Source organism: Mastigoproctus giganteus, chromosome 7 (genome assembly GCF_048544385.1).
Source record: "Mastigoproctus giganteus isolate SK-2022 chromosome 7, ASM4854438v1, whole genome shotgun sequence".
NCBI lineage: Eukaryota > Metazoa > Arthropoda > Arachnida > Uropygi > Thelyphonidae > Mastigoproctus > Mastigoproctus giganteus.
Genome location: NC_143581.1, coordinates 8,058,546 through 8,122,197, shown reverse-complemented (window position 1 = coordinate 8,122,197; position 63,652 = coordinate 8,058,546). Strand labels below are relative to the sequence as shown.

At 34.3% G+C, this 63,652-nt stretch overlaps 2 protein-coding genes across 3 annotated transcripts; both read right to left on the bottom strand.

The window, feature by feature from the left end:
• Positions 1-4,007: 4,007 nt before the first annotated feature.
• Positions 4,008-26,224, bottom strand: LOC150082468 (cytoplasmic tRNA 2-thiolation protein 2-like). Of its 2 annotated transcripts, none has more exons than XM_090378632.1 (7): positions 26,147-26,224; positions 20,650-20,741; positions 17,426-17,486; positions 16,845-17,020; positions 11,828-11,870; positions 7,165-7,223; positions 4,008-4,067 (listed from the first exon to the last, which is right to left on the bottom strand). In XM_090378632.1, the coding sequence occupies exons 1-7, from the start codon at positions 26,165-26,167 to the stop codon at positions 4,019-4,021; spliced, it is 501 nt and encodes a 166-aa protein (XP_090234758.1). In that variant the 5' UTR covers positions 26,168-26,224; the 3' UTR covers positions 4,008-4,018. The 2 variants fall into 2 exon arrangements, with proteins under 2 accessions (XP_090234758.1, XP_090234759.1); XM_090378633.1 differs by having other exon boundaries at positions 4,036-4,067; positions 7,170-7,223.
• Positions 26,225-32,224: 6,000 nt separating this feature from the next.
• Positions 32,225-60,498, bottom strand: LOC150082467 (cytoplasmic tRNA 2-thiolation protein 2-like). Its single transcript, XM_090377772.1, has 8 exons — positions 60,393-60,498; positions 54,024-54,095; positions 49,864-50,002; positions 48,936-48,996; positions 46,010-46,119; positions 37,714-37,880; positions 32,864-32,999; positions 32,225-32,329 (listed from the first exon to the last, which is right to left on the bottom strand). Exons 1-8 carry the CDS (start codon positions 60,482-60,484, stop codon positions 32,225-32,227), a joined length of 882 nt encoding a protein of 293 aa, XP_090233898.1. The 5' UTR covers positions 60,485-60,498.
• Between the last annotated feature and the right edge of the window lie 3,154 nt (positions 60,499-63,652).

The window sequence follows — 63,652 nt, the reverse complement described above, 5'->3', positions numbered from 1 at the left end:
TCTCAAGAGAGCAGGTTTTCTGCATGATTAAAATCAAATGTAAATAACCTGCATGAATTTTGATTTTATTTCAGCTACTGCACTGAAATATCCCTGCAATATTGAATTAAATTGTTTTTGTATCTCCACAGAGTGATTCAAAATTCTTGCAACCCAAACCATATTTTCATTGACTTGATAAAATTTGATTCTGATGCTAGTAGTATGGGTTAATCCCCAATTGTGTCCATTAGTTGCTTATATTTTAAGTTTCAGTAACTATTATAACTAATGTTTTGTTTACAGTAAAGGCAGCATGTGTTAATAACTGAATATCCATGATCCCCGGATTTTTATCTTTCAAATTACTTAAATCGAATGGATAAAACCTAACCATATACAATTTCAAGGATAGCTATTCAAAGGCTATGAACCATCAATATATTGTGTCTGTAAATGACATATTTTGTGGTTGGTTTGCCTGTAATCCAGATGAAAAACCAGAGCTTCCAGGAGATAAAACATTGTGGGAAAAAAAAAAAAAAGGACTGGTAAAAATTCCAGGCATCGAGAATTTGAACCCAGGCCTTTTCCACACAGTATGATAGGATGATGTTGTACCCACTGAGCTATTTGTAATGGGGAAAAGAGAGAGAGAGATTTCTTGAAGCAAGGTCATCACTAAAAGCTCTTCATAATCCATAATGCAATTTAAAATGATATATTCAACTGCAGAGCAAAACTTCATTTACTTTTACACTATAATTGTAAAAACAATCATTGCAGCACTTTGCTGCTATTCATATTTGACTGTGAGAAAAAAAAAAAAAAAAAAAAAGAAATATTCGCACAACATATTCACACAATACGAAATTTTTAGAAATCTTCAAGTACCGTGTTAATAGACTAGAAAAGAATAGCGAAAGCTTAAAAAGCGGTACTCACCTTGAAATTAATCTGCAATGGTTTACTTAGGTAGCGTGGTTAATGTTTAAGTTGAATTGTTAAATTGAAAAATTAAAAGGAAGGGAAGTAGGTAAAAGTTGACTGAATTAAATGTTCCTTGCGCCCATTTAACTCAGTCAGCTTTTACCTACTTCCCTCCCTTTTAATTTTTCAATTTAACAATTCAACTTAAACATTAACCACACTACCTAAGTAAACCATCGCAGATTAATTTCAAGGTGAGTACCGCTTTTTAAGCTTTCGCTATTCATATTCACACATAAATTTTTAAAGGTTTTAGGGTGAAAAATATTATAAGCTTCAAAAGTTGGGAGTGTAAAAAATATTGTATAGCTATTTACGTGAGAGGGTTTTTTAAAAAATAATTTATTTATAGCTTAAATAAATTTTAAAAAGTTTATTTACAGTATTATTCAACAAGAAATGTTCATATAACACAACTTTGGAATTTTCTTAAATTTTGTTGGTGTATCAAAGCACCCAATAGGACTAATTATGTTAAGAAATAAAAAAAAAATAATAATAATAAAATAAATAAAAATTCTCATCATGAATACACTATTTTATTTTTTACTTTTTTCTGGTCAGTAAAATTGCTTTTACTGCCCAGATAAATCATTTCATTAAACATTAGTTATAAAAGAATAGAGATATTAATATTCTTTCACATCCACTCATAAATTTTTAATGATTCACTGATAAAGACAAAAAAAATTAAGCGATCTCTCCCCCCCCCCCACCGTCCTTCCTTTATATTAATTTTAAAAAAAAATTCGTGTGGGAAGATAAGTCTGATGTAGCTAAGAGCAGTGCACATCATTTGCAGTGTCAAAAGAATATGACACTGCAAAGAGTAAGAATTTTTTGTAAGAGCAAGGTTACTGTATACTTTTACCCTTTTCAAGTGTCTACTTCACAGCAATATACCATAATCTTGGAAATTACTATGGGTAAATTCCTCCTCCTATCCTAAACCCAGTAAGCAGTATGCTTACTGGGTTTAGGATAGGAGGAGGAAAGGGATAGATCATCTTTCTTCTTTTTGGTCACCTCTACTTCTTTTGCCTATGGGTCTCAAGTTCTTTAATATTTCCATCCATCTATCACTATCCATCCTATCTACATGTTTTTCCATTCTTTTTCCCTATTATATATAACCATTTGTTAATAGGTTGTATTTTACACTATTTCCTGATTTCTTCATTTTAACTTTATCTCTTAATGTTTTATAGTAATTTTCTTTAGTGTTTTTTTAATTTATTTGTTTTATTTATGCCGTTTACCCTTTTTCTTATAGAGCTGTGGATATCCAATTTATAAAAATTAAAAATAAACATATTCACAAAAATACAGAGAATAACTGGAGCATTGGGAATAGGGGGGGGTATCTAATGGCTTAAATGACCTGAAAAAGTTTTTTAACAAATGTAATTAACTAAACAAGAACATCTAAATTGTAATCCTTTTAATGGCTGGCCATAGAGAAGCAAAATGAAAAAGCGAAAGCCACCACAAACTGCAGGATATTAATATGAGGAGACAATCAACTGAAAACTTCATCCTACTTAAAAGAGATTGATCCTGATACTAGGGTATGCTGCTGCTGCTGTGGTCACTCATGCTTTGAGTGACCACTGTTCAAGCCCACATGGCTACTAAATATGGAGCTATTTTTTGCATTCTCTCTATCTTGAGAACTACTCTGACCACATGATCATCCCAGAGTATAAACAGATTTTTATGTAAGAACATTGAAAATTGCAATACTTCAACACAGTTAAAAATTGCTAAAGTATAATATGATGCCAAAGTCCTGAAAAACTGTAAATATCTCTATAGAATATTGCAAATCAAGCAGTTTGAATTATGGGGGATAAATAAAAGATGGCCAATAGTATCTCATCTTTCTAGGAGAAATCCACAATATTCCAGTGAACACTCAGCTCAAAGCATTTTGAGGACTATTTTAACAAAAATAAATCTCACTTCATACAACTATTGTCCCTATGCTAAGTACACTCCTGGAACAGAAAAAATAAATCGACAGTCTGAGTAAAAGCAAAATGGTGGGAAGGGTGAATGAACACATAAGTTTATGAAATGTGTTGTCTGAAAATTATGCCCAAGGAAAAACTGAAGAAATATACAACTGCAAAGGAGCATAAGATGACTATAGGATATATAAACAGAAGAGACTGGCACAATGCATGACAACTGAATAATTGCCTGGAGCAGAAAAAAAGTAATGGCCAAAGAGGGGGAAGGAGAGATTGCAATTTTTACTCTGCGTAGCACAGCATTATATTTATTATAAGTTTACTTGTGTATTTTTCCTGCCTTTAATATATTATTTTACTTTTTAAGCACACATTATTTCATCAAAATCACAAATATGGATATAAACAAGATGCCACGGGACAGATAAAAAAATAGTTTAAAATACTGATAATTTTAAATAATAATTATTACCATTAATCATTATACAGTGATTTAAATAAATTATACCTCATAGAGACAGATACTATGGATGCTTATTTAACCCTTTTACAGGATATATACAGACCTACATTTCTTATGGGTACCCTGCAGTATGTACAAAGATCTAGTTGGAAAGCTATTTTAGACAATGGATTCATCTTTGTCAAACTGTCTTCAAATTTTTCCAGTGCTGCTATCTCTATTTGTATTTTAACTAATATAGACATAGATTTAATAGATAGCTACACAAAAATTGCTTTGAAAATTAGTGGTGGAGATCATACCCTCATTAGCCTTTTTCCAATTTGGGCTTAAGGGATATACATAGATGTAAAAGATACAATTGCATAACGTTAAGCAATCAAGTCATAATAAGAACAAATTAATATTTAAAGGCATTTACACATACAGTTTTCATTTTGTAAAAATTTAAAAATCACACAAAGAAACTTACTTGCAAGATCTCACACCCATTCATAAAACCACTTGTAAAGGGCTAAACAGCTATTTTTAAATTGTTAAAACAATCTTTGTAAATCTTAAAAGTAAACTCTTAAAAGTAAAACTTCTTCTTTATACAAATTTACAATATAATTCATGTTTCTTCTATTAGGTGATCTTGAATTTCCATTTTCATCCTATTCCTTAAGAAGAAAAAAAAAAACTAGATAAATAATAAAATATATTAATATTTTAACATTTACAATTTGTACTTAATTATAACAAACTATTTTACTTAAATTTCTTGATTTCTTTCAATTTTATGAATTATAACAAACGAAATTTAAGAAAAATGATAAATTTCATTCATTATTAAACAATTCACATTTCATTTTCTCAATATACTGAAAGAAGATAAATGTAGTAAATACATTTTTCATATTTTTATAATTTTTTTTTATGGTAATCATAAACTTTTGTTTTAAAAGCAAAAATTTAACTAGAAAAACAGTTGGCCTGTCCATATGGTTTATCATGAGTTTTGTGTATTTAGAGGCTAATCTACATGTTGTGAAGGCTGACAAATCTGTAATAATCAAGGGGAATCGCCGCCACCACCACCACTCCTCCAAATGTTATTTTTATTTGTTTTTTTTTTTTTTTTAGGAGCATTAGCAACTAAGGCCATATTGCTCCGGGGATATGTGGTGGTCATTCCCTGACCTTTCCGCATCCTCCATATTTGGTGGTCACGGGCTCGAACCCCGGTCTAATCAAGACCGGGGTTCGAGCCTGTGTGCTACGCACTGCTGCTCCTGCCCACCTGACTACGGAGGTGCCCACTCCCCCAAGAGTGGATAACTACAGCTCTTAATAACATACTGGCTAACCCCTGGCTTGTAGCCATTAAGGGTATTTGTACGGCATGTGCGTTTTGTATGCGATAAATCTGATACATATGAATTTGTTTTTCCACAACAGTTAAGGATGCATTCTATTTTGGAATGTTTACAGCAGCAAATTCTTCAAGAAAAAACTGAACCATTGGCCAGACGAGTAGATTTTGTACCATAGTACAGTTTTTTTTTTTTTTTTTAAAGTGATGAAGAGGAGAAAAAAAACATAACAATAAAAATAAAACCTTTGGAAAAACCCTTATCTAACTTGATCTTCCATCATGAAACATTTTCATATTCCTCAAAAAAAAAAAAAAATCCTTCCAGAAAATGATTCACAAAAATCTTTCCAGACAAAATGGATATACAAAGTAAAAAAAAAATAAGGTACTATTTCAATGAAGGAATTAAAATAATTTGAGAAAAGAACATAACTTGGCATTATGTTTTTCTGTCATTACTGTCTGGTGATACTGTTGTCCCACCACTGCCATTGATAGAGCCTGGACTTATCTCACTTTAGAAATGATATTATTATCCACAAGTCAATTAAAGTTACTAATATCATTTTTAATTTAATAGTGTCACCCTAGGCCAAAATTTTCTAATAATTAATTAACCCCAAAGCACAAATCTTCTAGTTGTTTTAAAGCTACTGGCTTTAAAACAGCTACATCAGGGCCTAACCAGCAACCAAGAGCTGAATAGTGAAATGTATCAAATGTAAATGAGTAGCCAAGCAGTACATGTAACACGGTTTTTCCAGTAAAGAAAATACTCTATTTCAATGCCTGTATTGAAATAGTACACTAATTCTTTACTAATATTTAAATAAACTAAATGCAACATGGCATATTTTAAGATCCTCTATCTATATAATATCAGAGTAAATACACCATAGACAACTCTTAAAGAAAAACTATGTTAGTAGTGTGAAAGGAATCATTTTGACTGTATCTCATATTGTGCTCATCCTTCACAATGAGTTACCATGTATTGCACTACCTCAAATAAGCAATGCTTCACTAACAGAGAAGACTATTTTGTTACTTATTCTCGGTGAGTAGCACCACCCAGATAGCACCATTTCAAAGTTAGTTGGCTTTTCATCAGTGGATGGGTAGGTACTCTGGTCTTGCAAACATGACAATCCAGTTGTGAAGTTAATCACACAATATGAGAGATGCCAAAAGATATATGTGATAATATTTAAATAAACTAAATGCAACATGGCATAATATTTTAAGAGTTTACTAATTTTCTGCATTGGGCCAATGCAGCCCAGTAATATGGTTTAAATTATATGTATAATGAGAGTTACATATTTAACAGGAAGTTTTACTTCCATATTTTGCTTGGATGCTCATTTAGATTTCATACATTTATTCACTATTTAGCCCGTGGCTACTAACTAAGTCCATCTACTCTTCAAAATGAGAAGCCAGTGGCTTTGGAAAAGCTGTAGTGGAATGCCTTGATGTTTTTAATTAATACCAGGTTCATTCCTAGGTGATATTATTAAATTAAAAATTATATTAACTATAATTCAAAATAAAATTAAATATAATAATATTAAATAACTTTAGGTTGACTTGTGGATAACGATGTTATTTCTAAAGTGAGTGTGAGCATAATTCCAAGCTCTATCACATTACTAGAAAGAAAATAGAATTCCTAGACAGATAAAGTCAGTAACAACATTGATTTTTTTTTTACTCGCACATTAAAACTTTTGCACGTATCCAACATAGTTAGTATTCTATATATATATAAAATCTGATAACATCAAGGGCATCACACTCCCATCATGCAATGCACTGGTGTTTATTGGTCCTCTCCACTGCTTATGACATATAATGGATTGTTTACTTATGTAAACAATGCAATGCATGATAGAAATGATTTTTAATATTAAAATCAAACTAAATTTGAAATCACTGATTTCAAAAGGCTTTAATTTATAAATTTACAATTATATCAATTTTCTTCAGTTCATTCATTTCATCCATCTTTATTTTTTTCTCAAAACAATTTCTATTAATCATCAAAAAGAAAATTTTCAGTAAGATTCATATATTATTAGAGTTTCATTACCTAAACACTCAGGTCATAAAATGGAATCATAAAATGGAATCACAGTAATGTAATCAGGTCATAAAATGGAATCACAGTAACACTGCTCAACATTGATAAGTTTCATTTCATTCTGGTGACTGCAACTGCTATTTATGATACTGATATAATAAATACAAAAAAAAAAACTAAGTGTACTACAGCTGTATAAAGCGCTACATTTTACCATATTCTTCTTCTAATATTACTTTCAATAATAAGGTAATGATATTAAGGCTATTTAAGGTAATATATTCAGCATTAATTTATATTGGAAGAAACAAATACCTACCTTACCACAGCTTTATCTGATTCTTGTAAGGAGTATGGAGGAAGGAATGATAGCCTTTTCTGAAAGAAATAAACTGTATATATTAAAAAGTCCTAAGTGATTCTTATATTTATTTATTTCAATTTAGAAAGAGTCTCAAGTCCCCTTGACAGCCAAGCTTAGCAGGGCACAAATCAATGATTTGTATGAGTTATTATTACAGAAAGAATGTGCTTAACATTAACTCTCAAAGAAAATTTACAAAAGTAAGTGTACAACATGCATATAGATTCATGTATATATTAAAAAATGGGCTATATATTGTATATATAAATAAATATATATATATATATATATATCTGAAAATTAAAATAAATATGATATTTAAAAATAAAAACATCAGCCAGTAGTACGGCAATAATGCAGAGCGAAACAAAACGTAAAATAATATAAAATAAACAAACAGGGAAGGGAACGTTACGTTTTGTTTCGCTCTGCATTATTGCCGTACTACTGGCTGATGTTTTTATTTTTAAATATCATATTTATTTTAATTTTCAGATATAATTAGGCATCATGTGGAGGATGTGCATTTGCTGCCTCTAATGATAGCTACATAGCCATATTTATTTATTATTTTTATCACTTTCGCCTAACTTTTACCTCACATTATATATATATATATATATATATATATATATATACAATATATATATATATATTAATCTTTTTTTGTACTCAGACAGACAGACCTACATTTTTCCAGTGTAGACTCGGGAAAGTATGTACATAAATCTACATTTTGAGGTCACATCAAACAGTATTAGCATTAGCATTAGTAGAGGCATATGATGCAAGAAAGCAAGCTTATGCAGCATTAGCCAAAAAAAAAAAAAAAAAAAACAACACCCTTCCACTTCACCCCTCCATTCGTTCGAAATACCTGTCCAGCTGAGCCTTAAATTTATTTAGGCTATCAACTTCCACAACAAGGGATGGAAATCTGTTCCACCAACCAACTAGCCGCTGGCTAAAGGCAAATTTCCGCGCATCTATCCTACATCTGTCTTTCCTCGATTTGAATTTATGTCCTCTCAGGTGATTATTCTGAACAAGAGGCAGTATCCCATCAGCATTGAGCATGCTCAAACCATTCAAGGCTTTGTACACCTCTATCAGATCACCTCGCCGGTGCCTAGTCTCCAGACACTGTAATTTGCAAAACTTAAGCCTTTCTTCGTAAGAGCAACCCTTCGTTCCGTTCACTAACCTTGTTGCACTTCTCTGTACTCGTTCCAGCAGCTCTACATCCTTCTTGAAATGAGGCCTCCAGATCAGTATACAGTACTCAAGGTGCAGCCTGACCATTGCCTTATACAAGGGAATAATCACCTCCTTATCCCTGCTAGAAAAATTCCTGTATATCATTGATAAGACACCATGAGCTACTCTTGCAGCCCATCTACACTGCTCAGAGAACTTCATATCTGCCTGCACAATTACCCCCAGGTCCTTTTCATTCTCTACCACTGTCAGTGTAGTACCACAGAGTTGATACATTGCTCTGGGGTTGCTGTTTCCCCATATGTAGTACTTTACATTTGTCAATGTTAAACTTCATTTGCCACCTCTCAGCCCATCTGCTCAACCTGTCCAGATCCTGTTGCAACAGCATAGCATCACTAGTGTCCTTAACAACCCTGCCAACCTTTGTATCGTCTGCAAACTTGTACATTAAGCTTGATATACCATCATCAATATTATTTATAAATACAGAAAACAACAATGGACCCAACACTGAACCCTGAGGGACTCCACTAATAACATTAGTCCACGATCAGCAGTGTCCATTAATTACCACTCTCTGTCTTCTGCCACTCAACTATCCCTTTATCCATAGCAACAATTTGCCACCAATGCCACACTGCTCCAATTTGTGCAGCAGTCTTCCATGTGCAACAGTATCAAAAGCCTTTCTAAGATCCAAATATATAATATCAAAGTTATTCCCTGCATCCAATTCTTTGGTGATTACATCATGTTTCTTTAATGTACAATCCATACTTTTAAAGCCTTACTTTTTTTGGTGCATGCTGCCATCTATTATGTATAATAGATGGCAGTGTAAAAATAACTTTGAATAAATAGGGTTTGGTTTGGTTTTTTTTTAGGAGCATTAGCAACTAAGGCCATATTTCTCCGGGATATGCGGTGGTCATTCCCTGACCTTTCCACATCCTCTGTATTTGGTGGGGACGGGCTCGAACCCTGGTCTAATCAAGAAGCGTGTGCTACGCACTGCTGCTCCTTCCCACCTGGCTACGGAGGCACCGAATAAATAGGGAAGATTGCACCTGTTGATCTCAGTTTCCAATTTAGACTTACTAAAGCCAAAACTGAAGAATTTCAGTGGAATTTAGACAGAGTAATACACGAATAGATGTAGAGAATAGTATCATCAAAAGAGAGAACTGTTGCATCAAAAGAGAGAATTGTTACATTGAAAAAGTAATTATCCATTTATTACTATTTTTTTTAACCTAGAGAACTTTAAGGGCTTAAGCCTCAGGCTGTGAAAGAATTAGACAACGTATGAGTTTGTGCAAATGCAGCATAGTAGTACACAGCAATTCTAAAAAAAAAAAAAAAAACTAAACAGCATCATTTTAGTTATATCTCATATTGTAAATACCTTCATGAGTTTCCCCGATACTGCACTACTTCGAATAAGTAAAGCTTCACCAATGGAGATGACTATTTTTACTTATTCTCGGCGGATACCACCACCCAGACGGCACATTTTCAGGGCTATTTGGCCCTTCTTCAGTGGGTGGGTGGGTATCCTGGTGATGCAATGACAACAAAACAGTTATGAAGTATAACTCCACAATATGAGAGATGCCTGATGGTGTATAAAGTGAATTAGACTAGAGCACTTTAAGGGCTAAGCCTAACTAATTCTTTGTCTAATTATTTTGCAGTCTGAGGCTTAAGTCCTTAAAGTGCTCTAGTCTAATTCAGTTTAAACACCATCAGGCATCTCTCATATTGTGGAGTTATACTTCATAACTGTTTTGTCATCATTGCAGGGTACCTACCCACCCACCCACCCATCAAAGAAGGGCCAAATAGCCCTGAAATGGTCACCAAGGGGAGCCTGATGCTGCCCGGAGTTTCCAAAAATAGGTATCAACAGCCTTCTCTACTGGGGAAGCATTACCTATTTGAGGAGTTTATGAGTTGTGTGAGTTGAAGGAGTTACTGTCCCTTTCATTCTTCTACACTATTTCTTTTCCTCTTCCACTTTTACTATTACTTTCCCTCTACTTTTTTGCTTTTCTAAGTCTAATAGGGACAAGTGGATAGTAGAGTTATTATCCCACACATATACAAAACAGCCCCGAAATGGTGCCATCGGGGTGGTGGTATCTGCCAAGAATAAGTAACAATAGTCTTCTCCATTGGTGAAGTGTTACTTATTTGAGGTAGTGCAATATCATGGCAACTCGTTGTGAAAGTATTCACAATATGAGATATAACTAAAATGATGCTGTTTTTAGCTTTTTTAGAATTGCTGCATTTGCACAAACTTGTACGTTTTTTTTTTTGCAACTTTTAAAATTCTGATTTGATTTTTGAAAATAATTTTAGCATTAGCAATCAGTAAAAATAAGACCATGTTAATATTTTAATGCATTCATGTACAAAGTTTTCATTTTACAAAATTTTAAAATTCCATGAGAGAGAGAGAGAGAGAGAGAGAGAGAGAGAGAGAGAGAGAGAGAGAGAGAGAGGATTAAATATTTTCCCAAGTCCATTGCAAAAAAAGACTTCAGATCACAGCCATCAAATCAAACCTCAGGACCACATTGGGGAGTACTAAAATTCACATAATTCTAACAGGTATTTTTAATTTTGTTTTTATCTTTGACCACTACAATACATACACAGACATCTAAAATGTGCACAGTTACTCTTATTAGTGGAACTTGGCATAATTAAATTATAATGAGCAATATAGTTAACAATAATATCAATATAATAATATCATTTAAAACACACAACATTAATATCAATATAACATCATTTAAAACTTCATTAAAAATTAAAAGTAATTAGTTTTATTGATTAATATATTTAATACCTACACATCTGTGAAAGACATTACATGGAAATTAGTAATTAAATAAACCACATTCCTTATGTATTTCCAAATTAAATGGTTTACTGGTTGTTACTTAGTGGGGGAAGAGGATTTTGTACAAAGAGGCATGTTCAGTTAGCTACATAAAATTGCTACTGATGTCAATGATTCATATTCAGTTAGGGATTCTGTTCCCAAGACAAGCTGCTATACTGTAGAGGCAACTGAGCTCTTCTGAGACACTGTAAACTGAAGTCATAAGTTGAGTTTATAATTGGTCTCAGAAGAGCTGAATTGCTTCTACAGTACAGCAGCTTGTCTTTAAAATGGAATCCCAAAACAAATCTGACACATTTCCATCAGTAGCAATTTTGTTTAGTTTATGAAGATACATGGAAGCTGCGGTTTTTTTACTTATACTTAAAGTAATAAATGTGTAATTATGAACTTCCAAAATACCTGAATAATTGAACTGCTACTTTATCTGTTGAAGAAGTTGGTTGAGTTTCAAAAATATTCTCATGCAAAACAAACACTTACCATATCTCTGACCATCACTTGACAACCATGGCATAAACTATTTCTAGGAAGGAAAAAAAAAAGATGAAAGAATCACATCCAGGATAATGAAAATTGTCTGTTTAAATAGAAGAAATATTTTCATTACTCACTAAGGTTACACTAAGATAATAAAGAATTATTAAGAAGGTTCAAACAAAGATAACATTAAAAGAACAATGACAAATAAAAATAACAAATAAAATAAAATGAAATATACAGTTTTTAGCATAAACTAATATAAATAAAATTAAAAAGAATTAGCCAGCTAACAATAGCACATATTTCCTTTCTAACAGAAACAGGTATTTATAATATTTCACAGTAATGCATTATTTGGGCTGTGCAGAGAAGATACACTAAAACACAAAAGATATATTCAAGTTCAGTCCTTGACAGGTCTTCTGAACATGGCCAAGGCAGATGGACAGTTTTGATCCGAGAGCACATCATTATGGGGAAGCATTTATGTGTTAAGGAGAATCTGCTTTATAATTCTATATCTGTACACAGAATCTGTAGCATATTTGTAGAGATCAGTGCCACTGGATTGCAAAGTCTTTATCACTGAAAGGTCCCAGGTTGGTAGAAATCCATTGGCCCCCCTCACAAGAGGAGCCAAAATCTCTCTCTCTCTCTCTTTTTTTTTGTAATAGTGAAGCTGATAAATAAATACATAAATATCATTTATTAGTCTCTCAAAGAAATCACATGTCATTTGCCCATATGTAATTACATAATTATGTGCCGGTAATGGCAGGATATCAAATTTTAATTTAAACTTAATATAGAGTAGGCAAGCCAATAGAAAACAAAAAAAAAAAAAAAATTCAAATATATACAGATGGGCCTGATCATTTTATTTTATTTTTGAAGACTAATGTTGGCAACATTAGAATGATAGGCTTTATCAGATACAAACAAGCATACGTATACAGCAGACTCTCGATTAACCGGGACACTTCAAGACTCCAAATTAAAAAAAAAAATTAAATAAATAATCGACCAGAAATCAAAAAATTCAATTAATAACTAGAATAGGTATAAACAGATATTTTGCAAGTCGTAAATAAGCGACAAGCAGCATTATAAGTCGTCATTGGGAGATTAGTGTTCCTATTATCTTGCAATCCCCGCTCAAAAAAAAAAAAAAAAAAAGAAGAGGCAAATGTTTAGTCTGTTTTAGTGCATCGCGTCGATTGTTGTGTTCAAAAGGACAAATTTTGTTTCATTATTTATGTCAGGGATGTCGGAATTTTTTTATAGTAATTTTTTTTTTTTTTGTTTAGAAATCGCAAAAATTATGGGTAAACGTAAAAGAGTTGCGTTTTCAGTTAAACAAAAACTTGAAATTATTTGAAAGTTTGAAAATGGTGCATCTGTTAAATCTCTAAGGAATCATTATAATAAGGATGATCAAAATGGCCAAACATTAACAAGTATCGCACGGAATTCATATTTGTCAATAATAATACAGTAGCAATATGTTATTAGTCATTCCTGAGCTAGGTCTTCTTACTTCTTACTTCTCTATGAAGTAAGAAGTCCTGGAATGTATCTCTTACGTATGTCGGGGACTTTTGTATTTTTGGATTAACCGGGAAATCAATTATCCAGGCTTTGTTTTTTACCATCTACCCCGGAAAATCAAGAGTCTAATGTATTTTGCAAATACAAACAAGCATATGGACAAGTTCCCGTCATGTATAGGAACTTGGCTTTGCTGGTCAAGTTCCTGTACATGACAGGACATCATGAGCTATTCCAGCAACTTGTCTGCACTGCTTAGATAACTTCATCTTGGATTGTACAATTATGCCAGGTTGTCTCTTTCATTCTCCACCACCTTGAGTGTGGTACCACCTAATTGGTATATTATTCTTGGTTTACTGCTGGCCATATATAGCATTTACCAACGTTAAACCTCAATTTGCCACTTCTAAGCCCATCTACCTAATTTTTCTAGGTCTTGCTGCAGTAGTATGATTCTTGTCATTAACTGCTATCCCAACCTTTGTATCATTTGCAAACTTAGACAATATACTTGATATGCTTTCATCAGTATTGTTAATAAATATTGTAAACAGTAAGTAGTCCAGCACTGAACCCTGAGGGACTCCACTAATAAAGTTGGTTCAAGAAGATCCTCTGTCTTCTGTCACTTAACCATCCCTTTGTCCACAGCAGTAATTTTCCCTAATGCCACATTGCTTCAATTTGTACAGCAGTCTTTCATGTAGAACAGTGCCAAATGCAATAACACAAATTATCTAAGAATTTCTCTGAGTTCATATTATTGTCTTGAATTTCAAACTGGAATTTAATTTTCACTTTTAGAAAACTCACGTGACTTTAGAAAACTCACGTGACTTTTAAGGGAGTTTAATGCTTTTCACTTGGTATGGATATTTTATTAATCTGCAAAAATTCCTCTTTCTCTGTGACATTAATTTCAAACTGAACTTTCTGTGAATTCAACTGCTTCTAATAGAAGAAACAAGTGTCCCACTTGTTTTGTGGGCCTTTTGTTCTATGATAGTCTGCAACCTTACATACTTCATTAGTCATAGCCATAGTAGAATATAAACCTGTCCCATCTGCATTTGAACTCTGGCTGAAATTTATAATTTACAAATGCTACGTAGGATGTTCTGAAATTGAAAACAGAATGCAAATCTGAAATGAGACAATAGCAAATTATCTGAGCATTTCTCAGAATTCATATTGTCTCCTGCATTTCAAATTGCATTCAATTTCACTTTCAGAACATCCTGCATAACAGGTAATGGAATTTAATACTTCTTAACAGGCCACAATTCCAAACCTTACAGGTAAACAATGACAACACAATTTTTTTTTTTATTTATGCTATATGTGTATGCAGTGGCTTTGAACACATAATCAAGCCATTCCATGTTGCCTGTTTAGTATTATATTGCAAATTAGTTTCTCTGTAAAGCAATGTCTCAATATGGAAGCACGTTTACTATCTTTAGTTCTATATTTAGATTGTGCTATCTTTAGATCAAAACTCCCTTTCTATTACGCAAGAATTTTCCAATTTCTAGATTTCCTTGTTAGGCTATTCAGGATATCCAGATTCCCTAGCCTCATTACTCATTTATTTACTTCATTACTTTTTTCCTCATGATCTTGATTTCCAGGTCAACATATATCTTTATAACATGTTTCTTTATTTTTATTTTAATCTTAATTGTTATTACTTAACCCCACTCCCTCTATCCAGAATAATTCAAGGATTATGTCACTTTCAATTTTTCTATCCAGCATTTTTTAGGTCTAACAGTCTCCTATTACAAGTTACCATATTTTCCAATATACAAGCTGATTTCTAATTTTTTACCTTGAAAATTCATGTTTAATCATATTTTAACCACATAAGTCAATGCCTTTTTATTTAGTCATCTTTTGCATCTTGTATGGTGGTGTCTTACAATAAAATCTGCATTAAGAACCATCTACTTTTTAATTAAATTATTTATAGTTCTCCTGTATACGGAAGGTCACAATACCAAAACCTGAAGGCAAAAGATGATGATATGACATTTTCTCACTGATGCTGTATTTCAGGGATGCCCAACTGTAACTTGCAGGTCATGAGGAAGCCTTAAGTATTATTCATTCCTCAAATTTAAAACTAATGTGTCTCAAAATTATAGTTTCACACTGACTTTTGAAAATTTAAAATTTTTTAGTAATATTTAAGTTTTCTGTACTGCTTTCTTATGATGATGATTTACGTATTTTCCTCAGTATTTAATAAATATTATTACATATAATAAGAATGGCTGTGTTATATAATAATTATTGGATTTTCATATTTAAATATTAAATGTGAAAAATAAATAAACAAACTGCAAATATAAACATCGGTAGCAAAAGTTCGGTTCTATTTCGATAAATGCACAATAAGTGATTCTTGTAGCGTACTCTCCACAAGAACTCATGCAGCCCACAACCTTCCAAATTTTATTTGTTTTGGTCTTCAACTTAAAAAAAGACTGAGTCCACTTGCTATATGCGTATATGGGTGGATTTAATCCTGTATTCCTTCTTGTCTGTTTAGTATTATACTATAAATTAGTTTTACTCTGAACAATGTCTCAATATGGAAGTAATTTACTTTTAGAGACCTTGAAAAGTAAACCCCAGAAATACAATTTCTAACAAATTCCATGAAGTTTTCATCTAATTAGGAAGAAGAACAATTTTTTTTTTTTTTTTTAAAGTTGGGCAACAATTTATATTTGTATAAAAATATATATTTAACAAATTGTAGATGTATTTGCATTAACTCAAGCTTAGGATTTTATATTCAGCATATAGTCACACCTTAATTTTAAACTATATTTTAGTGGTTCTAAGGTCAACTTATACACTAGAATAAATACCATTACTCAACTTATATACTATAATAATATAACTTATACAGTAGAATATAAATATAATTTATTCTAGTGTATAAGTTGGGCAATGATATTCTAGTGTATAAAAATAATAAACACTAGAATAAATGGTATTTATTCTAGTGTTTATTATTTTTTATTTATTTATTTTTTTCCCCACAACAGCTGGCTGAGAGTTATTCACTCTGATGAAAGACTTCCGACAAGAGAGCATGAGGGTATTTAAGAATTATCGTCATAGCTATTGTCTGTGGTTCTTAACTTGGTGTACACTCTGTACTTAAGGTTTTCATAATACAGGGACATAGCTTCTCAACTCAAGTCAATAGTAGGGTTTAGAAGTTACTGAAATGTCCTGTTGATTTTTTTTTTTTCAAATACCAAGGCCTTGTAATTCCTGATGAGATGAGATCTCCTGGGATTCTTGATCTATAGTTTTATTTGCATAAGTACTTCAAAATTTCTTCTAATTACAAAGCAGTATAGAGCAGTTTAGTATAGTATATAACATATACAAATATGTACTTTCATGCAACAAAATGCGTAGTTTAATTCATAATAAAAGAACATACCTAAACAACTGGATGTGATGACACATTGCTTTGTCACTGCAGCAACTGACTTCATCTGGACAAGCACTATTCTTATTTGTTGATTTGAAGTCTATATTCAATTTAGAAAGTTTTTCTGATATTTTAAGGGCTTCTGTTGCCGAACACAAATCTGAATTTTTATTATCCAATGGAGACTATAAAGATAGATTAGATTAGTTATTTTCCTTTTATTTCCTTATTTACTTATTATTCACTTAATAAAGTTATTTTATTGTATATTTTAATATATGCATTAAAATTTCTGGAGAATATTTTAAAATAAATATAATAATTTTCCTTTGTGCATCTCAGCTCACTTTTATCTATGCGTTGAAAAAACCATTTTAACTTTTTTTCAAAGGTTAAAAAGTTTTATCCAAGAGCAGCCTTAATTTAAAAATTATCCATTTGAACCATGATTTGAAAAACTGTTTTAATATCATTTGCCTTTTTTTAATGTATGCTTAATTTTACTTTAATGATGGATAAAAGTATATATCTTATTCAATAAAATTGTGCACTTTAGAGGAAAGCAATTCATATCCTATTAAAAATAATACCTGACACATTGTACATGTGGCTTCATTCATTTCAATTCTTGAGCATAATTTATCTCCTGTTCTGAAATAAAACAATAGTTTTCATTTAAATTTCTGAAAAAATATGTACAAACAAACTGTAATATATACAACTTAATACTTAATGAATACCTAAAAATAAAGGCCATAATTCAAAAAAGCTAAATAACCTATTTCAATACAATTAAGAACAACATAAATAATACTTAAGTTATTCTGCAGTTTAGTTGGAGGTAGAAAACTTTGTATATCATGTATTAAAGTCTACACAACATCAAAAATGTATAATCTAGAAATATGTACCCAATTTCACCTGTAAAATGCTCAAACTTACATCTTGCCCCCACAATTAAATATTTTGTCCTATAACAGACTGTTTGGCAATCTAAAATGCATATCAACAGTTTCTGTGCTATCAAATATAAGATGAAAGGGCCTGCCATAAACCAAGTCACAAACTTTAAAACAATATAGTTCTATTCCAAGCAGGTAGGATATAGGAAAAATTTTTGCATTTACTGGAGCAAGCAACCTTTATAATGGGATTTGACTAATGTCATATACAAGTATAAAAGTCACTTGCTCCACTAAATGTGAAAGTTCAGATTTGACTTTCAGATGTGAAAGAACTTGGATTTGATATTATTTTTAAGTTCTTGGATTTGACTAATGTCATATCCAAGAACTTAACTAATGTCAAACTAATTTTGAATGTCAAATCCAAGTTCTTGGATTTGACATTAGTTCAATGCAAGTTGGTAATACTTTTCTAAATTGCAATTTTAATTTGCTTTTGCAAAACTCAACAGTTGCTGTTTTCACCACTTTTTTATTGATTTTTTTCTTTTTTTAGCAGATGCTGAAAAATGATTCCTTTGCGTCATTTAGCCATTATAATACTAACTCACAACCAGTAATCATTAGGCCACAGTTGCGCTGTTCACTATTTGGTTCTTGAGGATTCTGTGCTCATGTCTTAGTTTGTTTACCGAATTCCATTTGATTAGAATTTCTGGCTGCATTCATCTCTCTTTTTACACTGTATTGTTCAGAAGTCTCATTCTAAATTGCAGTTATTTTCTTCGCATAAAACTCTAGTCTGCTCGATAGTTTAATTTGCTCTTACAGTAACAATTTGTTCTGTATTTGACGTTCTTAACTGTTTCCAAATTTCTAGACTTTGTTGCAACCAACACTGTCTTTGTTTGTTGGTTGGCTGGTAGATCACTTTTTTCTTTCCTCAGAAGATTCATCACTCTTTTTCATCTTAAATATTTTAAAACATCAATCACCTATCAAAAACTATCTAATAACTGATATCAAATATCTTAACTTGTGCTTTGAAATAAATTGTATTGAAAAGATAAAAAATAAGTTAGTTTATGTATGCAGTGCATACATAAACTAACTTATGTATGTTCTTATTATTTTTTCAATGATTAATAGAAGTGTAAGGTAAATATAGTCATTTCCTCATGAATTAATTGCTAAGATTTTAACTTTATAGAATACTTAATAAAACTCTACAGTTTGCAGTCTCTAAACTTAGTCATTTAGTTTCATCATAAGAGTATAATATTTATTGCTCTCCTCCTATATACTTTTTTCGTCTCTTTTCTTTCAATACACTATATGTATCTTCACAAGTGTCACACGTCTTACATAACAATAGACAATCCATTCAGACAATTCAGTCAGAAGGAAATAAGTGGAGTTTGGAAAAATACACATTGAAATGGACATCATTAAGACTGGAACCTCTATATTTGAATGAATGAAGAAGCTTTTGGGAAATTTAGTTCTTTTTTGCAGATAAGTTTGTTCTATTAGTTTAACTATTCGTGATGCATTCAGCTGATAAGGTAATGCAAGGGGAGAGAGGGAAATGTGTGAATTAATGAAATTTTTGGATATGGCTTGTACACAGCAAAAATATAACCAGATCCTTGACATAACATAGCTCAACAGTGCCTACCTAGGCTCCCGCCACCAGTTATTAGCCAACAGAGTAGTGGATGCAAGATTATGCATTAACTGATCTGGATGCCTCCTAAAGAGTCACCAACAGATTCAGTCTGGTAGACTATCTAGTAGCCTACCTGCAAAAACTATTTTAAAATTCTACTTTTTTTTTTTTTTTTTTTTATTTTGGTAGTTGTTGGCGCATCGGCTTCTGTGGCCATATTGCACCTCCCAAGGTTTTTGCAGTACTTTGATCCAAGCCCGAGGCGGGAATCGAACCCGCGACCTTTGGGTTGCCGGGCAGGTACTGTACCCACTCGGCTAGCCCGGTCGGCTAAAATTCTACTCTTAGGATGTAAGAAAAATTGGACCTTGCCAAAATGTCCATCATAACCTCAAAAGACATCACTCATACTGTATAATACAAGAGCTTTACTCCGGAAACTACTGGAGCTTTACTCCGGAAACTAAATATGGGTTTAACCACTTAAGTTTCCAATAAGAAAAGCAATGGCATTGCAACAGACAGTGAGACATCTATTACCTAATACTGAATGCTACCCATCTGTGGGAATGTTACCCACAGATGAGTAGCATTCCTCTGTATGCTGTGGGTGCTTTATCTCAACCTACACTTAGTCTGTTCATACTTGGATCATCTCTGGTATAATAGGTGCAGTGTTTCAGACCATATACATGGGAGGTATACTCAGGGTTACTAACAGTTCCACCATCATGAAAGTGCAAGGAGAAGATTTTGATGTCATAAAATGACCAGACTTGGCTGAAATTTGGTCCACTTGACTCAAAAGTGGAATCTGAATATCAGTTCCATTAGCACTTTAGACTCAAAAGTTAGCAAAGTCAGAGCTGTCATATATGAAGAATGTCTCTTAATAAGCCTGTGGGACCAAAAATGTATAAATTTTTTAAATTATAAAACTTGTTACATTACACAAAAATGAATAATAATAATAATAATGATAATAATAAATTGTCACCTATTTCACTTAAAAGCAAAAATATATTCAACAGGAAGCAAGAGCTAGGGAAAATAAGTAAACTGTTTCCAAATTTGGGGAAAAACAACAGAGATAGTAGACCTTACTCAAATACCTCTATATCACATCTTAAGTGATACAAATTATAGAATCTAGATGACTTACTTTAAAAATGAATATCGCAAGAAATACATTATATATTTAAAAATATGTAATATGATGGTCATATTCTATAATCATTACCTGAATATTGTTGACACTGTTGAGGGAAACTCTTCCTGTAGTCCAGTAATAAATTTCTCTGTCAGACGAAGTATACTTTGTTGAGAACCTGTCTAAAATTTAAATTTAAATCAGCATATTACTGATACTGGAAGCATTAACAATCACTTTAGTATATTGAAATCTTACTGATAGAATAAGAGTATCAAAATTCCTTCAACTTTGGTAAAATTACAGTTATGTTGCACTTTACATTAAAAAAACATACAATCAGATTTTCGAGAAAATAAGAATGTATTGCTGATCTATGCATAAGAATATCCCATGGAGGTATTATGTATAAAACAGTCTATGAATCCAGGGATGTTCCCAGGGAATGTGGCGCCTGGGTGCCAAATGCAATTTAGCATCCTGCTTTAAAATTTTCTTCGTATGTGTATGTAAGTTTCAAGTTTTTGGGTGCCTCTTGAATGTTGGTGCCCGGGTGCAGTGCACCCCATGCACCCTCGGGATGGTCCGCCCCTGTATGCATCACTGCATAAAAATAATTAAGCCAAAGCCGACCGGGCTAGCCGAGTGGGTAAAGTACCTGCCCGGCAACCCAAAGGTCGCGGGTTCGATTCCCGCCTCGGGCTTGGATCAAAGTACTGCAAAAACCTTGGGAGGTGCAATATGGCCACAGAAGCCGATGCGCCAATAACTACCAAATCAAAAAAAAAAAAAAAAAAATTAAGCCAAATGACATTACCTTTTAAAATTCAACTGATTAAGTAAGAAGGCTAACTGCTGAAAGAAAAGTGACAATTTGCATAATAGATAGACAAGTTTATATGCATTTATAGCAGTACTGTGTATGTTCTTATAATAAAGTAACCACACTAATTCTGTATAAAAAATTAATTATCACTAAAATTAAATTCGATTTAATAAATTACAAGATACACTTGATATCGCATATTTAATGGTCAAAATTAAGTATATTTCCTATGCACTCTCCTAGCACATCAATTACTAAACATTCATATGCAAAGTGAAATGTTTCTGGATTCAATATGGAATTCTATCACCAGGCCAACTTAAAAAAAATGAGAGAAAAAATTTTAAAAATACTAAAGAGTGGGTGGTGCTTGTTACTAATAAGAATGAAGATCATTATACCTTGTGGCTAGTACAAGTGGCTACGATTGCTGTTCTTCAATACTGTATAGAAAAGGACTAGGTCCATTTTTTTTACACTGTAGTCTCAGGTGAGGACTGTGCAGCTTTTCTCTCCAGAAACTCATGTTTTTTTATCCTACAATCAGGCAATCCCAACCATAGAATACACACAGTTCACAGGCAATATATACTGACACCTCATAGCTTTAGTTACGTTAGGACTTATTTATTCTAAACAACTATGACTTGATACACATAATTCCTTTACCAGTGTGCATATCAAGTGAAAAATACTGAAAGGGGTTCCAAAAATTATTTCCTGGAAGCCCTTTCAGCAGTATTAGGCACTGCTTTGAATGTCAAACTAATTAACATTAGATAATTATAGAATGTCTTAAAGTACCAAGGGATTGGACTAAATTAGGCTTTTGCTATTGAAATTTATGTCAAACTAATTTAATATGAGATCTTTCAAAGAGGTTTTTCAGTTTTGGAAACACAAAGTCATGCGGACAAAATTTAGGCAAGGATGGTAGGAGTTCCAAAAACAGTATTTATTTTATTTTTCTGTAGAGACAAAATTATTTTCCCTTAAAAGAGGTATGCGAGAAGTGCATTACCATGATGTCAAATGTACTTGTCGTAATAATTCTTCATATCTTTCTATACTATACTTTTCTACACCATTCTTTGATCTAATTCCAGGGGTCAGAAACCTTTTTTGTGTGGGTCACACTGCCAAGAAATGAAGTTGAAGAGGGCCATATAGGCTTTACAGTTAATTGAAAACAGCAAAAACTGATCAAACATAACATATAGTTCAAATTGTTCCTTTTTTTTTTTTTTAATTTAAACATTAATTATTAAGAATTCCGAAAATGTTTCTGATTAAAAATTAACTAATAACTGCTACAAACAACAAAGTAGCAACTGAATGTATGATGGATCTTTGTAATGTGAAGTCTTTTAAACACAGGAATTTTGTCTCTAATTGCACAATACAAAAATAACATATAAAAATAGCAATAACAATATAAATAATAAGCATAGCTTTGGTGTAATATAGTTTGACAGTGCTAAACTACACACAGCTTATAAATAAAAAAAAATAAAAAACTGCACGTGAAAAAACTAAAATTCTTGACATTTCACTTTAATGACAGAATTTCTAAATTTTAGCAGCAAGAATATACATATCTATTGAAAAGTTGTTGAATGATATGATTTAAACAATGAGGCATATGGTCACCAGTTATTCTTGAGTGAAATTTTTATTTTAAAAGTTTCATTCTTAAAAATGTTTGTTCATATACCTAAACTCTTCTGAAAAACAGCCAACATTTTTACTGCAAGTCATTAGGAAATTTTAAATCTCAGATATTTTTAAAATTACACCAGAGTATTTGAATGGAAGGCATCTTTTAGTTCATCATTAGCCTGCATACTGATGAGTTCAAGATAATCACTGTTTCTATTTCAGAATTGAAAAGTCCTGAAACAAATGCATCTCTCTCTTTCTCTCTGCAGATTACTTTTACATCATGAAATTCCTTCTGCAACAACTCTAACCTCTCACAAAAACTTTCCTTGAGGAATTGTATTAATTTTTCTTGTGGCATACTCTTGCAACAGAGGAAATGGAACAGATTAACTTCATTCAACTCTTCAGCTGAGAGTTTAGTCTGAGTTTTGGGTGAAAAGTTTTGGAAAGATCAGGCATGTATATTGCAACAAGAGGGGTGGTACACCTAGTCAAGTCCACTACAGCAAGTTGTCTTGTCAATGATATACAGGAATTTTGCTAGTAGGGAAAAGGAGGTGATTATCTCTTTGTATAAGGCAATGGTCAGGCCATGCCTTGAGTCCCATATAGGTCTGGAGGCCTCATTTTAAGAAGGATGTACAGTTGCTTGTATGAGTACAGAGAAGAGCAACAACATTGATGAAGGGAACAAACTGGTCCTTCTACTAAGAAAGGCTTAAGTTCTGCAAATTACAGTGTCTGGAGACTAGGCACTTGCAAGGCGATCTGATTGAGGCGTATAAAGCCTTGAATGGGTTAAGCAGGTTCAATGCTGATGGGATCCTTTCTCTTGCTCAGATTACGAACTTGAGAGGGCATAAATTCAAATTGAGGAAAGACAGTTGTAGAATACATGTGTGGAAATTTGTTTAGCCAGCGAGTAGTTGATTGCTGGAACAAACTTCCATTTGTTGTTGTGAAAGTTGATAGCTTAAATAAATTCAAGGAAGAACTGGACAAACTTTTAGAGTGAATGGAGGAACAAAATGGGAATTTTTTTATTTATTATTTTATTTGGCTGCTGTATAAGCTTGTTTCTTACATCATATGCTTTTACTAATGCTACTGTTAATGTTTAAACATTTTTTGGTAACAAAGTTAATTGAAAAATTTATAGCAATTGGTTTTATGAACAAGTGGGTTACACAGCTTGGTAACTAGGCACCTTAGAGGAAAAAGTAAAAATGATTTGAGATGAAATTTTCATTATAAGCAATTCCAGGACAAGGGACCGTAAATTCAAATCACAAGGTTTAGACTGGATTGTAGGAAGTTTACTTCCAGCCAGCAAGTTAATTACTGGAATAATTACAATGTTCTCCCCAGAAAATTTTGCCGGCCGGGTGGCATTATGAAGTAGTCAGGTGGGGAAGTGTAATACTTTGCAATATTATAAAATTTTATGTTATTTATAAATGTGACTTAAGCAATCCAGAGCAAAAATTAATTGCATGATTTAATGATAATTTGTGCAACAAACATTTAAAATATTTAATATTGGCTAGTGTTATATTTTTTAACTGAAAAATGAAAATTCCAACACATACATACACACTAAATTTAACAAATAAGGTACTTTTTATTTAAAAAGTAGAATATTTTAATAACAAATTAAAAAAAACATTATTATTAGAATTCAATGTAAAAAATAATAATGAAAAATGTTTAACTTCTTACTCATTAAAAAAAAAAAATAGTTAAATGCAGCCATTATCAACCCACTGCAGGATGGAAGCCTTCTCAACAATTCATGCTGAGGGAAATGGACCATAATCTGCCACGCTGGTCCAGTGCGGGTTGGCTCTTACTCAATATGGGTTCTTATTTTGTTTTATTCTATTGCAATATAGGTAAAAATTCAGATCTTGGGTTTACTTCGACTAAAAGTCAGGAAGAAGGCAGTGATTGGCAGGTGCCAATCACTGTTTTCCCCTGACCCCCCGTCCTCCTAGGTTGACATGCCTAGGGTGTTTATCCTCCACTTGCCGCTGTTTTAAAACCATAACTCATTTTCCAATTTTAGAACAGCGGGATGGGGGGGGATAAACACCCTACCTAAGCTAAGCACATCCCCTCCTTGATGACACAAAACAATCAGAAACAAAATGCATTCACAATAATCACCCAATCACATAACTCGACTGTACAATCACTCCATTCTACGACCAAACCCACTGCACGGAGACAAGTAGTACCTAAATAATAGATTTTAGCTAAAATATACATTATATAAGAGTATTATATTTGTGCAGCACCTGTACGGAAACCAAGACAAATAACGCATCTAACAGTTCAAAGAATTTAACATGGTGTATTAGCTTGCAGAATTATAATACTCAGCTTGCTGTAGAGATGGCTGCATAGTGAGTGAGTGAGTCGATACACTGAGTCAACTCAAGACTTGTCCAAAAGATTTGAATAACAAAATTGAATCTGAGTCGACTCAATGAATCACAGAATTCAACCAACAACCTAGTGGTATCTGATAGCTCAACATAAAGCACACAACAACATTCTCAGTAATCTTGATTCTCAGCGTCGAATTGTGAGATGGCCGCATGACATCAACATGGTGGTCGAATAGTAGGAGGTCTTATAAGTGCGTAGGTGCTTATGTACCAGAAAGCTGTGTATTACTAATCTTTTGATGTCCAATCACAATTCCAGCTGGATTGGCATCCGCTCCTGTCACATTGACTTCGATCGCATAGTACATTCGAATTAATATTGATCGAGATCAGTACCATACTGTACTGTGAGAATCACCTAAATTTTAGCCGGATGGTCAGTTAATTTCACCGAGCACTGCACCCATTCGATAGATCCTGGGTAGAACACTGAATTACCAGAAATAAGTCTCCTCTGTAAGTGGTTGAGGCCAACAGCTTGAGGAAATTCAAAGTTCAGCTTGACAGGTACCTAAGTGAGGAGGGATCACACGTAATTCATTTTATTATTACTTTTGGTTAGTGCAGCTTCCTTGCATCATACAGCTAATACTAATTCAAATAATAAAAGATGAAAATTCAAGTAAGACAAGAAAAGTGCAAATATTACCTTACTTGATAAAGTTGGCATTACTGCATAGTCAACATCATAAAAACGATTATAAAAGACAATTTCTTTGCTCAGAAATTCCCTACAAATAAAATTAACAGTTGATAAACTTAAAGAAATTTATGTTTTAAAATTATCTTATCTCTCTCTCATATATATGAGGCCAGAAAAGTAATGAGAATAATTTTGTAGCAAATGTAGTGGCAACACTGGAAACAAGTAACATGCAAAAAGATGTAGTGTGGTCCTTCCCCTAACCTCACTGTGTGTTTCAACTCATTAGAGGCAACACATCTGATGCCTGCAGTTATAGTAATCGCATGTTTAAGTGTGTTAATATTATGGAAAAGCAAAATATTGAACAACAATGCTAGCTTGGGGGTACACACAGACTAAAAGGTTAACAGTGGCTGCAGACAGAGGCAAAAGCGATTCTTGCACTGCTTCTATTAGAATGAGTAGCAGCAGCATGGAAAGCAAGGAGATGGAGATTTTCAGGACTACTGGGAGTCATAGTGGAACAAATAAATACATGAGCTGTGTTAGGGTAACTAAGAGTAGAAACAAATTGCAGTGGCTGGAGACTAGGCACCTGCGTGGTGATCTGATTGAGGTGTATAAGGCCTTGAATGGGTTGAGCACGCTGAATTCTGATGGGATCCTTCCACTTGTTCAGATTACGAACCTAAGGGGGCAAAAATTTAAATTAAGAAAGGACAGATGTAGAATAGATGTGCGGAAATTTGCCTTTAACCAGTGGGTGGTTAATTGCTGGAACAAATTTCCATCTGTCGTTGTGGAAGTTGATAAGTTAAATAAATTTAAGGAGGAACTGGACAGGCATTTGGAGGGAATGGTGTGATTTTTTTTTTTTTTTTTGGCTGATGCTGCATAAGCTCATACGTTTGCTTTCTTGCATCACATGCCACTACTACTACTACAAGTGCATGTATACTTGCAAGTACACCAATGCTAGGCGTATAGTTAATAAATTTGATGAGTTCAAAGTGCTGGTCAAGGCATCAAAGGCAGATATTGCTGGGATATCAGAAACGTAGTGTCAGAGATATAAGCAGTGCACAATTGGAATTTGTGGTGTACATTGTGTACAGAAAGGACAGACAGGAGAAGAAGGGAGGAGGGGTTATGCTGTTAGTTGTTGTTGTTTGGTTTTTCAGGAGCATTAGCAACTAAGGCCATATTGCTCCGGGGATATGCGGTGGTCATTGCCTGCCCTTTCCGCATCCTCCGTATTTGGTGGTCACAGGCTCGAACCCTGGTCTAAGAAGCATGTGCTATGCACTGCTGCTCCTGCCCACATGGCTATGGAGGCGCCATGCAGTTAGTTAAGAACCACGTAAAATGTAAGGAAGTGCATCCAACTGATGTTGGTGGACAATGCAATGTTGAGTCTTTTTGGTGTGACATAAGCACTGAGAAAGGAAAAATGACAGTAGGTGTGTCACAGGCTTAATGAATCTGATGAGTATAATGAGCAATTGTGCAGAGAAATAAAATGGGCCAGTAAATCAGAATGTCTTATAATGGAGGATTTTAACTTTACAGATATTGACTGGAACTTGTGGAGTGGTCACTCACACACTAGCAAGACTTTTTTGGATTTATTGGATGACTGTTTTCTACAGCAACATGTTCGAGAAGTAACAAGAGGGAGTAATACTCTTGATCTGATTATCAGCAGAATTATTAATGCATTAAGAATTTGCAGATAAAGGAACCGCCGAGTGACAGTGATCACAATGTACTGATATGGGAATTACTTAAAGATGTAACTACCATCAAGGCTAAAGCAAGGGCTTTTGCTTTCGTAAAGCTGACTACAGGGGTCTCAGATAGTTTTCAAATTCTGTACAGTGGGATCAACTGATGATGTTACCAATGTTGAATTATAAATGGGAAGCCTTCAGGGACTTAATCTTGGAGGCTACCAGTCTTTTCATTTCAACTAAGAAATACTGTTCAAGGTTCAGGCCTAAATGGCTGTCAGATGAATTAATGAGGCTCGTGGCAGAGAAGAAAAGTGTATGGGATGCATATAAATTATCAGGTGACAAAGAAGCCTATGGCAGATATAAGCTTGTCTTAATCAAGTCACAAAAGAGGTTAGGCAGGCGAAGGCAGAAATCTTTGGTAAACGATGCAAAGAAAAACAGCAAAGAGTTCTTTACTTATGTAAACTCTAGAAGGAAAGGGATGAATCAGATTGGACCACTTAACATAGATGGGTTGACTACTGATGATCATGTTCAGGTAGCTGATAAACTGAATGAGTATTTTGCATCACACACAAGGAGTTATTCAATGAGGGGAATGCCAGAATTTTATCAAACTCTAACAGGGAGCTAAGTGATTTTGTAATAACTGAGAGCAAAGTGGAGGAGAAATTGCTGAAGTTAAACATAAGGAAGGCACCTGGGATGGATGGGATCCATCCATTTATATTAAAGGAAGCAGCAAAGGAAGTAAGTAAATCCTTAGCCATAATTATGAGAGGTTCCTTTGGCTCAGGGGAGGTCTGGACTGGAGGTGTGCAAATGTATTACCAATTCATAAAGATGGGAGGGGGGGGGGGTTCAAAAGGTGACACACAAGTAACTATAGACCTGTTAGTTTAACTTGTGTTCCGGGGAAAATAATGGAGAAAATAATGCAGTGCAGACAGGCTGCCAGGGCAGGTTGTGGAGTCTTGACAATGATATATAGGAATTTTGCTAGCAGGAACAGGGAGGTGATTATCCCGTTGTACAAGGCAATGGTCAGGCCACACCTATAGTACTATGTACAGGTCTGGAGGCCTCATTTTAGGAAGGATGTAGAGTTGCTAGAACGAGTACCAAAGAAGGGCAACAAGATTGGTGAGGGGAACAAAGGGGTGCCAAGAAAGGCTTAAGTTCTGCAAACTGCAGTGCCTGAAGAGTAAGCACATGCAAGGTGATCTGATTGAGGTGTATAAGGCCTTGAATTGGTTGAGCAAGCTGAATGCTAATGGGATTCTTTCTCTTGATCAGATTAAGAATCTGAGGGGGCATAGATTGAAACTGAAGAAGGACAGTTGTAGAATGGATGTGCAGAAGTTTGTTTTTAGCCAGCGGTGGTTGTTTGGTGGAACAAACTTCCATCTTTTGTTGTGGAGGTTGATAGCCTAAATAAATTTAAGGCTGAGCTGGACAGACATTTGGAATGAATGGAGGGGTGAAATGGGAGGTTTTTTTTTTTTATGATGGAAGATGAGAATGAGACACGTGTCAGATGGCCAGCAACCACTTGAACTGACAAAAATGTCCAAAGAGTGAGAGCATATTTAAATGAGATTGAAGGTTTACAATCAGAATGATAGTCAATGAACTAAATTTAAATTCAGACACTGTTCACAAAACTTTAAGTGAAGATTTGATGGACAAAAACAAAGACGCACAAATGTGTCTTGATTTGCTAGAAAGGTTAGAAATCGAGCCAGATACATTGAAATGAGTTATTACTGGTGACAAAGGGAGGGTTTTCCCTGTATGATCCAGAAAGCAAACACCAAAATGAGGAGTGGCACACGAAAACATCTCCATGTCCGAAAAAAATCTTGACTAACCAAATTAAAAGTGAAATCGATGATTGTGTGTATTTTTAAATATATCAAGGCATCATTCACAAAACGTTTCTGCCACAGGAATAAGCAATGAACCAAAATTACTACAGAGAACTTCTTGATCAGTTATGGAAAAGAGTCCTTCGTGTGCAACCAGAGATCGGTCAAAATCTACCATGACAACACACCACCCTATTCTGCATTCTCTCTATTACAGAATTTCTTGTGCAGAAGTGTTCCAGTCTTCTCGCAATTGCTGTATTCACTGGACCTTGCTCCATGTGATTACTTTTGTTCCCAAAATTGCAAAAGAAAACTAAAATGAAATCATTATGATTCAATAGAGACAATTCAAAAGGCTGTAACCAAACACTCTAAAGGTACTAGCAGATAAAAACTACCAGTCTTGCTTTAACAACTGGAAATGCTGTTGGAGGCATGTAGCTGCAGAGGGAAGTTATTTCGAGGGTGACATTGTTATTCTGCATAAAATTCAAAATAAAAATTTTTATTGATTTAATCTCATTACTTTTCTGAAAGGCCGTGTGTGCACCAATTCCATAATAGTAACACACATGCACAACTGGATTATGGTCTTTCTTTTTTCCATTTTATAGTTGATTATAACTTTTTTTTGTTAAAATAACTGGTTCTTCTTTAAAATACTTTAAATAACATTTAATAAATTTCATTTTATTCTCCAAGAATATTCATTATTTTAATCTCTGGGAATTATAACTATGATGGGTACTGCATTAGCAAGCTCTGTTTGTTTATGCTAAATGCAATAAAGATATATGCAGAATAGATGAAATAAATACCTGAAACAGTATTGTAAACAGTAAATGCCCACACCATTTCCACACGTACACACAGTGAGAGAAAGTCAAAGAAGGTGGTTGAGGGGGAGAAGACAGAGAGAGTGGTAATCAATGGACACTGCTCATCGTGGACTAATGTTATTAGTGGAGTCCCTCAGGGTTCAGTGTTGGGTCCATTATTGTTTTCTGTATTTATAAATAATATTGATGATGGTATATCAAGCTTAATGTCCAAGTTTGCAGACGATACAAAGGTTGGCAGGGTTGTTAAGGACACTACTGATGCTATGCTGCTGCAACAGGATCTGGAAAGACTGAGCAGATGGGCTGAGAAGTGGCAAATGATGTTTAACATTGACAAATGTAAAGTACTACATATGGGAAACAGCAATCCCAGAGCAACATATCAACTCTGTGGTACTACACTGACAGTGGTAGAGAATGAAAAGGACCTGGGGATAATTGTGCAGGCAGATATGAAGTTCTCTGAGCAGTGCAGACGGTCTGCAAGAGTAGCTCATGGTGTCTTGTCAATGATATAGAGGAATTTTTCTAGCAGGGATAAGGAGGTGATTATTCCCTTATATAAGGCAATGGTCAGGCCACACCTTGAGTACTGTATACAGGCCTCATTTCAAGAAGGATGTAGAGCTGCTGGAACGAGCACAGAGAAGGGCAACAAGATTAGTGAATGGAACAAAGGGTTGCTCTTACGAAGAAAGGCTTAAATTTTGCAAATTACAGTGTCTGGAGACTAGGCACCGGCGAGGTGATCTGATAGAGGTGTATAAAGCCTTGAATGGTTTGAGCATGCTCAATGCTGATGGGATTCTTCCTCTTGATCAGAATAATCACCTGAGAGGGCATACATTCAAATTGAGGAAAGACAGATGTAGGATAGATGTGCGGAAATTTGCCTTTAGCCAGTGAGTAGTTGGTTGGTGGAACAGACTTCCATCCCTTGTTGTGGAAGTTGATAGCCTAAATAAATTTAAGGCTCAGCTGGACAGGTATTTCGAATGAACGGAGGGGTGAAGTGGAAGTGTTTTTTTTTTTTTTTTTTTTGACTGATGCTGCATAAGCTTGCTTTCTTGCATCATATGCCTCTACTAATGCTAATGCTAAAGATGGAACTTTTAACTTTGGTTTTTTTCCTTATCCTGGTAAACGATTTTTATTCAATCATTTTAATAATACTTAGTATATTAAAGTTAATCAGTTAACCTGACAGTTAATCCTTGGAATTTCTGACATTGCTACTTCATCTTGATCATTGAATATTTATATTTGCTAGGGAAACCAAACGTCTCTCTGACAAGCCAACAGTGAGTGAAAAACAGAAGAAAATGGTGGCACTCTCTTATTAAGAAAGGCAAGAACTTTTAATAATATTATCTTAAAAAGAAGTAAAGAACTAGTCACTTATTTTTAAGAAGTAATTAGATGATCTTTATAATACAATAGACAGCTTGTGTATGCAGTACACACAAGCTTATTTTGGCCAATGCAGCCTTTACTCTGTTTTATCTTTAAAAAATATATATCAAAGGCATTTCTTTAATTAATTTTGTCATATCTTTTAATACAAAGTATAAAGTAAAACTATACACCAGCTGACACTGAATCTAAACTGAAATGCAAAACAGAAAATCAAACTTAAAATTTGTGATGAGAGCGATTAACAACTACACTAAAACTATAAAAACACACTTGCCTCAATGGACGTAAGATAGGTATATTATAACGAGTGTCCAAAAATCCCTGAAATGTAAAATACAAAAATAAGAAAGATTGGAAAACTATATAAAGAGATTTTTATTTCTATCTAATACTCAAGTTAATTGTTTTACACAAATCATCTAAAGCCTATAAGAATTAATTTTCAAACCAGCTTTCAAAGGCTCTATCAAAAGAATTTTTGCAACAATGTTAAAGCCAAGAATTTATAACATTATCATCGGCAGTTCTTGTGAATAATTCACTTCTCCCTTCCATTTTCCTGGAGAACCAGAAAGTCGTTTTTTATAAAAAAATAAAAGTATTTAATTGTACTTTAATTTTAAAGCTCATTAATATATATTAAAGATATCTTAAAGTTAAAACATCTGTAAAAATAATTTACTTAATCATAATCTAATTTTAAAAAGAATTAAACCCCAAATAATAAAATAATAGGACTAATAGAGATCTATGAACTGATCTCAAAATTTAGTTTTAAATTAATCTGGATAATTGTAAAAATGTACTTTTCAGAATTATTTAACAAAAATAAAATGGAAATTCAATTAAACTTACTGTTTCACATGGCAACTGAGAACCACGGCCTTCAGCAATATCTGCCAGTAATCTAACAGTCAATGTAGTTGCACAGTCCCCTAAAAAAATCTTGTTGAAGCCTAAATGGGTAGCAATATCACTTAGTAACTTGATTCTGCAAAATAAAAATAAGAGTGATTCCAAAAGTATCAGCAATTTTACTATAAAAACTACATTACAGAGGAAAACTGTTTTTTTAATATTCCTGATTAATAAAAAAATTCAAATTAAAATTTAAAACACCATACAAGCATTTGTATTCCACACAAAATCAAGAAATGCTTCCAACACTTTATTATTGTCATGAAATCAGAAAATCCTTTCAAATACTTTTTCTTTAAGTGTCCAAAAATCTAAAGAACTTATATTGACGCTATAAGGAGATACATTAATATCCGGACACCTACATATCTACAAATAACATTTATTTACAGAAAAATTAACAAAGTGTGCTAAAGCCTTTAGCCATTATGGCAGCATCTAGTCTCTGTGGAACACTCTCCACCAGTTTTTTGTAAATTGTCCTCAGGCGTTTTCTGCCATTCAGGTTTTGAAGTGGTGACCAGTTCAGCTCTATTTTTTTGGGCAGTCTCTTCTCACCTGCACCCAATGATCCAATTCATCCTAGAAGTTCTCTATAGAATTGAAGTCAGGGGTTTAGGCTGGCCAGTCCAACTTGTCAATGCTTGTGTATGTCCTCAAACCTCTCCATCACAACATGACACAGAGTGCTGTCAAAAAATAGGTAATGCATTATTGTCCAGGACACCTAGATAGACCACATTTGTGATTTTGTCCAAAACAACCAATGGTCCTAGGCCAACCATGGAAAACAGCCCCAGACCATCACACTGCCTCCACCAAACTTCACTGTCAGGACAATACAGTGTGATGTGTATATGCAACAAAATTGACCAATATTCCAAGCAGATGATTCTTTGCAAGGTCTTCCTAACACATTCTGTTAGCTTCAGAGGTTTTCAGAATCATTTCATGATAGTTTCAGCACTAGTCTGCTTCCATTTGCAGATGACATCACCAAATCATTGGCCTAGGAATCTTCAGTGCCATTAAAATGTTGCATACAGACTGATTGTTTATGTGGCACCCTATTACCATTCTGTGCTAGAAGTGTGTTAACTACATCAATATCTTGAATTCACACTCGTGCTAATGTCTCCTCGAAGGCCTGTGAACGTATATAGCTGTGTTTGACCTGTGGTGCTTTGGTTCAATGTGACCAACTATCAACAGAAGGATGTCTAGATATTAATGGGAGGGAAGTGTATATCCAGCAAAGAAATATTTTCAGCAAAGTTTTTAATACTGTTTGACATTAGAGGCAAAGTTCCTGCTATGGATAAAGGGATAGTTTAGGGGCAAAAGACAGGGAATGGTTATTAATGGTTACTTGAACTAAATGTTATTAGTGTGGTCCCTCAGGGTTCAATGCTGGGTTCTTTAATGTTTTCAATACTTTGATATCAATGAAACATCTCAAGTTTAATGCTGAAGTTTTCTAGATGACACCTGGTAGTGGAGAAAGAAAAAACCTGGGGGTAATTGTATACAGTTTGATGTGATCTTTTCCGAACAGTATTAGATAGTATGAACCAGGGCTGTAATACTCAATAAGGGAAAGGGAAATCATTTTGCAATTTTTTGTTAAATTCTTTTAATTAATTTTCTTATTTTTAATTGCATTACATTGATTTTTAATTGTGTTAAATGGAATTTTAATTATTTGTTACTCTAATGTAAGATTTTTGATTTTTTCATTTTAATTTCTGGAGAGTATCATACGGAAGTGTTCTACGTAGTATATTGAGGTAAACTTCTCTTATTATTTTACAAATCTGAACAGTATATACAGACTGCTGGAATAGCTCATGGGGTTCTATCAATAATATACAGGAATTTTAGCAGCAGAGAAAAGGAAGCAATTGTCCTGTTGTAAAAGGCAATTTTAAGGCCACATCTTGAGTACTGCATTAAGGTCTGGAAAACTCATTTTAAGAAGAACATGGATCAGCTGGAATAGGTGCATAAGTGCAATAAGATTAGTCAAGGACACAAAAGGGTACTCTTACCATAAAAGACTTCAATTCTGCAAATTGCAGCATTTGGAAACTAGTCACTTGCGAGTAGACCTGATTGATGTGTTTAAGGCCTTGAATGGATTGAGTAAATTAAATGCAGATGGCATCCTAATACTTGCTTGGGTGACACAAGCATACGTGGACACAAATTTAAACTAAAAAATGATGGCTGTAGGACAGCTACGCAAAAATTTGCTTTCAGCCAGAGAGTGACTGATAGTTGGAGCAAACTTCCATCTGGTGTTGTGGGTATGTAGTTTGAATAAATTTAAGGAAAAATTAGGCAAATTATTAGAGGGTAAGGATAGATGAAGTGGGTAGTGTTTTTTGTTTTGGCTGATGCTACATAAGCTTGCTTCCTTGCATCATTTGTCACTACAAATCTAATAATATATAAGTCTGAATCCTAGTTTTGCAATGTATCAAAAGATTTATGGGGTACACATTGCCTAATATTGTAATGCAGCAATAACTTTTTTACACAGCAAACTAGGACTTTGACTTTTTTCCTGATATTGCCTTAATTTCATTTTCAAGAAGGTTACAATAAAAGTTCACTATTCATTTTTTTTTTTTTACTTTTCTTTAAAAAAAAATCACAAAAAAATTGACTTGCAGAGTACTGAGTTTGAACTTCCTTAGGTAACAGTGTTTGTGAGTCTCCGTTCCGTTGATTGTTTCCAGGCCATAATGTTAAAACTCAGCTTTCATTCTCAGTAAAAATTCCAAAAGATTTTTGCAAGCATTCAACAGTTTTGGACCCAAAACTAAGAACACTATTTCTTAAAAAGTTGTTTTTCATTTTCATGAATGATGAAATGTGGACTTCCAAAATTGATATTCCATATAACAGTTATTTCATACACAGAATTTTTTTTTTTTTTTTTAATTTCAATGAAGCAATTCATCCTGAATTAATTCAGCATAATCAAAATATTACTGATGTTATGCTCCACATTCCACAGCAGTTGCACTGTCTGCAAAAGTTTCTGGTTTGTTGATGCTAGGTATTGCATCTGTAGTGAAAGTGGACATTTTGAAGACTTCTAAATTTTTTGTGAAAAAAAAAAAAATAAATAAATAAATGAAAAATTATATAAATGCTTCCTTATTTCATTAGCAAATCTTTGAGCTTTAATTCATGTAAGAGAGTTCTCAGACATTCTTATTAGAGATTCATATGCTCCTAAGAATAATTTCTTTTATATTGATGACCCAACATAATCACACACCATCTGCCAATGCTTTATCCATTGTGCACTGAACCAGCTCACGAGTGCTCTACATACAATGAATACAGTGAATCAAAATTTATCGTAAGCAGGGAACTTGTGTGCATCAGTTTCTATTTATTGCCAGAATTTAATGAAAATGTACTTGTTCACACATATTCAAGCAATTGGTAGCAACAATCTAAAAACTGCAAATAATTTAAGTTTTAAATTATTACAAAAAAAAAAAAAAAACGCTTGGAATAAATTATTATTTAATTAGTATCAGTAAAGAGTGGAAGGTGGAAGAAAAAACTTTTCTCTGTATCCACTGATAACATATTCTCCCCACAACCAGAAGGTACTAATCTAGTGGGCCTTAAATTTGGCCAGACTAACAAGCTCAATTAATCCTCTCATCCTTGCCTCGTTTTTATTGTATTTGGGGGTTTTGGCACAAGGGCCTCTTGGGCCATATTGTGCCTGTTCATGATTTACTTATGACTAATTCTACATGTTGTTATTATCAGGGATAATTATACAAATTTATGCATTTCAAATAGTTAAACAGTTATTCGAAATTTGCCTCTTGCCAAAAATATGTGATAAAGTTAAAGGTTCCTGCAAGTTGAATAGGGAGCTAAAACTGGATTTTTGGTTAGCTGATTATTGGAGACATTCAATGAGAATATGCTTTATTATTAGCTGCAACTGGCAAAAGAAACACTGAAGAGAGTTCTCTCCCATAAGTAAATACAACTGGATGGGAATGACCAATGCAGAGTCTTGTCAGAATCACTTTTTCTTGCCTGCTTCTCCTAAAACTAGATGCCCACAGCTGTGGCTCTATTTTTATCTGCAGTAATTTATTATTGATTTGAGTTTTCCTAAGTTGAGAACCATTGTTTCCTACATGTTGTTTTAATAATGGATTTGTAGTCAAGTATAGGGCACTTTCAAGGGATGCAGTATATTCTAATTGTTGGCAACATACTGATAACGTTCCTGAGGTCCAGTGTACTAGTTCCCCAAACAGTATGTATTCATCACCATTGGTTTTTTGTGTACCATTTTAATATGAAAATTCCAATGCTTATATTGGTCCTCAATCCACAGTGCTTTATGCAAGTGAATTAGATCCACACTACAGTTAGAGATACTGAATACAAAACCCGCACATTCAGTGTCTCTCCTCATATGGATATCTGTTTGTTATTCTTACAAAAAGAATTACCCATCTTGGAACTTAAGGCGATCAATAACTTTCTTCAGGTGTAGATCTCAGCACAACATTCCACACAGATCTGATCATCAATGACTTGCCTATAGCTTCTTTCATAGTAACCTTCAATATGATTCAATGTCGTTTTGCATATAATTTTACCAGATATATGATAAAAAAACATCACATGGGCAACATGCATGAATAAATTTTTTCCAAAAAAAAAAAAAAATACATTTCCCCCCAAATATGCTATAATTACATGCCTATAATGACCAAAATTAAGTTAAAACATACCTCAAGTATTTTATAAAATCTTCTTTTGAAGTGACAGATGTAAATGTTTCCAAAGAATCTTTGATTCTACTACCTAACTTGTTTATAAGTGGCAAGTTCATTTCTTCCAGAAAATCTAAATTTTCAACTGGATGACAGATTACAGGTTCTTCAATATTTCTAAATGCCTTTATTCATAAAAATCAAACAATAAAATAAAGTAAATTGTTTAGTTAAATATCTTACAATTTCATACTAAAACTAAATAATAAATAATATTTTTAATACCAATTTACATAATTAACACTGTTGCAGTATGCACAGGAATTGTTGCAAACTGCAACAAGTAATGCTATAGGTGCTAACTGCTACCTGTATACAAAAAAGAACACCTAATGAAATAATTTAACACTAAAAAAAAAAAAAAACAGCAGGTTAAACAAACAAAGGCCTGTACTGATCAAGGGAAGCAGAGCAGTGCTTCTCTTGCAGCAAAACTTAGTGCTCAAGATTAATGCTACACTCTAGCATTCTCACTAATTTAAGAAAACAGCCATCTCTATGTTTGTATAGAAAATAACTGATTATCTCTGACCATTCATTTGCCTACTCCTTAAGCACAATATGTGCTTAAGGAGTGGAAAAAAAGTGACAAAAGTCAAAAATGGCTTTTTAATTTAGAGTACTAGAAATGCAAAAAGACAGTTTTTTTTTTTTTTTTTGAAACTAGTCATGTACAACTATAATACTCCAATTTTCTGCCAACTTCCTTCTAAGCATGATTAGCCATAAATCCAGACAGAACAACACTTCTCATTTTGGACTTGTTCAGTCAAAGAACAAGTCCAAATCCATATTGCAATGAATAAATCAATGATCTAGATAGAATGTTACTCCCTAATGAAATACTAACTTATTTTATTTTCTGCATGAAATGCTTCTCTGGGCATTTCAAGTAGGATGTAATTACTTGAACTCAGAAATAGCTCTTGTGCAAAATTAAAAATATATGGATTCATCACAGAGAACCTTCAGGAACAAGCAAAGCACAGCATAATAATTTTACAAATATCAGAATATTAATTACTTCCTCCCACTGACTACTCTCAATGGACTTCAAAGAAATAAGGTAACCAATAAAAAGAAGAGAAGAGTAAGGGAAAGTTTGTACTTTCGATTACCCATGAGGCATGTCACGTAGGTGAAAAAGTTTGGAGACAAGAGTGCCATCCATGCTCATACCAAGTGAGGAGGGAGGGGCCCTAGTTACCCAATTGCAAAAGGTAGGAGATAGACCAGAGAACAGATTTGATTGATTGGTTAGTTGTGTATTGTTTTTTTAAGTTTTTGCATTTTACTGTGATCCAAGCCCGAGGTGGGAATCGAATCCGCGACATTTGGGTTGCCAGGCAGGCACTTTACCTACCTGGCTAGCCCGGTCAGCATGTTATGTAGTGTTGTGTTGTACTGTGTTGAGATTTATTGCCACATGAACTATGCAGGTACATAGAACAGAAGCTGCTTGGAAAATATTTATGAAAAAATTAAGTCAAAATACTTCTGAAATTACTAGAGTAAGAGTCTGCATTTCTACAAACTTTTCCATGAAATTTATAAAATGAGTTATCTGTAGATTTGACAGGAATCCATATTAGCCACCATTAATTTGAATGGAAGATTTCAAAGCAATGTAAGAGTTGACAGGATATGCATTTTTCCCATTACTTTAGAATGGACTGAAGAAAGAGCAATATGATGTTAACTTACAGTCTGCCAAACCCCATGCACTTTTTCTGACAGAATCTCAGTTATCGGTTGATTCAACCACAGCACATCTCAGGTGATCAAATTATTCGCTGTATGATTCCTTTTGCCTCAAAGGTGGTACTTGTGCATATGTCTGTTCCGATATTTCCTGTCAGAGACTTGGTAATTGGAATCTCCTCTTTTCGATCTTCCCTGGCTTAAAATCTCTTTACCTCATTCTGTCAAATTCATCTGTTGTCTCTACCATTCTCACACTAATCACTTGGAACTCTGACTTCCTCTCTTTGCAACTTGACTTTCTCCAGTCCAACTTTCCTAACAGTGAGGTAATTTTCCTTGGTGATTTTAATGTTCACAACTCCAGCTGGTTTCCATTTTTTAGTCACACAGATCCAGCTGGTCAAGACGCTGAGGCTTTGCAATTACTAATGACCTCACACAGATTGTTCATTTACCTACCAGAATACGGGACAATCCTAACCATACAGCCAATATGCTTGATCTTTTTCTCACAAACAACCCTTCTAAGTACACAATCAAAGTGAGAGTGGTCCTTTAGACACCTCAGAACACAACTTGGTGATTGTCTATTTTCCAATAGAGCCTTTTTCTCATGGCTATTCCCATGAGAATTCTCGTGTTGTTTGACTTTACAAGAATGTAAAATGGGATGACCTGCGAGATTTCTTTTCTTCTTTTCCTTGGTCAGATTACTGTTTAAAAACTTCTGATGTCAACATTTGCTCAGATTGTGTCAGTGAAATTACTCTTGCAGGAATGGAATCCTTTATTCCACACTCCAACTTAAATTCTCGTACTTAATCTAAACCTTAGTTTTCTAATAAATATGCTAATGCTGTTCAAGAGAAGAATGTTGCATATCATAATTGGCTTATTTCCAATTCTTCAGTTTCATTTTCTGTCTACACCAGAGCTCGCAACAATTGTAAAGCAGTTATTAATCAGTCCAAACTAGATTTTGAACAGGCTAAGAGTAGAAAACTTGATTCTTGCCCTAATGGTAATCGAGCATTCTGGTCTCTTGCCAAAGAAAATTCTGGTCTATTGGCCACAACTTTTGCCCATCTCTGCTCCCACCTCTGTCCAAACCAGATGGTTCTGTTGTCACTTCAGCCAAGGATAAAGCTGACCTGTTAGCATCCCAATTTTCTTCCAACTCATGTATTAATGATCTTGGTAAAACACCTCCCACCATTCCCAGAATACCTCATTCAATTCCTCCTGTGGTCATCCATCAAAAGGATGTCAGGAGGATTTTAACGAATCTCAATGCTAAGAAAGCTCCAGGTCCTGATGATATTTTTTTTCACTTGTTTTCAAAACCTGCACTCCTGAACTTACTCCTGTTCTTTGCTGCTTTTTTCACTTTCTTATTCCAAAGGTGTTTTTCCTTCTGCTTGGAAATTTGCTCATATCCAGCCAGTTCCTTAAAAGGGTGACAAAACCCTCTCATCCAATTATTGCCCCATTGCAATTACTTCTACTCTTTCTAAAGTAATGGAGAAATCAATTAACCAACAACTCTCAAACTATTTAGAAACCTTCCATCTGATCAACAATCGCCAGTATGGATTCCGTCAGTGTAAATCCACTAGTGACATTCTGGCTTATCTTATCTATTTATGGACAAATTCAATGGAAAAGTTCAGTGAAACATGCAGTTGCTCTTGACACCTCAAAGGCTTTCAATTTTGTTTGGCATAAAGGTATTCTAAACAAGCTTCCATTCTTGTGGTTTGCAAACTGTTTTTTGCAATTGGTTATCCAGTTTTCTCTCTGACCACTCACTGAGGGTGATGGTAGATGGCTCGCTGTCTTCTAACTTCTCCACTAATGCTGGTGTCCCCGAAGGTTCAGTTGTTTCCCCCCACTCATTTCCTCTTGTATATTAATGACCTTCTTCCATTGACCCGAAATCCCATCCATAGTTTTGCTGATGATAGCACATTGCATTCCACTTTCCAGTTTGAGCAACCTTGCCTGCTCAGTCAGCTTCAACTTCTCTGTTCCGATACCAATTCCTTAAATGCAGATCTCTAGGTAATTCTCCAGTGGGGCAAAGACAACTTAGTTGATTTTAATCCTTCTAAAACTCAGTCCTGTCTTATATTTCACAAAAAGGATTCTTCTGCTCCTATGATTATCTTTGATGAACTCCGATTTCTAGGCAAGATGATATATCTCTTTTGGGGATTACCCTGACTTCTAATCTCTCTTGGCACAAGCACATTAAAAATATTGCTTCCTCTGCATCAAAAAACTTGGTTTTTCTCTTTCACACTCAGCATTACTTTTCTTCCAAACAACTGACAGGACAGTTCAGATTTGTACTGAGCAAACAGCTGTTCACTCTGTACAAATCGCAAATACGCCCTACAATGGAATATTGTTCCCACATCTGGGCTGGTGCCCCCAAAATCTCTCAGGCTTCTAGATTCCATTCAGAAGAGGACAGTTAGGTTAATTAATGACTCATCTCTAACAGTCTCTCTCCACTCTGTCTCATAGACTTACTGTTTCTGCTGCATGCCTTTTCTACAGATACTTCCACAGTGCCCATGGAAGTATCTTTTCTACAGATACTTCCATGGGCACTGTTCTTCTGAATTGGCTTCTATAATTCCTGCTCTCTCTCTCTCTCTCTCTCTCTCTCTCTCTTTCAAAATAGTCTGAACACATGCCGCCACCAGCCAACATCCATTTACTGTCCATCTTCAAACTCACAGAACCAACTTTTCATCTTCCTTGTTTATTCATTCAACCACTGTTTTCTGGAACAACCTTCCTTCATACATATTTCCTGAAAACTAGAGTCTACAGAAGTTCAAGTCTAATGTCAACAAATATCGTCTTTCATCTTCTCAACCTCCAACTTATGCATCGTACTAAGTACTACCAGGTTCTAATACCTCTCATATTTGGGATTTTCATAAAAAAATAAAATAAAAATAAACTGAATGAGAGGGTTTTTCCTTCCTTTTTTGGGAATTGATTGAATATTATCAAATTCCATCTTTTTATTTTTTAAGGCAACCCCAAAAACAAAAAGGTAATCAAAACTCTCAAAAACCTTTGTTGAAACTGTACTTCAATTTCTATATGTTGAAATTTCCTGAAAATTTCAGCATACAGAAATTCGAGGACGACTATTCCAGAGAACAGATAAGAGGATAAATGTGGTAAATCTGATTTTGAACTGTGACTGGATGCTGACTGGTTGATGCATCTATTCAGACTTTTGGAAGACACCAGTGGAATTATTAATTCCAATTCAGAAGAACAGTGAGTGTGGAAAGCAAAAAATTAGGGGCATTACTTTCGTAGTGCTCCTTGTATTAGCATACCCTTTATACAGATCCTTGGAAATATCCCATAATTAACTGTCAATTTACTCATATTCTGTAAAATATTGTCATATTTTACTGGTACTGGTGCTCTTCTTAATGTTTACTCTAGCTAATAGTTCTCTATTTGTATTATATGGAGGTTAAAAGAAAAGTCTTGAAAGTTGTTAGACGAATTGATAGATACAAACTGAAAACTCATAACTTGATGTATAAATTGATAGATACAAACCTCATAACTGAAAATAAATAAAGTGTAAACTCTGGTTATCAAACTTTCAATTGAACTGATCCCAAAGAGCATTATAAATGGGAAAGCATTATAAGTAGAATATCTCCTTATGAGACCTCTTAAAAACAGCCTTAAAAGGGGGAGGATTCCACTTAAAATTTACATTCATCAATATTTCAGTAGATAAGATAATCCTCATATTTAGCTTTTATTTGCAGTGTTTATGTAAGTTGAAAGCATGCACAGTTAATGTATTATGCTACTTTTTTTTGGTACCTTCAATATTTTTTGTTTAAAAAGAATGGAAACTTTTAAAAAGATTTTATTAAATTAAACTAAACATATCTTGTATACTACTCTTTAATAAATTTGATAATTGAGAGCTATTAAATGCTCAATAATTCCTATATTCTATTATATTATAAATCAACAGGGATTACCTTTATTTACTCTTTAAGTATGATAAATGAATTTTTAATATAATACTCATAATAATAATGCTGTCAGCAATGAAATTTATTGATGCTATGTTGAACACATGCACACAAATGCCATTAACTACTGTACAAGAAAAGCAAAAATTAATGTTGAAATAAAAAAATTTAAAAAAAAACCTGGGGAGAGTACATGAATGCAACGATGAATACTGAGTTGTAAACAGATGCCAATTCACCTTCAAAGATTCAAACTAAATATGAAATAACGCAAATGTCATCTGCTCTGGAAATGATTTCTATCAAGTAAACAAACTGCACAATAAATGATTCCTAAAATTTAGTCTTTATCATCCTATTCTCAACACCAAACCAAGAGGAAGGAGGGTTATATCCAGGTTTATATTCTTCTTGGAATCTTAAAAAAAATAATAATATATGCAGCAAAACATTTAAACAGAAACAACAGCCATTAAAAAAATGCATGCCACTTCATAGGATTGATAAGGGGTCCAGCAGAAAAGAGCAGTAAAAGTGAAACGGTGCTACAAGTGGAAGTCTACAAAATTATAAGGGAAGTTTACAGTACTTGTAAACTCAATTGACTGCAAACTGCAATACACAACATAAATCTGGCAACCAAATTGCTCCTTCAAGCAACACAAGTTTGTATCTATCAATTCATAAAACAACTTTCAAGACTTTTCTTTTAATCTCCATATAATACAAATAGAGAACTATTAGCTAGAGTAAACATTTGTCTGATAAAATTACTACCTGATAAAATTGTCTGATAAAATTTAGGCATACAGAATCACTGCAAAATATTTTTCTTGTCATATGCCTTTTTGATTCAACTCTTCCAAAGTTAATATTAAGCAAACTATTTCTATATACCTTTTGTTCAATTCAGCAGTGAATTGAACATATCATAAGCACACACAATGGTTGCACATGTAAATATTATATTTTTATAAAAGCTTTTGACTCACACTTTTTTTTTATTTGAATTCCTTAATTACAGGACAATTATTAATATTCCAGAGAGATATTTTTATCTACATTTTATACAAGAACTATAATTGCAAATTAACTAAAACATACCTTGATTGCAAATTGACTTTATCTACCTTAATTGCACAGAGAAGAAAATTAATAAGGCAACCAATGCTCACTCTCTACTCTTCCATTAACAGCCGCTGCTCTACAACACAGCATACGTTGTACTTATGTGCAGTTGGCACTCAATACATAACACATCAAGGTGTGATTTTCATGAGGAAGAAATATGTGCAGAAATATTCACATGGACATACTAAAATTTAAAAGATATAATAATATAGGAGGGATATATCTATCAGATAAGTTCACTATAATTCTTCTCTGGATGTAATAATCATTAAACTATATCCTAAATTAATATGTCACATTCACAACAAACATTACAGCACAACTATTCAGAGGCACCTCCATAGCCAGGTGAGCAGGAGCAGCAGTGCGTAGCACACGCTTCTTGATTAGACCGGGATTCGAGCTCGTGACCACCAAAATATGAAGGATGCGGAAAGGTCAGGGAATGACCACCGCATATCCCTGGAGCAATATGGCCTTAGTTGCTAATGCTATTAAAAACCAAATAACAACAACAACTATTTAAGCCTCAGATATGTTACAGTAACACATGTCACCTTTCTATAAAAAAAGTAACTTAGTTATTTGTTTCCCCTCCCCATGTGAAGAATGATCTTTGTAGTAAACAAAGCAAGGCTGGTCAAACCTGAACTATTACCACTAGAATGGGTAAAAGTGTCCATTTCTGCATCTGTTCAAAAACCTTCTCTATCAGTCACAAGTATCTGGTTTAGTATTAACAATGGCAAATTGATGCAAGAGAGCAAACTTATACATGCATCAACAAAAAATAAAAAATTAAAACACGAAAACATTACCCTCATCTCATCTGCCCATCATGTCTAATGATTTGGTTAATCACCATTAAATTTACTAAAATTACTCATTTTCACAAAACCAGATGGAAGTTCATTCCAAATCACTTAGTCTGTGGCTGAAGGATTAAACACATTAGCATTCACAATTAATTATTATCCAAATTGCTTAATTACAGTACAATATTCTTATTCTGCAGACAACATTTCTATCTACATTGTCCAAGCACTATATTCACTAACTAAATTAAAAGGCTGCATCTTAGCTGCATAATATAAAGCAACTACTGCTCTCTACTCATCCATGAACAGAACTCAACAATTTGTGAGCTCCTATGAGCACTTTGGTTTGTATAATAAATCAAGCTCTTATTTCATGCAATGCTGAATAAAATTAAATAACACAGTTAAATGATTCTGTGTGAACATTTAACCCATTCATTAGATCATTTTAGAATTAATTTTAAGATTTAATATTTTTATGAAAGATAAATTACTCATTTAATTTAGATACATATACTGAAATGTCAACTTAATGTAAATAGTTATATTTACAGAACATTTCAGTCTTACCATTTCTAAGAAGGAAACATATGCAGGAAATCCTGATTTTAATAATAAATGGCATATTTGTTGATAATTACTTAATCGTTTTTCTGCAGGTAAAGGAACTGATATACCATCTGTAAAATTTAAAATGAACAAGTACATTAGACAAGAATTACATAACAAACACTATCAAATTTAAACAATAGTTAAAAAAGAACCAACTATAATATATATATATATATATAGTATAGTAGTAATATATAACAGTTGAGAAGCAAAATAATTTTGCTTCTCAACTGTTTGAGAATATATAATTAATGTGTGGTTTGTAGAATTTTGCAAATTCTACAAACCACACACACACTTGGTTTCTTGTTCATTACAATATAAAAATTAGAATAGCAATAACATGAAGAATGAGATTTTAATAATATATGATATGATCTAAATATTACAGATCTTTTTCATGAATTGTTTTGGCAGAATGCTTATAAGGATCAGTTATTCACTCCCAAAATAGGAATTTTAGAATCACAATTTTGCAATGGACCAATGAAAGAATATCAAATTTGTTTTAAACTGGGAAAATCTGCAACTGAAACTTATGAAATGTTAAAAACTGTTTATGGTGATGAAATGATAAGTATTACCTGCATGTTTGACTGGTATAAGCAGTTCAAAGAGGGAAATGAAGGTCAAACATGGCATTGACATTATACAGATCAATCATCTATCCTACTCTCCCAATTTAGTACCAATGGACTTCTTCCTCTTTTCCAAAGTGAAAACAGCCCCCAAGGGAAAGGGATTTCAGGATGTTAAGAATATAAAGAAAATGTAACAGCTGAATGAATCATCTCTTTGGATGTCTTTGCTGACTCTTGTCAGAAAACAGTGTAACAAGCACATTCAATCAGGTGTTGATTACTTTGAATAAAAATAAAACCATTTTTCTTCACTTCGTGTTCTCTTCATTGCACTGGTCTGGGAACTTTATAGTCACCCCCTTGTACATGAATCTTAGTGCTCAAGGAGCGAGCAAGTTATAAACTACATCCACACCCAAACCAATGAAAGATTAGACACCCAACAATCATGTGAGAATGATGATTTTCATCTTACTTAGCTTTTAGCAGCTCATCTGAAATTAGCTATGCATTTAATATTCTCATGTGAATGGATAGTGGGTGCCCTTTCATCAGTGAAGATGTGGGCATCATTTACAACTTGCTTCTCAAGTATTAAAATTCATAAATGCATCATGATCATCTTTGGCCATTGTCTATCCACTGCAGGATGAAGGCCTCCTCAACAAGTTTCTAGCAACTGTGGTTTTGTCTGCTTTCATTGTGCACCAGAAAATTTCACAATTTCATTGCTCCACCTTATCTTTAGTTTTTTTCTTGGGCATTTAGAGTATCCATTCCAAAATTCTTTGATCCATCTATCATCAGTTCTTCTTGATATGTTTTTTCGATGATGTTACAGACTTTGGTTCGTTGGCAAATCCATGCACATGTTTTTCACATTTGGTTATATTCAAAATTCTGCATTCCATACTTCTCTCTGTGACCCTCAGTCTTTGTAAAGCTTTGGCATCCATGTTTCACAACCATATATTAGGACAGGGAGGATACATTGATCAAAAACTTTCGATTGAGACAGAGTGGTAAGTTTGTCTCGAAGACTATATTAAGCTTTCTAAATGTTTGCCATCCCAATTTTATGTGTCATTCAATTTCTATCATGATGTTTCCATCTGTTGAAATTTCTTGTCCAAGATGAACATATCTTTCCATTTCTTCTAGTCCTTGTCCATGATTTTCTTTGGTCTGGTAAATTTGTTGAACATAACCTGTGTTTTCTTGATATTCATCTTCAAACTGAACTTCAGGAGTGGGGTCCCTCCAGGATCGGTTCTAGGACTGCTGTTGTTTCTCATTCTCATAAATGACATTGATGAAGTGATAAAAGGTGTGATGTCAAATTTGTAAAAATTGGTAGAGTTGTTAATGATCACTACCAAGCAGAACTCCTTCAGGATGATTTGAACAGATTTCAAAGATGGTCAGAGAAGCAACAGCTATGTTTTAATGCTGCTAAATGCAAGGTCTTACACTTGAAGAATAGCAACCCCCAAATAAATTATACACTTGGTGGGGTTGAATTAAAAACAGTGGAAGGGGAAATGGATCTGGAAATTACAATTCAGGCAGATATGAAGTTTTCTGAACTGAACAAGGCAGCAAGGAAAGCTCATGGTTGATGATTTATTGAACATTATCCTGCAGAAATAAGGAAGCCAGAATCCTACTGTATAAAGTAATTGTAAGACCACATTTGGAGTACTGTGTTCAAGTATAGAGACTTCACATGAAAAAAGATATTGAGCTTCTTGAAAGGGTCCAAAGATGGACAACTGGAATAGTGAGATTGGAAAAAGATATGAGGAAAGACTCCGATTATGTGGGCTACAGAGCTTGGCAACCAGACGCCTCAGAAGTGACCTGATTAAGAGGGATTAGTAAAATTAATGAAGGTGGAATTTTCAGTTATAAATAATTACAGAATTAGGGACCATACATTCAAATTATAGGGAAAGAGGTTTAGATTAGATTGTAAGAAGTTTTCTTTCAGCCAGTGAGTCATTGGTAGAGCTGTTAATAATCCCTCACAGGTAGTTGAGATTGACAGTTTGAATAAAGTCAAAGGTCAACTGGATAGTTACCTGTGTGAGGAGAGAAACATATAATTTGCATTTTCTTATCTACTTGGTGTGTTTTTTTTTTGTGCCAGTGCAGCAAAAGCCTATAGCTTACTTGCACTATATGGCAAATACTATTACTATATTAAGGATTCCATTTTATGAGATTTTATTGACTTTTAAAACCTCAAAAACCAATTATCATTAAAAATATGATTACTTAATATAGCAAAATAAGACACATACCTTCAATATATACCAATTCAACATTAAACAACAATTTCTTGTGAGATTTTTCAGCTAATCCCTACAAAGTAAATTAAAAGAACAGCATAAATTATACTGAATAACATAGTTCCTCATAGCAAAAAATCTCAATTCAGTTAGAATTTTTTAAACAAATCTTATTCACAACTTATTTAGCATCATTATTTTTAAGTTAACAGTAATTACTCAAAATATATCAAAGAATGTGATTAAAAAGAATGCCTACAATAATCCAGTATTCTATGTATGCTTTACAGGTGGTTGACAATATGTAATCAGAAAAAAAAGAGCAATAGCCAGAAATCACCATATATTCAGGTTATTGTGGGAAAGACTACTTGAATATCAAATGCAAGCTGATCATATTTTTTAACATCAAACAGGATTAACAGATGCACCAAGAATTTGTTCCACTGAGCCAAAAATGTCCCTGTTATTTGCATGTGTGACAATCTCCAACGTGTCAAAAATGACATGCTTAATACTGACACACTTACTCAAAACAGTTTGAATATTCAATGTTCAAAACAGCTTGAGAGGAATAAACACTTTCACCCTTCTTTTCAGAATCACTATCTACTCTACTAAAACTGAATATTCTTTCAAGCAATTGCTTTCCTACCACTTAAATGTTAATAAAATTTGTCTTTTGTCCTTATACTAACAAAATGAATCCACATGAAAAAAAGCTTCTTTTTGTATTTTGAAGAGATTGTCACTAAATTCAAGTCAATCACTTTGGACTACATAATTTTTGTTATTTGTATAACAAATTAAGTATTTATATTTTGTTGATGCTCATAATTTCGCTATAACGCTTAAGAGTGGAAAGTACTTTTCTGAAAAATGCCACTACCATTATATATTTTGAGAATATTCTGAGAGACACTGAAGATAAATTACATACCTGTTGAACCATATGTAACAATGCTGATGAACAAGCACCACCTGAGAAAGCAAGCAAAATTCTATCTTTAGGTTTAACTTGGTGCGATTTGCCAATAGTTGATCTGAACTTGTGGGTGCAGTAAGATAAGAAGCATATCCTGAAATTTATCAGTTTGAAATAATATTTTTGAATTTCTATGATCAATTATATGAAACTTAATAATTATACAATATTCAAATAAAACAGAATTAAGTACAAAATCAGTACAATACACCTAGGAGTAATGGAAACACTGAACTGCATTGCAGATTAGAAACATTTATTAATAATTTGTAAAAGATAAATTACATTATACAAGAAGGGGAAACTGGTTTTTTTTTTCTAGCCGCATTGGGGATACAAATGATTAAATTAACATCCTAAAGGTTCTGATTATTAAACACAAGTTAAATAAGTTAGATAATGCACGCATTGTAATATATTTTGGACATGTTTGATTATTAAAGTAGCCTGTGGTAAAAACTCCTATAACACACTCAAGAAGTGTTTACCAAAGGTTTATCATGTGATAGTCACACAATGTTCAGGAATTTCAAGGCTTGCTGGGGATCTTCATGGAATAAACAAATACATGAACTGTTTTAGGGTGACCAAGAGTAGAAACAGTTGCATCTCTACCTGCATGTACACTAATCCTAGGACAGGAAGGTGAGAGGAGTTATGCTCTCAGTAAAGAAGCACATAAAATTGAAGGCAGTGCATCCAGCTGATGTAGGTGACCAGTGCAATGTTATGTCAGTTTTGAAATAAACACTGGAAAAACGAAAATGAGAGTAGGAGTGGGTTATAAGCTTAATGCCTGTGATGATTGGCTGGTTGGTTGTTTGGTTCATTGGCACCTAAAACCATAATGCACCTAGCCAAACCTGTGATGAATATAACATACAACTGAACAGACAGACAGACAGAGGGAAAGTAAATCAGACTGTCTTATAATGAGAGATACTGTATTATGGATTTTTTGGATGACTGTCTTCCACACCAACATGTCAGAGAGGGCAACAAGCAAATGCAATACACCATTTATCTGATTATTGGCAGCAACTCTTCAAGCATTAAGATGAAAGACCTACTATGTGGCAATAATCACACTGTACTGATGTGGGATTTATTTAACCATGTAATTACTGTGAAGGGCAGAGAGAAGGGCTCTTGCTTTCATAAATATGACTGCAATGATCTGAGACAGATTTTTAAATTCTGTGCAGTGGAACCAACTGATGAAGTTTCCAACAGCACACAATTTAAAAATCTGTAAATCTGTAACAGCACAGAATTTAAAAGTGGTCTGTAACTGAAAAATATATTGGGAAACACTGATTTAGAGGAGCTTTTGTAAGTAGGAAGAAAAATGTCATTATTTCTCTGTATGAGATGATGATCACATTTGATATATGTATTTAAGTTTTAGGTCTGGAGGCCGCACTTAAAAAAAGTGCGGATCTTCTAGAGAGGGGTAAGAGAAGAGCAAAAAGATTAGTAAGGCATACTAATCAATGTCCATATGAATGGCAACTCAGAAAGTGAAAACTGCAACTAGGCATCTTGTGGGGGACTGAATCAGTAAAATAAACAATAGAGAAACACATTTTCAACAACAGAATAGGGGGAGAAATCACAGATATAAAAATCTTAGGCTGGTATCTCACATCTACACCCTTGTAGGTCACTGCAATAAATTACCTGCCAAGGAGAGATTAATAGACTAAAATGGAATTAGATAGTTACTTTTTGGCAATGGGAAAGTATGACTGATTTGGATTTTTTTGAAGAAGAAGCAGGAAAAAAATCCACTTCCTTACATCATTAGCAGACATACTAATTCTTGGGAATTGGGGGGGGGGGGGGGAGGAATGAGAGAAATGACTATACAGTAATTAGTAATTCTGGGAATTACAGGCCACTAGAAGCTCTCCACTGCAGCCTATCAACAGATACTAGGTGAAATACCAATTCACCAGTGCTGTACCCCATCCCTATGGGCCTCAGGAGATATCTTAAGCTCATGGCTAATACCCAAATAACCTCCACCCAGCAATACATCAACCCAAGGTAAGGGGCATTCTTCAGAGTGGCAAATGACCATTTGGTACTGTTTATAGAGAATCAACAATGTAGGAACTCCCCTTTATTTACAGATTGCATCTCTCTCTCTTAGCAAACAACCCTAGGCCAATAGATTCACTCCAATGATCCCCAACCAATCATAAGACACTCCTTAGCACACAAATCCCTCAGTCCTTTGTGTTCTGTGGACTAGGATAGTCATCAGTAAAAAGAAATGTGGCAATACTTTATTAACCATTTTTAAATTTCTGATCTTATACAGGCTGACCTCAATTAACGCAATTAATTTGTCCTGCGAGCACATAAACGGAAATGCATTAATCGAATATAATAATCAATAGGAAAAATTATAATTGGTCCTTGATCTTCAGGAATGTCCATAAAGAATTTTAAAAATACCTTTTAAATAACTTTTTAACTGTATACCATGGTAACTGTTTTTTAACTGTTTACATGGTATACCATGTAAAAGATAATGAAAATAATTATGGAATTAAATGTTTATTGCATAAAAAACAGCGGTTCCCAAACTGTGCGCCATGGAATATTTAAAATTTTCGAGGGAAACACAGCGATACTCCATATCTGTTGGACACCGTGCAAACTACTAGCTCGAGGTAGTTCACAGTTTCAACATTTCTTATTAAGTTGTTTGGACCTAACTACTTAATAAACGGAACTGTTAGGTATTTCTTTTGGACCAAGAAAGTTTGGGAACCTCTGACATAAAATACACAATGAAGAAACAATTTGTTACAGAAATATTTGAACAGAGTTGACTTTCTCTTTTCATCAATCAATTTCCTCTCTGGGCCCTGGTGAAATAAATACTGCAGAGAACCTCAAACCTTTTGTTTGAGATTCTCTGCGATACAAAAGATTTCATCTAGTTCTTTTACGGTTATCTCCTTCGCGGTAACATTTTCATCTGGCTCATTTAAAAATTAGAATTTTTAAATGCAAGTCTTCATTGACTTTATTAGCAGGGGACAAACAAGTAACACGTCGTTTTCCGATGGTTGATGGAAGACACTGAGGTGGGCAGCAGGCAAACATTTGTTTATTGCCCGTCCAAAGCACAGTAAGCCTAACACGCAATTCAAATCTTTTTTAACTATCACATAAAATAAAAAATAAAAAATTGCGTTAACTGGAAATTTGCATCACGTAAAGTGAAAAGTGGTATAATTTTTTCAAACAGCGGTAACTGAAAAACGCGTTAATCAAACTCGTGTTATGCGAGGCCTGGCTGTAATAATCAGTTAATTGTTTGTTAACCTAAAGTAAAGTAAATAAATTAATACTATCTCAGAATATAATGCAAATACTAAATCATTAAATATTAATGATTTAGGAATTTAGCCACCATTTGTTACTGGGTGATTTGCTTTGTAGTTGTATTTGTTATTAAAAGAAAGTTAAGCTACTTTAAATATGCTGGTGTGACTGCATTTTGGTTGGTAGTTGATTCACATAAGTTGGTGTGATGTACTATAATCAATGTTAAGCAGGTTGTAGAACTTACAGATTTTGAATAGCCAATACTGTGTAACTGAACAGCACTGGGGAGAGGAGGGAGTTGGTGGGGAAATAAGCAAAGATATTTAAATTATAGTTATTGCATTTCAGAAAATCAAAAAAACTACATTTGCTGGAACAAACTTTATCTGTTGTTGTGGAAGTTGACAGACAAGTAGAACTATACAAGTAAATAAATTCAAGGCAGAACTAGACAAACATTTGGAGTGAATGGATAGGTGAAATGGGAAGGTTTTTTTTTTTTTTTTTGTCTGATGCTGTATAAGCTTGCTTTCTTGCATCATATACTTCTCCTAATGCTAATGTATTGTTTTCTTTACTCAGAGGCAGTATCCCACATTATAAAATGCCTTTCAACATTCTAAATTAATACTCCTTTATTTAATCCTTTACTCAAAAAGCTACAATCAGTAATAATAAACTTTATTTTAAAACAAAATTTATTGTAAACTTCCTGTGAAAAAAAAAAAAAAAATACTTTGGAATACTGATACAATGAAATTTCAATATACCTGCATAAAGGATCTTTTTTCCTTAGTACAACTGAAGCTTTCTCTCCACATCTTTTGCAATGACTTCCAGTGCTAAAGACAATAAAAAAAGAATTTAAAAAAATTTACTTGAGTTACTTGAATTAATTACTCAAAAATATAAAAAAAAAAAAAAAAAAACAATAATTAAACAACCTAACCTAAATAATGTTTGCGAGTCATGATACAATGGTGGGTTGACCAATCTGAGACTTAAATTGCATGCAACTCTTTCACAATTAAACTCTGGTTCTCAAAGAAACTGGACTGGAAAAATTCATTCCTTAAAATGATAATTTTATGAACAGGAAAGGAAAAAAAATATAACAAAAACTCACAAGTATTAATCAAATATCTAATGACTTTAATGACAGTCGCAATTTTTCCAAATATGTTCATTACACAAAAATATATAGACTGTGTCTTGCCTTAGAAAAGTGCCAAAAAATTTACAAGAACAATTATTATACTTAATTGTGCAAGATTTCATCATAAGAAAAAGTGCAATTTCTCCAATAAATATCAAAATTAGGGTAAATACCCAGTTTTTACATATCGCTGACAAAACAAACAGATGTTGGACACCAACATCTTAGAAGAAAAGGACATTCTTACCTAGAGACAAATAAGTTCTGTAAATTGTAATATCTTGAAACTATAGGCATATTTATACAGTCCTAAGGGGCTTTAACAAGGATGAGTACAACAAATTCTGACAGTATTTTTATTCTTTCTTGGGTGTTTACTATTATTATTAGCCATATGATGCCAGTGGAGTGAAAGCCCCTTTGGGTTTTCACTCCACTTATTTGTGATAGACAGGTATCTATCCAGCCAAACTTTGAACTTCCCAAGCTTTCAGGAGGTGATTATTCTCTTGTATAAGGTACACCTTGAGTACTGCATACAAGTCTGGAAGCCTCATTTTAGGAAGGATGTAGATTTGCTAGAATAAGTACAGAGAAGGGCAACAAGACTGGTGAGGGGAACAAAGGGGTGCTCTTGCAAAGAAAGACTTAAGTTCTGCAAATTTCAGAGTCTGGAGACTAAGCATCTACGAGGCAATCTGATTGAGGTGTATAAGGCCTTGATGGGTTGAGCAGGTTCAATGCTGATAGGATCCTTCCTCTTGCTCAGATTACAAACCTGAGGGGACAAAATGAAATTGAGGAAAGACAGTTGTCAAATAGATGTGTGGAAATTTGCCTTTAGCCAGCGGGTAGTTGATTGTTGGAACAAACTTTCATCTGTCATTCTGGAAGTTGATAGCTTAAATAAATTCAAGGCAGAACTACACAAGTATTTGAAAAGAACGGATGGGTGAAATGGGAGGGGTTTTTTTTTTTTTTTTTTTTTGGCTGATGCTTTATAAGCGTACTTTCTTGCATCATATGCCTCTACTAATGCTAATCAGCCTCAACCACCCATGAAAGTAACTTTAGCATTAGCAAAGGCACATGATGCAAGAAAGCAAGCTTATATAGCATCAGCCAAAAAAAAAAAAAAAAAAAAAAAAAAAACCCTTATTTCACCCATCCACTTATGATAAGACTATAGATAAGGCTATATTAACTATAACACTATATTAAGCTATCAACTTCTACAACGACTGATGGAAGTTTGTTCCAGCAATGAACCACCTGCTGGCTAAAGGCAAACTTCTGCACATCTATCCTACAACCGTCTTTCCTCAATTTGAATTTATGCCCTCTCAGGCAATTATTCTGAGCAAGAGGTAGAATCCCATCAGCATTGAGCATTCTCAAACCATTCAAGGCTTTATACACCTCAATCAGATCACCTCGCAGGTGCCTAGTCTCCAGACACTGTAATTTGCAAAACTTAAACCTTTCTTCATAAGAGCAACCCTTTGTTCCATTCACTAATCTTTTTGCCCTTCTCTGTACATCCAACAGCTCTACATCCTTCTTAAAATGAGGCCTCCAGACCTGTATACAGTACTCAAGGTGTGGCCTGACCATTGCCTTATACAAGGGGATAATCACCTCCTTATCCTTGCTAGAAAAATTCCTGTATATCATTGACAAGACACCATGAGCTACTCTTGCAAACTGTCTGCACTGCTCAGAAAACTTCATATCTGCCTGCACAATTACCCCCAGGTCCTTTTCATTCTCTACCATTGTCAGTGTGGTACCACAGAGTTTTTTTTTTTTTTTTTTATATTACTCCAAAACAGCCGAAGCCTTACAGAGGAGGAATTTGACAGTAGCAATATAGTAATCATTCTATTTACAATCTGTACACAATGTCAGGTATCAATATACAATTTCAAATATACAAGGCCAATTTACAACATATACAATGCATATCATGCGTTACAAGCGATTTGCATTTTAGCAAAGCTATGGTAACAGAAATTTGTATTTCTAAGCATTTTGTTGTTTTTCTTTTCTTGATAGTTCACATTAAGTAGTTGCATTGATTGATTTGTGTTATTATTCTTATTGTTATCCCTATTTTTTTTTTTTTTTTTCTAATTGTTATTTCTTTGTTCATTGAAGAAAAAAAATTTTTTTTTTTTTTTTGTTAAAGCTAAGTATACCTATCTTTATAGTATTATTATTGTTGTTATTATTAAATTAGTCATTTATTTTCATTCTCTATTAGTTTGATTGTAAAACCTTTGTAGCTCTTTTTTGATATTAATGTTTTCATTTAGGATATCAATGTTGGATTCATTCAGCAATTTTGCAGTTCTGTTGAAGTAATGGAATCTGAGTTGATCAGTTCTGAATGGCTCTTGTGCCAGCATATTTTGTCTTCTCAAGACTCTTGGAGGACAGCTGAAGTTGATGAGGTAGAGCAGCTCGGGGGCATCGAACTTTCCAGCCACGAGATGCATTAGGAATTTGCAGTCTGCTGCAGCTCTTCTTTGGTAGAGTGGTACAATCCCGAAGTGAATGCACCATTCATTGTAGGATTTTGTGTTCAATTCCAACCTAGATTTGTACACCAGGAATCTGACTATGGATTTCTGAATATGTTCCAGTTGTTTTATAAGAATTTTGGTGTGAGGATTCCAGATTTGTGAGGCATATTCTAGAATTGGGTTGATTATCATTATGCAAGCTGTTTTTATGAGCTGTACATTTGGTGAAATTGAAGCAGATTCTTTTAACCAGTACAAGGAATTTGGAGGCCTTAGCTGTAGTTTTATTTACATGTGTGTTGAAGTTTCCCTTCTCAGAAAACCATACTCCCAAATCTGAAACCTCATGTATTCTCAATAGCTCATGATTATTAGCTTTATAGGGATAATTAATCTTGTGTTTTTTGTGATAGTCTGCGACAGACATGGTGCAGCATTTGTTTAAGTTTAGTGTTAGACCATTGTTTGTGATCCATCGGGTGATGGTGTCTAGTCCATTTTCCAGTGATTCACAGTCTTGTGTTGTTTTGATGGTTTTGTATATTTTCAAGTCATCTGCATATGAGAGCACTTTGCATACAATACAACACGTTGCATACAATCTTTTATGTCGTTAATATATACAGCAAAGAGTAGTGGCCCCAGAGGAGAACCGTGTGGGATTCCCCTTTGTATATGGAAAGTGGAGGAGTATCTTCCTTCAAAATGAACTCTGCTTTTCCTGTTTTCAAGGAAGTTAGACATAAGTGATAAGGCATTACTTGATAAACCTATGTGCTTTAATTTGAGGCAAAGCAACTTGTGTAGTACTGAGTCAAAGGCTTTCTGTAGGTCAAGGTATATAATGTCTATTTGATTGTTATTATCAAGGCTAAGTTTTATGTCATGTTCAATGGGGAGTAGGTTAGTCACAGTTGATCTGTCCATTAGGAAGCCATGATGAATGTGGCTGAATTTATTTGTGGCTGAGTTGATACGTTACTCTGGGATTACTGCTTCCCATATGTAGTACTTTACATTTGTCAATGTTAAACCTAATATGCCACCTCTCAGCCCATCTGTTCAACTTTTCTAGATCCTGTTGCAGCAGTGTACTGTCATTAGTGTTATTAAAAACCCTGCCAACCTTCGTATCATCTGCAAACTTGGACAAGAAGCCTGATATACCATCATCAATATCATTTATAAATACAGAAAACAACACTGAACCCTGAGGAACTCCACTAATAACATTAGTCCACGAAGAGCAGTGTCCATTGATTACCACTCTCTATCTTCTCCCACTGAACCATCCCTTTATCCATACCAGCAATTTGCCTCCAATGCCACACTGCTCCAATTTGTGCAGCAGTCTTCTATGTGCAACAGTATCAAAGGCTTTTCTAAGATCCAAATATATGATATCAAAGTTATTCTTTGCATCCAGTTTTTTTGTGACTACACCGTAGTATCCAATCAAATTAGTCAGACAAGACTTCCCCTTAACAAACCCATGCTGTGTCCGAGCTATAACTGAAGTCTTGTCTAGATGATCCTGAAATGCTTCTTTAGCCAGTGCCTCCATTAATTTCCCTGCAACAGAAGTTAAACTAACAGGTCTGTAATTACCTCTGTCTCCCTTTGATCCTCCTTTGTGGATTGAGGTCACATTTGCACATCTCCAGTCCATGGGTACCTCCCCTGAGTCCAGGGAAACACTCATAATTATGGCTAAGGGTTTGCTTACTTTCTTTGCCGCCGCCTCCTTTAATATAACTGGATAGATTCCATCCACCCCAGGTGCCTTTCTTGTGCTTATCTTCAACAATTTCTCCTCACTTTACTCTCAGTTATTACAAGATTATCTAGCTTGCTGCCAGAGTTGAATACACCTCTGGCATTCCCCTCCCTGACTTATTCCAATGATTAAAAATTCATTGGCTAAAAGAAAACTCCTGCAATACACTAAAATTTAATTTTAACACCCCTTCACCCACCATTTGAATTTATAGCTCCTAGTTCTGGAATAATTTATAAAAGTGAAAATTTCATCCTCATTCAATTTAATTACACTTCTCAGGGCCTCATACCTCAATCAAATCTTCTCTAAAGCATCTAGTTTCTAAGTTCTGCAGCCTCCATATTTAGTCTTTCCTCACATGGGCACCTGTTTTCCAATCTTACCAGGTGCACTGCCCATCTTTAGACCCTTTCAAGAAGTTCATTTTGGTGTGGTCTCATACTTGAACATAGTATTCCAAGTGTGGTCTCATAATTGCCCTGTACAGTGGTATTCTGACCTCCCTATCTCCATAAGTAAATGCTTGATATCATCAATAGAACACCATGGGATTTGAGGATCCTAAATCTTTCTTCCCCTACTCTTTTTAGCTCAACCCACTGACGTATGTGTGTTATTTTGGGGTTGCTATTTCCCCACTGTAAGACCTTGAATTGTTATGCATTAAAAGATAGCTGCTACTTTTCTGAACATCTAAGTCATTAACTACTCTACCAATCTGTATATCATCTTCAAATTTTGATATCACTTAAGAAAATCGAGAGCAGTCCCAGTATATAAGAGGTGGGGATCCTTGGGAATTCCCACCTCTTATTATTATTATTATTATTATTATTATTATTATTATTAATAGCCATGTGGTGCAGGGAAGCCTGAGGTTTATGTTGCACCAGCCAAAAAAAAAAAATTCTGAATTACCCTGAGAGAGAGAGAGAGCAAGAATCAGAAGTAGAAAGGATTCACCAAGAAAGAGAAGAATGATGACATCCAACTCAGGGCCCTGGGGTGTCAAGCCCATACTCACCAGATGTGAGCCCCATATGTTAGCCCAATCTGATGAATTATCATTAATCACAATCTTCTGCCATCCTGCTAATGATTTTTTTTCCGATTCCACCATGATACATACATATAAAGAGACATAAATGTAAATTTAAACAACTGATGACTGCAGAACAGGTGTGTAGCAATTTGCCTTTAGCAAAAGAGTAACCGATTGTTGGAATAAACTTCCACCTAGTATTGTGAAGGTAGGAAGTTTGAATAAATTTAAAGGATTCGAAATTTATTGAAGGGATGGATTGATGCTGTATAAGCTTCCTTTCTTGCATCGATTTGCCAATACTAATAGTAATTTCGAGTTTTCAGAAGGCGAGCCACCAGAAAAGGAATTTGTCGTGACTCGCCTTTGCATAAATTCAATTCCTGAGCACGCTTCAAATATTTAAAGGGCCGAGATGGTGTTTACATAGAAATTGATGCAGCTCACTGCGCAGCAAAAGTAAACGGAATTATTTTATATAAGAGGAGGCCGGTATTTTCTACTCGCATTCAAATCTCCGCTGGATTCTGAAAGTGCCTCCTCCTTGAGTTTAAAATACGTGTTGACTGTATTATATTTCTAGTAGACATAAATGTGCATTATGAAATGTAGACAGTAAAAACGAAAATTACTTACACACTATTAGATGCTTTAAAATTACCACACTCACAGTTGTGAGTTGAGCTTGAATCATACTCTTGAACGGAACACATCCTTTCATATGGCATAGAAACACATTAACAAATAACAAAGAAACGTCGGGTTGTTCTAATAAAAAAAATACAAATAATTTTAATCAACTTCTAACAATCCATGTAAAAAGAGCACGTTTCTGCCTCAAATAAACACGCTGTTGAGAGTAGCGACATCTGGCGCCCATAATTGGAAACCTTCTACTGGATAGAACATACGTGAAGTAAGGAAAATCATTGAGTAATAAATAAATAAATCTTTATGGTTAGTGTACTCCAAAATATCGACACCAATTATTTACTAGATGATTTTTTTTTTTGCGCCTTTATAAATTCCCCTAATATCAGTCAAAGAAATTTCCACATTAATATTTAAATGAAGAAATAAAATTATTACGTGAATAACCCCGGGGGCTCACATCTGGTGAGTATGGGCTTGGCACACCCAGGGTCCTGAGCTGGATATCATCATTCTTCTCTTTCTTGGTGATTCCCTTCTACTTTTGACTCTCTCTCTCTCTCTCTCTCTCTCTCTCTCTCTCTCTCTCTCTCTCTCTCTCTCTCTCTCGGGGCTGCTCGGGGGCTTTTTTTTCCTGGTGCAGCATAAGCCTCAGGCTTCCTTGCATCATAATAATAGTAATAATAATAATAAAGTAAAGTGTAAAGTGTGTTTAGGGTCAAGTGGCACCAGGGATTTCCCCCATCTCCGCGTAGTTTACATTGTGGGTGAACCAGTTGACTGGAAAAGCCAGAGATTCAAAAGTGTATGGACTTTGTATATGTGTGATGCCTTGTACCGTTGTTCATCTGGTCATTTAGCCGCCAGACCCCTACTGAGGCCCGACGTTGTCCCACTTTCGCCCCGTGGAGGCAGACCAGGTACTCACTAGTATATAATTCACTCTGGCAGGTCCTGCCACCTAATTTCCTGAGATTTCAGTGGCTAGGACCTAAAAAAAAATAAAATAAAATAAAAAAATAATAATAATAATAATGAAATTTTGATTCTGCATACACTCTGTGCCATTGAAATTACAGTACCCAGCAGGAATGAACGGAAGTGCATGTAAATCAGCACGCCGATGAGTTGCACCGAGATAAAGAAATTATTAAAATACGGGGACAATCGAGCGAAAACTTCGGCTGATATAAAAATGAACAGAGAGAACGTGGAATTCAAAAGCAACGTATGTATGAAGCAGTAAACAGGCTTTTTTCTGGCAGGAACAGATTTCAGAGTGCAAGGAAATTGTTAAAAATGCCGAAATACGTCATATTTGACACCCGTATCACCAACTGAATTACTTAGACAGAAGGCAGGTCATCGACCTTCGAGAGGCTGAATAGTCCCTTTGTCGTGTAGAAGAACCTGTGGGCCGCGACAATACCACAGTGCGCAGATGTTGCTGCTGGAAGCAATATATCTGTTCATCGAATGGGCAGAGGAGCACGAAGGAAGACTATCGAACCGGAGGATCGTCTTATCCTTCGACAGCTTTGCACCGCACCACAGCTGCGCTGGTTGTGATCTAACGAACTGTAACAATAGCTGGTGGTCATCCCACCTCCCGTCGAACCGTTACACACGCCGTCTGGCAGACGTCCATTGCATCGATTACCCCCTGACCGTTGACCATTGTAAACAGCATCAGGAATGGTACCGTTTAGGGGATAACTGAGATACAGAATAGAATAAAGTCTTCAGCGATGAGTTCTGCTTCAGCTTTGGGCCCGATGATAGCTACATACAAGTGTGGCTATGACGTGGTAACTGCAATGATCCTATTCTACTGTTGAACGACATACTGTCTGCGTGAGTAGCACAGTGGTATCGTCACCGTCCTCTCTACACAGGGTGGGAAACGCTCGGGTTCGAATCACGTCGATGACGCGAGGAACTTTAGTGGGCTTTTTTTTTCACTCAGTGGCTGAGTTAATCGGTCTCAGGCGTAGGTAGCAAGGTTCCCCCCAAAAAAAAACTGGCGGGGGGGGGATCCTGCGTCCAGCAAAACAGACAAATCAACCATAGAACATACGCAGTTTACAGACATAATACACAATGCACGGCAGATGAATTTAATTATTCTGGTGGCCTAAAAATAATATTTGGTTGTTTTTTTTTATCGAACGTCATGCTGAACACCCTGCTGGTGTTACTGTGTATGGGAAACAATCAGTTGGCAATCTGACTGCTCACCAATATGTTGCAAAGATTCTGAAACCTGTCGTTCTTCTCTTGCTTACTGCAGGGGTGCCTGGAGCCATTTTTTTAACAGGACAATTGCTGAGCACATACCGTTGGGGTTTTCTTCTGTGTGTCTTCGTGGTGTGGAGTATTGTCTTGGCCAGTTCATCCACGCAAATTTATCTGGATGGGGGGGAGAAATACAGTTACCCGTTTTGCGCCACCAGGTGCCGTTGGTATTTCCCCACCATATTCGACACCAGCATTACGCAATGCCAAGATATTTAGTTCAATGTATCCACGACCATTGCGGATTTACATCATATTGACCTGTTCATTGTAACCATCATTTTGTGTGAATAAATATGTTCACACATATTAGTGTCTGCAACTTTATCATGTGTTCCCCAACTCCTTGACTATCATTACTCCAGGTATTCTCTCTGAATTTCTGTTCCTTCAGGGTTCAATATCAATATCGCAGAGTATATATATAAAGCATTATGAATGAAGCAATGGAGAGTAAATTTCTTCCAATGACTTCTTTATACTTCTCACCACATAAAAACACATATGACACATAAAAATATTATTGTGAAAAAAAACTCTACAAATTAACAATACATAAATTACTACAATAGAAATTTATGTACCATTTTATATCAGATAAAAATAAATAATTAATAGACATCAATTATCTAAATATCAATTAGTAGACATTTTATTAATTTCTCTTTTTTCAGCCGAATTTTATGGTTCGGATCAGTGTCGTGGGTATTATTGGGAAGTAGCATGAATAACTTGTCCAGCGTACTTGAATTTTTTATCACACACACATGAAACTACTCCGTTTATTTTAATACGCCTCGTTCCTTAATTTTTATTTTTATTCTCTAGATTTATTTATCCATAGCGATAATGTGCCTTGTCATCTGGTCAGCACTGTGGTTCTAGGAACACAGTGAAGTTAACACCCATCGTGATTGGTTCTAGGAACACAGTGAAGTTAACACCCATCG

Excerpts from the sequence above, each read along its gene's own strand:
- LOC150082468 (XM_090378632.1), bottom strand. The coding sequence starts at position 26,167 with ATGCCAACTTTATCAAGTAAG. Across the intron at positions 17,487-20,649 it reads ACAGTGTCAACAATATTCAG|AACAGGAGATAAATTATGCT; the intron begins GTAATGATTATA and ends GTTTTATTTCAG. Across the intron at positions 11,871-16,844 it reads CATCACATCCAGTTGTTTAG|AAATAGTTTATGCCATGGTT; the intron begins GTATGTTCTTTT and ends TTTCCTTCCTAG.
- LOC150082467 (XM_090377772.1), bottom strand. The coding sequence starts at position 60,484 with ATGCCATATGAAAGGATGTGTTCCGTTCAAGAGTATGATTCAAGCTCA. Across the intron at positions 50,003-54,023 it reads AAAAAAGATCCTTTATGCAG|GATATGCTTCTTATCTTACT; the intron begins GTATATTGAAAT and ends GATAAATTTCAG. Across the intron at positions 48,997-49,863 it reads TGTTACATATGGTTCAACAG|GGATTAGCTGAAAAATCTCA; the intron begins GTATGTAATTTA and ends TTTACTTTGTAG.